Raw genomic sequence first — 72,089 nt, forward strand, 5'->3', positions numbered from 1 at the left:
ACATATATTAAGAATGCAGACTTATTTTCCCTAGAACCAAAAACTTTTCAGCCTCTCACAGTATTACAAATCCCACTCTAGCACTGTGTTTCCAAAAGCTCTAGGTCATCTGAGGTTTTGGCACTGAACACAACAATATCTGACTCTTCCTCTAGAGCAACCTGTCTTCTTCAACTATGAATGCAGCATCGTATTCCTGGACATAAGTGCTGTTACCAACTCGTCTTTTATAGTTAATACATTAAAAATATGACTTTAAGAGAACAGGGTCTTTCTGGTCTTCCCTGTTCATCTGCAAGAGATGAAACAGTTTAAAGTGAAAACAGAGCTTCTATAAGTACAGCATATGTTAAACGCTTGTTTACCCCAGTGAACCAAGAATACAGTTTTAGACAGTAAAACCAGAACATGTTCCATAGCATGCCAGAAGGTACACCAGAGCTCAGCTTTGGTTGCAGGGCACACGCCGTTTTGACTGGGAAATGGAATAAGAGAGAGCAGCGCCAAAGTTACCAGAGCCACAGCCGCGGCAGATTCACGCACGTGTGCAGAATGCGGGGCCCCAGCCTTTGGGGCACCACGGCGACGAAAGGCCGCCGCGGCTCCCGCCCTGGTGGGCAATGCGCACTTCGGGCTGCGACGCCGCCGGGCTCGGCCCGCCGCGTTACGTCAGAGCAGCCCTAGGGCGCAGCGCGCGCCGCAGCCGGTCTTCCCGCACGCGCCCTGCCCCCTCCTTCTCTCCCGCTCGCCTTCGCGTTTCCTGTCTGGGCGGAGGAAGTTTGGCCCAGCGACGACGCCGTCCCCCAGCGGCTGCGGCGAGCGTCATGGCGGCGGCTCTCTCAATGTCAGCGGCTCTGAGGCACCTTGTGGCGGGCAGCGGCGCCGCCGCGGTCCGCTTGTCGCCGGCCAGGTAATGAGCACCGCGGGCGCTCGCCGGCCGGCAGCGCGGCCGCCCCGCACCGACGGGCCCGCGGGGAGGCCGCGCCGTTTCGCTCGAGGAGCCTGAGCCGGGCCTAGCGCTTCGCCGCGGCCGCCTCGGGAGCTGGGCTGAAGGCACGGCGCGGGGCCCCTCCGCGAGCAGGGGGCGGCCGCGGAGCTGCGAGCGGGCGGCCGGCACAGGCCTTCCTGTGGCAAGGCCTTCCTCGGCCTGCGCCTGTCCTTCCCGCCGTGACCGCCCGCACCGCGTCCTTGCGGCGCCCGGGGGCCGCAGCTCCTGGAAGCCGCTCTTCCTGGCTTCCCGCAGACTTCCCTCCCTTCGCCCCGTGCTGATCTGAGGAGGCTTCTCAACACGAGGCCTTTGATGTCTTCCCAGGCGATACGTAGTGATTTTTCACTGGCGCTTCACTGTCATCCACGAAATAATGCTGGAAACTACTTAATAATTGTTTTGCTGGCACTTGTTTTTTTTTTTTTTTTTTTTCTTTGAAGAGGAGATGTTATCGAGAAGTTAATGCATTGCCCAGCTTGTAGTTGAAGAGTTGTGTGTGTCTTCTGTGCGTGTCCCAAGGTTTTGTAGCATCTTTTCTGATCAGGAAAACAAATGAAGTTCACTGCTGTTTATCGCGAAGGGTTTGCTTTCCTGGTTAGGGAAAGTTACAGTAATTATTTAAAATATTTGTGCGTATTTTCTACGTGTTTATTTATTTAAATTTACACATAGGAAACTGCATACACACACATAAGGAGGTAAAAGGACTGTAGCCATACTACTTTATTTTTACTTTTTCTATTATGCCCTGACTGTTCCATTGGTTCCTGTTCCCCTTTAAAATGACACTGACACCTGTTTTACAGTGCTGAAAATTAACCTTCAGTCTCACAAAAATGCTCTGGAATCTGAATATAAATTTAGGGGCTTGTCTGTGCTAGTGCAGAAACTTCCTATTTGCATCTGACCACTTGTTTCTGTCTTCCCTTTCATTCCCTGTAGTGCTGATGCAAAAAGTTTCCTGCACTGTGTGGTACACTGGAGCAGTCAACTCATTCAGTTTAAGAGTAGTTTTGTTTGTTTGCTTGAAACACCCAATTTCTAAGCAGTTATTCCAGAACAAATAGTAGGGTGTAACAGAGGTGGGAATGAACAGCACTGAGATGTGTGGTAGAGACTCTGAAGTAGTCATTTCTTCTGGAATAAGATCTGCCCTAAGTTTCTGCCCTGCCACAGGAGAGTTACAGTATTAGGGTACCTTAATTTTTTATATATATATATTTGTTTTACTAAGAGGGATCTTGGAGATATTTGCCTCAGGAGAAGTTGAAAATATGTTTCACATTCCTTGGGGAAGTAGCCTGATTGTAAATCTGCAAGGTTTTTGGAGAAGAGGAAGAGAGAGGCACTGCAAGTCTCTTTTACTTAGTATAACAGAGTTTTACAATCACTGCATGCTAGAAGACTGAGAAAAAAACTTTGCTTGGAACCAGGAGACCTAGAGCACTGTGTCCAGTTCTGGGCTCCCTAGTACAAGAGAAACTTGGAGCTACCAAAAAGAGTCCAGAAAAAGGTCAAGAAGATGAGAAAGGACCCGCAGCCTCACTTTTCTCCTTTATGGAAAGGCTGAGAGAACTGAGACCATTCAGTGTGGAGAAGAGAATTTAGGTTGGGGGAGGTTCTCATCATTGTATAGAACTGTCTAAAGGATAAAAGATCAAACAAGGTTCTTCAGTAGTGTCCAGTGCCAGCAGAAGAGACAGTGGGTACAAAGTAGATCACAAAGTAAGTTCCCCCTGAAGACCAAGCAGTAATCTGTTCTGTGTGGGTGATGGAGCACTGGCACAGGCTGCCTAGAGAGGTTGTGGAGCCTGCTTCTTGGTGATCTTTAAAAGCCGTGTGGATGTGGTTCGGACATCCTGCTCTGGGTGTTCCTACTGGAGCTGCTGTTGGACTGTGTGGACCAGAGGTCCCTGCCAACCTCAGCCATTCTATTGTAATGTTAAAATTACAGATTCGTGTTGTTAGCTGAAATTATGGGAGTAATACAGTTTATTGTTTGCTCACTGTAGGATTAAAGTTTAAAATTTAAAGCATCAGTTTTATTTGAAGTGGGTTTTGCTTTTTTATTAATTCTTTACTTGCACAAATTCCAGTAGTTCCATGCTTTTTGGAACTGCGGTTACAGAGTAAAATAGCTGCCTTCTGATTTTGAAACCAGTTCCCAGGAGAATCTTCCAATACTGCCAGGAGATTCTGTTCTAATTTTCGTGAGTTATATTTGTTTCTTACAAATGCATAGTGCATCTTTCTCTAATATCAAGTTTAAATGTATCAATTTGATGATTAAGCACTTCAGAATTTGCATGTCCTAGTGGCTTGGTGATTCTGAACTCGTGATTAGTAACACAACTGGGAAATAATTGTTCAGCCCTAAGTTAAGTGTACATGCACCATTTCTGATATCCTTAGGAAATGGTGCATGTCTAGCTAAAATCACTGAAGCAGCTGTTACTGAGTCCATCCTTTTGTCTCAAGGCGAGCCTAATAGACCATTAGCAGCTGAGATTGCAGTTTTGAAGCTTTCACAATGTAAGATCTATAATTTCATGATCTTGAAGTTATGTTGAGTGTGTTTGTCTGAATTTGATCTCAGTGGGAAGGATGTACATTATGTGTCTGCCTTTCCGAATTACATAAAGTTTGACCACTCAGTTACCATCAGCCAGAATTTGATTTAAGGGTGTAATTTAAATGGTACAATTTCATGTGAATAGGAGGAAAACAAAGGAGGGACTCTCTTAAATGTCACTGACTTGGGAAAGATCATAGTTTTCCCCTAAATTAGAGAATGTGGGTAGGTTGTGCTGGGAAAAGAGAACTTTAAATGCTCTGTAATTGAAGAACAAATGAATTTATTCTAAATTGAGAATCAGCTATTCATTCCAAAATCACTTAGAATTTCAGGGTCCCTTTGTCTCACAAGTTATCGCAGTCATGATACAAAGAGAATCATATATGTTGCAGAAGCAGAATGTTTTGTATGTGCAGGTGTAATATCTGGCTATACAGTCCATACATTTTATAATAATGGATTGTTCTTATCACTTTTCAGTGAGAGATAATGGTTCTTTAAAATTTATTGCCTGTTTCTTGTAATTGTGTTGTTGAGATTAAGGCTGATCAGAAATGTTCTGCTAATTCATCATAATAGACACCTGAAGTTAGCAGAGTGAGGAATTAAGGATATTTGTGTAGTAAAAAGCCTGTTATTCAGTTCGTGCCATATGCTCAAGAGAATGAGGAAATCTGGGATGCCATTTAAATATTACTTTTCCATTTGCATATGCAAAGTTGGCAAGAGGTTTGCTCAAAACAGAAAAAGAGGGGGAAGCCATTTTTGTGGAAAAATAAAGGACTTCTAAATGCAGAAGACGCGTAGCACATTGTTCAGTTGCTACCTTGCTTTTTCATCAATAACAGAGAAAATGTTTCATCTTTTGTTTACATTTATTTTCCCTGAGAATAATTAACTTTTTCATACCAGTGTTGTTTTTTTTCTCTTAATTATTTTCCTCAAAATAATATTGCCTTTTGTTGAATATTTTGTTACATATTTTGTTGCATGTGTCTTAGTAGACTTCCCAATGGTAGATCCAGGTTGACCAGATAGCTGCACCTTTGACTGTACTTAGCTAATAAAAACACTGCTTAGCTGGTGTCAGAACTAGCCTAAGTGCCTTTTTTTTTTTTAAAAAAGAAAAAAAGATCTGGAGTAGTAACACATTACAGAAGTTGTCTTACTTATTATTTCATCACCTGTTGTGCATGTTAGCCACATTCTCACATAAGCCATACAAGATAATGTAAGTATTGTGTTCTCACTTTGAAACACATCAGAAGCTCTGATTTTTTTTCAAATTAAAAAATAGTACTCAACATTTAATTTTGTCAAAATTGATTCTGGTGGATGACTGCATCTACAGAGGCTATCTGGGTTAAAATTTCAGGATAAGACAAGGATGCGGAGTTGGTGGGGATCTTGCCTTTACTGTATAAGTTGTACTTCGGTTGTTTAGAGGGGAAATAAGCCTTTTAAAATATATATTTTACAATTCAATTTTGAATTTCTATTTTGTTTTTAATGTATATCAGAGAAAGTATGGTGAATCAAACTGTATTACTGCACATTAGTACCGATGTAAACCGAAATGCTGAATGAATTTCTGAGTCAGATTTTAGTGGAGGTTTGGAGCAGACTTCAGGGGAAACATCTGGAGAAACAAATATATAAGGGGGATAAAAGATGAAAAACACTGCTATTTGTACAGTTAATGAATATCAGTTTAAAAACAAAACCGTAAGCAGCAGCGAGTCTTTGTCTGATCTTGCAGACAGCCTAGAACAGTAAGAACAGTAGGAGAAGTAAATGCTGCATATAATTAAGTGCATACTTCATTAAAAACCCATCCCTTTTGACTGTTCACACTATTCAAACAATAACTGTGTCTGGATACAAGGGAGCGTAGTAGCCAAATCTTACGTATTCACCATGATTGAAGGCATCACCTATGGTCATTTTTTTATAATAACTTCTCTCTTAATGATGTTTTGGTCTCTGTTTATTGTGAAGGAGGAATTCTTGCCCCATCAGTTTTGCATGCTTTAGAAGACAGGGAAGATTTCTGACAAATTTGAGTTCTATTGTAGTGCATTCTATACAATATCAAAATTAATAATCCTTACTTGCTCCTGTCCTGCAAGAGCTGATGAGCCAGCATGACTGGTCTATCATTAGTGGATATGCATATCTATGCTAGGTTAGAGCAACACTTGTGAGCCGGAGTTGTGTTTTTTATTTCCCACTTTAAGCAGTGTGGGGAGCAAGGTGGGCTATTCTTTGTTTCCTTTAGCAGAGAAGGAGGAAGCTTTGGAAAGGCCTAGTCAAGAATGGGAAAGTTTGGATAAAGTGAAACATTCAGAATATTAAAATGTTGCTATCAAGATGAATTCTTTCACAGATGAGAGAAACACAGAAGTGAAAAATAGTATGTTTCATACACTTTAACCTCCTAATTCTTGTCCTTAATACCCTGTAGGTTTCCCATAACGTTTCATAAAGTTTAGATAGTTTCATTGTTGTTCTAGGTGAGGATCAGTAGAAAGGTGAGGATGTAAGAGGGTCGGACAGGGAAAAGAGATGTGAAAGGCCAAAGTTTGAGAAGGGGGGAAAAGGAGAGAAGATTGTGGGCTTTTTTTTGTTTTGTTTTGTTTTCTGGGAATAGCTGTATTTCTAATGTAATTGGAGAAAAGTAAATAGAGCAGGAGGTGATGACAGCAGAACATTCCTGACGAGACTTCTTAAATTGCTGCTTATAGCTGCTAATATAACTTAGAGTGACTTACTTTAATTATATTTGTTTCCTTCACTTTTGGAATTAGAAACCCAAAGGAGAAGTGACAGCCTTTCTAGAAATATATGGTTTAATAGAGAAAAGAAGGAAGACTTCTAAGGTATGTTTGTGTTGGCAGATGAATACTGAAAAAGCTGTAGGCTTGCCTCTACTGTAAAATATCTGAAAGCTTTTGCTATCAGCCCAGTGGCAGCTAGCCAGTTTAGGCTTAGAACTACGGATCACTTACCTACAGTCTGACCTATTTAAAACAAAAAACAAAACCAAAACAAAACAAAAAAAATCCTGCTAAAATAACTTTTTCGTACTCTACTGACCTGTAGATCTTCCTTGTACTTTAGAGATTTGTAAAGGAGTAGAGATTGAGAGAATTAAAAATTGAGGTCAGATTAAGTTTGTTGTCACTAATTTCCTAACGCAGCGGGCTATAATATTTTCCTTAGAGACTAAGCAGTTTAAAATAGGCTCTGATTTTGAGTTTGAAAGGGACTCTTATTTTAGAATAAAACAAGCAAAAAAAGCAACAGCATAAACTTTTCTATAAATATGGGTTTTGTAGTGATATTTTCTAATACCAGATATTTATTATCTCTCAGCTTGAGAGTTTTGGTTTTTTTTGTTAAACATGCTACAGTGACTTAAATCATTTTCTGTCAAATAAATAAAGAAATCTGTAGATTAAGAAATGCTGTATGGATATATGGAATAAATGAATTTGAATGCTGTCTGTCAATAGCTAGCATTTAAAATCTGTCAACAAAATAATAAAATGTGCTTTAGTTGCAGTGTTTTAGTGTATACTGTTCAGCATGTTTAACGTAGTCTGGGAAAATACTTTTTGGGGAGAATGACCAAGAAGTTCTCTTAATCTATGTTTGAATGTTATGACTTAACTGACCATATTTTCCCAGTATAAATCTGAAGTCAGTGCAATATTTGCAGAATTTTTTATACGGTTGCCCAAAAGATGGTGTTTTGGGGCTCGATTACAAGGAACTGTAGGGACTTGTGGGAACTTTTAAAGCTGTTCTTCACATAAGCAGACACTAGCAAAATGCACGAGTGAGATTCAGGATAATTTAGAGTCCAAAAAAAGAAGTAACTCATGAATTTAATTGATACTCATCAATCGGCTTTGGTCTTTAACTTAAGGTACAGCTGAAATAAGTACCTGGCATTGCTCTTCTGGGAGGAAATATTGGACCAGTGTATAGATGTTAGTGTATTAGGCCAGTGCACTAGGTCTCCCTTGTAGCATTGTGGGTAATCGTGCCTGTTTTTAAGCCCATGTTAATGAGTGGTGAAGATTGAAACACAAATTACAATTAACATGACTGTTATTATAAACTTACAGCTACATTCACAATGTTGGATATTGTTTTTGCTGATGTCTTATTCAATGAACAAAAACTACTTTGTGTAGTTATAATTTCTAGTAATCCCTGACCTGTGACAGATTGTCTGTTAATATTGTTTTTTTAAGGAATTTGTGAGCATTAAGCATGCTTTAAAATAGTGTAAGATAAATTTCTAGGGATATAAAAAAAAAACAAAATTATTACTTGGTTCTGTCTGGGAGTGACAGGAACTCTTGTTCATTGTTATTGTGCTTTATGCTGATCTTAGTGATGGAAGAAAGAATCTGTTCTTAGTAGATCTTGTGCATTTCTGAACCATGTCTATGTGCTTTTTTTCCTTCTTTTGTTTGTTTGTTTTTGTTAGCATAAGGCTTGAAATTAAACTTGTGTATTTTGAGGAAAATTAGAAGTTAAAGAAACACCAGCTCATACAGTGGCTATTGATTTTTCTGCTGTTGACCAAACTGGCAGTTGTAAACAAAATCAGCTGTTACAAGAGAAATGTTACATGCACTGAACTGCTGAGCAGGGAAGTTCAAAGCTATTATGAATAGTTTTTCTGAAAATGAAAACAAATTCAGAAACATCTTTTATACTGACAGTTTCAGTAAGTTTGTGTAGTCTTTCAGAGCTTATTTTTATCGTCTAATCTGCATATTCTTTTGTTCTCACAATAATAGAGTGGATTTTGATAGAATTTTTTAAATTTTAGTAAGAGTTGGATTCTAAATATGTCACAAAGTATACAGACTGCGTTAGGATCGCATCTGTTTCTGCTTATTTAAAAAGTACCATTAAGTTAGCAGGAGGCAATCTGAAAATTTAACCATTGTTGTCTTTGTAATGCATATTTCCATATTTCTTAAGAAATTAGCAGCATACTTTTGTCTGAACTTTTAGGTGCAGTTGTTCTCTCCTAGCCAGTACAAAAGTATGTTTAGTTACTGTTTTGTTAACAGGCCATGTATAGCTGCAGTAATTTGTGTATGTCATAATGTTCCCTTGACCTGTAACTGATGCTGAGGAAGTAAATTAACTTCTGACTAGACTAGACAGAACGTAGGCAGCTCCAGAATGTGTGTGGGCAAACACTTCTTGCAGCTGGTTATTCTTGCAGTGTTTACATGAAAGATTTCATGAACAGTTTCTACTAATTTTTTAAAACTCACATATGATGTATTTTATATTAAATATTTGGTCTGATCTTTTATTAATGCTTTCTGAGCACTTACATGCTTCTGATGATTGTCAGTTCCTATGAATCTGATAAGATAATGTCCTGCTAGTGTTAGCAATGCCATTTATATTTAAGTATATAAAAAAACTATTGCATAGAATATTTTTTTTTAGTTCTCCATCTTTTTTAAGCATTTCAGTAGTTCTTACTGGAGATTTTATGGATACTTTGATCTGAATTCAACGATCTTCAGAAGTACCATGTCTCATTATGAAACTGGAGTTGTATTTAATGACCCAACAACAAAGAAGTGGCTTACTCCCTTCAGTAGAACTAATTTTGAACTAAGAAGAAACAGCTCCTGATGCAGTGGTTTTGACTGTTACGCCATGTGTTCAAGGTGTATTTGTATGTGCCACATAAGTGATCCGCAGGGAAATTCAGCAGCAGTAATGCTTTGTCATACAGTGATGTTGATTGTTCCTACCAGAGAAAGAGACAAGTAGTCTGAATGTCGCTGTCTGTACTGGAATTCAAGAATGAGTTACCAGTTTGAAGTTCCAGTTTTGCCTCAAGGGTTTATTGCTCAGTAGTCTCCTTCCAGAGAGCTAATAGCCACTCAGATAGTAGGCCAGTGAAAGAAGGCTAGGAAATGGCTTTCCCTTTGTATTAGCAGTGGAGTGGGAGAGAGTCAGTATATAAATAAAAGTTCAGGAGAGCACAGAAATATATGAGCAGTAGCTGATTAGGTTTCTTTTATCTCATAGATGAGTTCTCAAAAAAATAATTGTAAGATGTGTTTACCTTAACAGCTTTAAATTGAAAGAAAATAATAAAGATAATTATGGAACAACAGTGCAGTCAACTATTCTTTTGAAGTAGATGTTATTTAAGTAACTTAACAGCTACTTTTGTACCAAACAGTAAATTCTCCTTCATGAGTAGTTGTCTCAAGACTGCAGAGATTTATATGGTATACTGCAGGTGAAGCTTGTTTTTTTCTAAGCTGGCACCATGTAGTTACTAGTAATCCTTGCACGTAATCTGACATTTGAATTTCTCTTGTGATAGCTTTGTAAAACTTCAGTTGGAGATGGTTCCATAAGCCATGTAGGTTGCAGCTACCTGCACACCTACAGGCAGGTGTTATTGTAGAAAGTAATTGATCATGCTGGTCTCCACAACAATAATCTGTGTGGTTAGTATCTTTTTAGAAAGTGATAAAATATAAATTAGGTCTTTATAGAGAAACTAGGTAAAAATTAAGTCTTTTGGTTTGTTTTCAAAGTAATGATGATGAAAAACAAATGCAAATATGTTACATGAAATGGTTGAAGTTGCAGTTAATACGAAGTCATGATTATCAAGTTGTAAGGAAGCATTAAAGTCCAGCTGCTTCTGAAAGGAAGGTAAGCTGGAAGCTGGAGGTGATCCAAGCAAGGACAGTGCCCTCACTGACCAGGGCAGTCATCTCAACATAAGCAGAACTGAGTGCTGATAATAGGATCTGCCAACAGTCCCAGATATAGCTAAGGGATAAGCCAGGTCCAGGGTCCACCTGGGGACTCCAATTAGGAGATGAGAGCCAGATACAGGTTTGAAAACAAGCTGCAATGTATCTAAGTCCATCCAGGTAACAAGGTCAAAAAGTGGCAGGAGAGATACTGTAAGTTGAGTGATGGATTGAGGCAGGAGGCAGAGCCAGGGCTGTAGAAAGGAACACTTAATCATGTTGCTCAGGCATGGACTGAAGATCCAGAGCTGAGCTTAAATGGATCTCCTGGTGTGTTCAGAGACCCATGGTAAGACTGGTCAGATTTTCTAAGTCCTCAGGGCCTTGACACACATAGTCTGGCAGCTTTGTCTTCAGGATGTTTTATTAAGCACAAGCTGACTTGAAAACTCAAATTATAATTATTCTTGCATGTAAGATGGTATCACTAAGGTATCTTCATGTTGCTCAGTGAGCAAAGAATTATTGAAATACTAAGTTTGTTCCACTCGGGGTGTGTACAATGAAGGAATTGGAGTATTTCAATGAAGGAATAACGTGAACAGTCAGAAAAAGAAAATAATGAGCTGTAGTTGATTAAGTTGTGTGGTATTATGAAGAGTAGCGTAAGGCAGATGATAATAGTAAAATAGCAGCAGTTAAAAGAAGATTTGAGGACTAAACCTTGATTTCAGGAGGGAAACTGAAGAGTAAAATGGCTAAGATGAAAAAATGTGGACAAAGAAAGAGTGAAATTATCCTTAGTGTTAGTTGGATTATCTCATTCTCATCTGAAACAACTGCTGAGAGCATGTGATTCGGAAAAGTGATCTTCTGTCTGTCACGTTCCATTTGTGAGCCATTTGGCTGTGTTGTTTACGAAGTAATACAAACAAAAATTGACAACTCTAGAGTAAATTTTTCTTCATTGCTGCCCAACAGCAAAGGCTTACTAACCATGTAGATTAATTGACTTTTATGAACAATTATAAACCACAGTTTTGCTGTAATACTTGAAGGAATTTGTTCTTAATACAGGGCCTGTTCTGAAAGTGATGCCTCTTATTTTTTCCTATTAGCCCATAAGTCAGAGGCCAGCATTGGTGGTATGGCAGTAGAGGCTACCAGTCGCAACAGTGTTCCATTCCATGTTGTTGCTCTGTGACAGGTGGCAACAGAGGGGCAATCTGACATGGCATCTGACATGGAAGTGCAGATGAATTTCTTCCAGTTCTTGATGCAAGAAAGGACTTCTTCAGCAGTGTTTTTCCCCTTCTCTGGTCGATTAAATCTCTTATCCATTAGTATCCAGTGTAGTAAATTGCTTTGATTACATTGTGTTTTGAATACGTCTTCCAGAGTAGAATCAGAGCTTCACTTCCTAATTCTGGAAATCTAGTCAAATAGAAAGGATCCTGCAAGTTGTACAATTTTGAGACTGTCTGCATAAAACTTCTTTTCAATATAGGATTTTTACTCCATGCCTGTGACGAACTGCCAACTCCATTTGGTGTGTAGGGCTGGCTGCTGCCCCTTCAATCTTGGATGAAACTGCAAGGAATTGTAAACTTGATAACCTTCTGTCAAAAGGCAGACAGAAAAATCAGGGAAAAAAAATCTCAGAAAGAGTGGCAGTACGTTGGAACAGGTTTCCCATGGAACTAGTGGATTCACTACCCCTGAAGGTATTCAAGAAGCATGTAGATGTTTAGTGGGTGTGGTAGCATGGTTGGACTTGACGATCTTAGCGATCTTTTCCAACTTCAGTGATTCTGTGATTCTGTGAAGTTGTGTTACTGAATTCTTCCATGTATAAGAAATGGTGTCCATTGACATTCTTCAGTGGTCACTCAAAGTTTATGGAGACCATACAGTGGATATGAGCACAGTGAAGTGGTAAGTGGTGTGTTTCATTAGTAGCAAGAGTGACGTGAAAGACAAGCCACTTTTCTGGTGGCCAGGCTCAGCTGTTACACTACAAAATGATAAGCTCTTACTCACTGCTGGCAAAAATGCATAGGTTACAGTGGTGATGGCATTGAAAAATAGTGTTTTGTAGTTCAGAATTTCTTTTATCAAATAGTGTTATTGTGCTCTTTGTGTCTGTTGTAGTTTCCATGGAAATAAACAGGAGGTACTATTTTCAGACTGAGCTATATACCATTGAGTAGTTTACGCTAGAAATGTTTGAGGACATTAAAATAAAAAAAGACCTTGTTTTAATTTATCAGCTATGTTTTATAGACTTTGAGATTATATTGAGATAATTTGAAAAATTGTTGCCTAAACCTGTACATTTGGTTAAATAGGAAGGCAAAATCAAGAGAATAGGATGGGGCCAAAAAACAAGACCATACTTTGCCATAGAACAATTTGAGTGAAGATTCCTGTATCTTTGCATTTCTTGTTTAGTTTTACATAATTCAGAGGCTCTTGTTCAAAATGCATGGACTTCCCTAACCCAGAGGTGGGCTGTGGAACATTAGTTTCATTCCTCACAGTTTTGGAATTAAACCCTTTGACTTTTGTTGTTCTTGCTATAAAGAGAGCACAGTTTTTAGTTACTGTCTAGTTATATGAATGTATGTGTGGGGAGAAACTTGACATTTACCAAGAACAAATAGCAAATATGTCACCTGTATATTTTGTCTTTACTCCCCACATTGCTTTCCCCCCTTCCTTGTTAGCTTTATTGGGCTTCCTAACTAAACAGCAGTAAGAGCTTTGGGAATTAGAAGCAGACAAAGAATAAATAAAACTCTGTATAGTGTGCTCTCATTTAAAAAAAGAAGGAAAAATTGAGACAGGAGAGTAGTGAAGTGGATTCATAATTACAAAAATTGAAGAAGTCATCTACATTTTCACTTACATCACTGTAAATGACAGGAACATAACTGCATTTCCTTAAATAATATTCAGTTGATAGCTGATACAGGCTATGCAGCATTTCTGGTATTACTTGTCTTTCAGCTGACTTGCCTACAAGAGGTTTCCACTGGTCCACAGGCAGTCTGCCTTTTCAACTGTGTGATCTGAGATGAATTTCTAAGATAAGGTTTTGTGCTTAAGAGTAGTGTGTAATGAAAAGTTGATGATTGGCAACTGCACAGGTGGCAGTTATTAATTGGTCCTCTGCCACCTGACAGTCCATGAACATCTTATAAATTACAGATCATATTGCTGAAAAGATAATACATGAAATCTCTCTTCCTAGTGAGTTTTATGATTACTACAATTATTACTTAAATATTTTGGGGTAATTTTTAATGTTCTAAGCCCCATTCTCTAAAGTATTTCTATAGTCTGTACACTGCTATCTGGGCTAGGCTAGAGTAATTTGAATTATTTGCATAAAGGGACCTAGAAGCACTTTCATGACATTAGATCCAATTAATGACTTTGTATACAAGACGGTTGAGAAACAGTCTGGTGTCATCCTGGGGCTTTCTCAGAGTTATTTTGGGCTATGAAGCCCGTGTTTGCTTGGGTCCTGGTGTGAGCCTGTGCTAGCTCTGTGAATTTTTTCCCGGCTGTTGCAGGGATATCCTTCTCTGTTGAATAATTACAGTAGAACCCCAAAGAACTAAACATTTAGTACTTAGAAATATTAAACAAGTCAAATTTCCAAAGGCAAACTAGTTAAGTATGTAGCTTTGAAAATGCACACTAAGCCACAGGTCAAATGCTAGAAGTTATTGTCTGTTAAGTGTATTTAGATGACTAGTGCTTCTTTTTGTGAATAGATTTGCCCGACAATAAAGCACAAAAAGTTCCTGCCCTGGTTATTAAACTCACACCTGGAATATATATATTTTTTGCATATAACCTTTTATGTTCTTATGCAGTGTTTATACATTTCTGTTTCAGCATTGGTCTTTTTTGCTGCTTAATATAGAAATGGCAGTAGCTTAGGTTAAACAATTCAGTATTCCTTTCGTTCATCCAGAAACCATCTTTGCAGTTTTTATAACTTAGTATTGTTTTGCAAGCATTACCATTAATGTCTGAGAATGTAATTGTGTGTAAGTGATGAATTTGCTTCACCTCCAAAGCCAGAAGCTATTCATGCAGGTTATACTACAAAACAGAACCACGTGGATTCCACATGGACTGTTTGCCATTATAAACTATCCCATATTTTGTTTATGTTGTAAGAATAACAAATATATCCTAGATGAAATATAATATCATCGAGTCTGATAAGTCATTGTCACTTTAGTTGCAGTATTTCAGTAGTAAATCTACTACCAATAAATCATCCCATAGTATTTTATCTTCTTCAGCTTTATGAGTCTTCTGTATAAAAATGCATTGTATTAGATCTGAATGCCATGATCTGAATTGTATCTGAAATAATTTAACAGGTCACTGATGACCTGTTCATTATACATGAAAGAACATTATACTAACTTGTTTTTAGTCTATTAAATTGCAGCATGTGACTAGGTTGGGTGCTGTGGAGAGTTCTGACCTGGCAGTTTTTCCATGTTCTACTTGTTCAGAATTTCAGTTTTTATGGTGACTATAAACTGTGTAAATTAAATTCTGTTGTTCCTAATAAATGCCATAATAATCATAAACAATAAAGAAATGGGTTTTCTAAGAATGGTTATCTATTTTGTGCATCAGAGGCCTCGGTACAGCATCCGCATATGCACACCTGGTGGTCATTTTGATCATTCAGTCACAGATTACTTAAAACTCCATGTAGACTTAATTCTTAATGAGTACTTTCATTCTTCATGAGTTTTTCTCTTGGATTTTTTTTTTTTTTCGTCTCTGTGCTGTGATCTGATTATGTGTGCCATAGAATCTACTTTTTGTTTAGTATATCTCCAACAGTTGACCAAAAGGGGGTGCTAATAGATCAAACAGTCAGATGTGTTGCTTGAAGAGGAAGAGGTTAAGGAGTCTTTTTTTTTTTTTTTTTTTTTTTTTCTGCCATGAATTCAGTCTCAACTCCTAGATTAGATCAGGTAAATAAAAGTTTTTGTATATTGGTGTTATATAACGTGCCAGTATATGTTGCTCTTCGTGGAAGGCAAACTCATGCCTTCTGAATATGGCTGCTTGTCACCTTCTGCTAGGCTTGTGGGTATTCCTTTTGAGATTTCCAGAGCCTCTGTGGATGACATCCTCTTCGGCAAGACTTATGCTTGTGTAGTTAAATAAACAGATCATATGGGTGTCAAATACTGGTTGTTAGCAGACTCTTAAGAACTTCATGTTTAATAATTTTAAAAAGTTGACTACAGATATCCAAAGTTACTAAGGTAAAAGTTTAAGCCAAATGCCTTAATTTCCTTTATCCTAGTGTCACAGAAAATTTCTGTGCTCAACTTTTTGATTACTCCAGTTCAACAGAACTGATTAATGGTATCAGCAGAGCTGGGGTCTCTACTGTCAAAAACGGAAGAACAGACATACGTCCACAGAAGCAAGGAACTCTGCTATCTCCTTGTTCTATAATGGGCTAGGATAGTCAAGACACTATGTACTGGTGTATGTGCTGTACTGAGGACTAAAGAATTTCAAATGCCTTCATAATGGGCCCCTCCATTTGTTCTAGCGGAGTTACAGAATCTATTTGTGACTTTACTGAGTGTAGAAGAGGAGTAACCTCTTCCCATAGAAGACATCCATGTGGGTAGCTGGTCATGGTTTTTCCAAAATAAGCAAAACTTCCTGAATTTTTTGAAGTCTACAAATACAGGGTTTCAGGTGTATTACTAATTCATTCAGTATTACTGAGCTGATGGGAAAGTATTTTGTTTTACAAATGTTTACTAGGATGACCATGTAGAGTACCCTTTGCCAATTTTCTATTCCTCTCTGTCTGTTCAGTATAAAAGAACTTTAAATTTGCTGTGAGATTCTAAAATAACAAGTTGTAACAATAACTCAGTCTGGATATAATGTTCATATCTATAATGCTTCTCTAAAGGACTGTATGTTAGGGAAGAAAAAGTGAGCCTTCCTTTTTGAAAATTCTTATCACTGAAACCCAGAAATGTAATGGAAGTGTCTTGTTTTATAGCAGATCTTAGAATAAACTTCATGCTGAGGTAGGCCATGATTAGACTCATGCTGAAGACAAAATTGTATTATAAACAGTTGTATTCTAAGTGAAATGCAGACATTAGTTTAGTGAAATGATCCTAAATAATAGAAATGATTAAATGATGATAGTGTGAAACAGTTATGCAGGATCTCATAAATCAGATTTAGGGAATTCAAATGCTGAACACATTTGGGAAGGGAAGGGAGGAAATATCACTTTTGTAATTGTAAACTAAATGATGTTTTAAGTGGTGATGGACATACTCCAGGTTCATGCCAAGTTAGTTGTGTTTGTGGAAAGACAAAGATACCTTTGCGTTCGTGTTAATGTTCAAAGAACAAAACAGGTATATTCCATTAATACAGTGACTATATTTAAGAGAGGAAATGTCCTTGAGGAGAAGGGAGTTGGTGCCAGATGCATCTCCAGCAGCCGCAGGCAGGCCTCCTTGTTGGCAGAAATAAAGCCTTCTTAGAGACTAGAAGAACTTGTGTAAGGTTTCCTACAGTCCAAGAAGCTACAGAGTTGATTAGCCTCATACTGAGCGTGTGGGAAAGTACTAGGAAGATCAGAGAGGACATGAGTGACTTTTTAATAAACCTTAATTTTACTTTTGTCTAAGTCACTTTGAGTTTTTTGTTCATTTGTTTTAAAAGGCTAACTATTCTAATAAGCCCCAGCTTTTGCATTTAAAGCTTGTTTGTTCATCAGTAGGGAACTCACTGTAAGAAAAATGCTTACGCAAATCCGCAGTGGAGCTTTGGCCAGCTTGGAGTCTCATCTCACTTTGTTTGATAGATAGTGTGAAGGACGTTTGTCTGATCTGTATTTTGGATGGGAAATTAATGAACCTAGACGCTGGAAAGCTTGATTGTTACGAGCTGTTGTGTCTAAATCTCTCTGTAGATTTTCTGAATTTTAGAATTAAAATACTAATATACTTATTTAAAATATTCTGTGTACAGTAATTTTAAATCAGAGTTTGGTTCATTGTGGAACAGAGTGAGAAATGGGACTTTCTCTTCTTGTGGTGTCAACTTGAGATTTTTGGCTAGGGGAAAAAGAAAGCCAAAGAAGCTGAAAAAGGCAAAATGCGATAACATTAAGCCATGTTGCTTAGAAAGAAAAAAAAGAGAAAAGCAGATTACAGTTCCGGAGGTGAGAAGAAAGGAGAGTCATAATAAGCTGAAATAATGAAAAGTATGTTTTGTACTTCTGCAATTTGGTCTGTCCAAGAAGCCATCTAAAGGTTCAGGGTGTATGTGGGCAAAGTCAAGTATTAATTGGAATTCTTGTGAGAATTGTGTTATTGTTGGGGACAGATTAAAAGGATGAGATGGAATAGTCACTTAAGGTATTTAGATCATACATTCATTAAATTTAAAGGTTAAGTAAGTGTTGTCAAGACTGAATGACTGATTTGTGAGGGAAAATGTGTATGATGATATGATACTTACGATTGTGGGAGTTTCAAAAGAGGCTTATGGAAAGAGCTTAGTGTTTGGCATAGGGGAAACTGTGCAAGGAAACTTGATGAAAATTAAATAAGTTCTCTGAAAAACAGTAACACTTCTATTAATTTTTAAATAGTAATATTTCAGATTGCGTGATATTTTTAAGTTGCTGATATTTCTATGCCCCAGGATACTTTCCTATGAGAGATGGAACAAATGGTAGTACTAAGAGTCTGTAGTCTTTGAAGCAAAGCTGGTGTTTTATGTATTCTTACACAGAGTCCTCCATGAACTTAAGCTTCAAACTCTTTATCTGTCCAAGTACCTGTTTTCAAACAGTTTTCAATTACAAAGTTCTTAAAGAAAATTCTGCCTCCCTTTAATCCAGACCACAGCAATGGATGCATATTTAAGGGAAGAGGGTTACTAATTCCAGGGATAGGTGAACTTTTTCTAAAGTGGTGAAAAGGAGCAGAAATTGACTTGTTAGCAAAAACTGTCTATCTGCCTTTGAAGCAAAAAGCTAAACATCATGGAGAGCTGTAAGGCGGGATGCCTTCCAATTTATCCCATCTGACAGAGACACCTTATGCAAAAACATTAACTCATCCTGTGTGCAGTGTAGTGGTATCGCAGGGAAAGATTCTGCCCACTTTTTATCTGATGGGGTTTTTACAGATACGTGTTTTTCCCTCTCAACTTTAATTGTATGAATTTTTATCTTTTCTGCAACAGCAGAAATTTCCAAAATGAGCAGTTACCTGAGTAAAAAGTATGTCAGATGGCATAATCTGAGTGGAAATAATTTTGGAAGGGCATGACTTTTATGCTTTTTAGAGCTGCTAAATGCTTTTTCATATTAAAAAGCTGGCTCAAACTCAATTTGAAATTTTGTTCAAATTGCATTTATATTACAAAGAAAATGTGTGATTCTGATCAGCCTAATTACTCCAATCCTGGCAAACTCAAACAGTTCATGTTTTCCTCAGACCTTTTTGTAGAGCAAGGAAAAGCTTCTTGATTTATATCACATCTTTTTTCTCTGCAATTCTCTACAGTTTGGTTGTATGATCTTTCTTTGGCTATATATTATGTAATAGAGTAAACACCACATCATGTAGTGTTCTAGAATAATTGTGGGATGCTGTTTTGGTACTAAAATTCCTGAAGAGATGAGGAGATAAACTTTTTTTTACCCATCACAATGTTTTGCCTTGATTGAGGTTGGAAATAATGTGTTTCCCAGCTGCTTGCTTCTGGAAGTCAAGCACTGTGATCCTGTTTTAGGGTAACTTCTCTTTGGTTGCATCTAGAAGCATCTTTTTTAGCATACTGCAGAATTACTGTATCCTTTCTTATGACTTGTTTGATATGTGCAAACTAAAAAATGAGAGTTGTTAAGCCAGAAGTTCTCTAGAACAGAGATTTTGAGGTAACGGAATAGCTATCATCTGGATGTGAAGTTCTTGCATTCCTTGGCTTCCTCAAAAGCTTTGTGTTGTTCTGAGTACCCTTAAAGTTTTTGTCATTTCAGATGCATGTGTTTGTCCATGTCATGAAGTTGTGTGATTCTGTATGCTTTATTTGTTGAGTTCAATTTTCATGACTTAGAGACTTTTTGTTGTTACTGGAAAATTAAAGGTAATTTAGTAGCACGTATTCTATGTTAGGTGTATATATATTGGTGGGAATCTGCATTTGAAGTTAACTGAGCTTTGTCCCAGTTGCTTTGTTTTATAATATTATTGTGACTTACTTTATAGTGACTAATTTCAAATTCCTTTCCAGCGTAACTTTTGCCTCCTCGGAACTTTGCCATGCCAATATTGTCTGAAAATTTAATGCTCATTTAGTTAACAGTCTACATCCAATTGCAGCTGTTCTCCTCTACATAGTATTGTAGTGCTTGTTTCCAAGTGATTGTTTTCATATCTTCAAATGTGGCACTGAAGGATATGGCTCAGTGATGGGACTTTGTATGTCAGGTTGCTGATTGGACTTCATAATTGTGAAGGTCTTTTCCAACCTAGATCGTTCTATGAATCTATGAAATGCAGTGTCACCAGAATCCACATAAACTGGAGAAAGATTTTAATCTGGAAGACACGAGTAGCTGTATGCATCACTGGGACTGTATCCTTAGCTACAGCTTCCATGTTCTCATGTCTAAGTACTTTTGTAAGGTATGCTGTTGGTAATTCTACAGGTTTTGAATGACTGCATGTTAGTTATCCTAGTATCCTTTTTGAAGTAGTGTCTGTTCAGTAGTTACTGTATAGCTGGATGTGGAGATTGTTTTTGTGTTGCACATTTTCTGAGAATCTTGTAATTGTGATTAAAAAGCTGTTCCATTTTTTTTAAGATGGATGGTTTCCTCAAAAGATGGTAGTGTTAAATCACTAGAAGTACAGTCGTAAGCATCCCAAAGGCAAAATCTAAAAGTTCTTTTGCATCTGCAAATATGTCTGGCTTCCCAAGTTGAGTAATCTTCTGAAGAAACTTAAGTGGCTTAGCCCCTGCTTAGTTGTTTGTATTCCTGCACTTTTGTGCCTCGTTTGTTTAAAATGACCTTAATTAAACATGAAGCACACTACTAGCTCAGAGAATTGTGCTTTCTGGCTTGCTTCACTTGCTGTTGCATTGTTTTGCCAAAAGATGATTTGCACTCAAAAGGCCTAATCCTGACATCACTGACATAAAGCAAACTAACAGCAAGTTCTGTTTCTTAATTCAGTGATGTGGGATTGGATTCACTGTTTCCATCTGTACCTTGCAGGTTTAGCAGTTATGCAGAAAGATTAATCATATTTCCTGGAAGCTAATAAGTTGGCCTGTACTGATTTAGTAATGCAGCAAAATGGTTGTGAACTTTCCTTACTCAAAGACAGAAAATTTTGTTTGAATTATTAGCTTAGAGTTTTTGTTCTGTTTGTTGATTTTTCTTTTTGCTTAAAAAAAAAAAAAGTTAATGTTCTCTTTTGAAGTGTAGAACTGGAGCTTTCCCATTACAAATAGGTTTAGGATTTTTTTCTTCTGATGCCATCATTTTAAGGATCAGAGTTCCAGAATACTTGCAGCAGCCTTGTATTTTTCTGTCTGTTCGTGACAAACCAGCTACTGTACATTCATATAGAGCAGTACAGTCCTTGCCACTGGCAGTCTCTCTGTGACAGAGAGCCTGTAGGCTGACATAAAGTGCAGCCTGTTGTGAACTGCTAAGTGGGAGTCTGCCAAAAACTCAGCAGACAGAACTAATTGGGGAGAAAAAGGATTTTTGTGCCCTCATCTCTCCCTCTTCAATTTTTTTTACAAGACGGATATTGTTAAAGTAACTTGTTTATGTAAGATTTGTCTGCCTCTATTTTCTCATTGCATGAATCATTTTTTAACTTCAAGTCTTGCACCGCAGGTCACTGAGCACTTCCACATGGCGGCTGGCACAGAACCAAACTCGAGACACGCAACTCATCACAGTTGATGAAAAATTGGTAAGGGTTTTCTGCTGCATACTGCTATGATACAGCCTTCGGGGTTATTTCTACACAATAGGCATTCAGTATGGTATTCTGCGCTCTTCTAGGAAAGCCATACAAATATGAACTACAAAGCAAAAATCCTAAATACATTTTTTAAAAGGCAGCATTAGTGAAACAAGTATGTGAAGGAAATATGACATTCCAAGTATTAAGCAATATAAAGTGATGAGTATCTTGTTTATTATTACGTTCTGGTCAAGGATCAGTATGAGCTGTAATTTATAGCAAGTTTTCTGTTTTAAATCTGAGTATTTTTCTGTGTAGTGGAATCATACAGAATTTGCCAGCTTCCTAAAATTATCTTCATTAGGACACATATTACAAAATAGTGTGCATAAAGAGGCATGCAAGGTTATTGTTACTATGTACATATACTCTAGCTTTTGAATATGCATGAAGGTTGGATTACAACTAGGAACAAACGCATAACATTCTTCTGCTAATCAGTAGCAGATCAGAAATTTGGCAATCTTTTCTTGTAAGTTCTTCCATAATGTGTGGTCTGTTACTCTAGATGCAACCTGACACTTATGTTTACATTATTCAATAGTATAATTTTTGTAAGACTTATGGAGGGAATGCGTCACAGCAGAAACATGCTTTTCATTGGTTTTCATATCACTTTTGAATCTTCAGGGAAAAAAAATTCCCATCATATGTACCAGACAGTTCATATTGTATCTGCTTGTTTGTAATCCTGAAGCTATGTTAACTACTTACAAACAAGAAGAAATATTTGGGATTTGTATTTTTAAATGGAACATTTGTAGAGATAATTACACATTGAGACAGCTGGAGGTTAACAGATTATTAGAAAAAAATGCGCCTAGTGTGACAACTATGCAGGAGTTTTATTTCTCATAGTTTGTAATTTACATTTAGCAATAATAAATTTCTACCTATCTGTAAATATATTTTTTTTTGTAATTTTTTTGTCTGTATTTAAAAATTTCTAACATCATTCTAGGTTCAAAAATAAGGGAAAAAATACTTTATTTTAGCTAGGATGGTTATCTTGCTAATCTTATTGCATAACTTGGGTTTCAGGAAGTTTCATTTAATATGCGGGAGTTCATGAGTCACTATGTAAATAAGATGCACCATGTCAATAGACCTACATTTCCCTAAACATATTATAAATTAAATTTAATTATTGTAACACTGTTCTTTAATGTATAAAAGAATCTAAGTAGAATATTTATAATACCTGAATTTACACCATCAGATTTCCCTATTGTGACCTCCAATGATGAATACGTAAATCTGAAAGAGACTGCAGTGCAAAGGCAGACCCACAAAATAGATAATCTTTTATCTTCCATTTTATAGTTACATGAACATTATCCTAAGGTAAAGTTTTGCATTACCTTGTCTGTCTAGCAATGAAAGTTTATCCTTATGGTTGAGTTAAAGTGCAGTTTAAAGTTGAAATGCAACTGTCTGTTCTCTCAGTATTAGTGTAAATGAATTGTAAATGGCATGGTTGGCTCTAACATCTCTGTATGTTCTTATCGAGTTGAAGGCACTCATAGTCATTGGGATGTTTTTGAGGTCTGATGTTAGTAGCCATTGGATCATTTTCAAGTCCACTGTTTGCTTGTCATTTGTAGAAACATGTAAACTAAATGGTTGTTTAATCCCCAGCTATTTTGAATATTAGGTTAAATGTCAGATTGAAGGGATTTTCCTGTAATAATTTGCACAGAAGTGTACATTCTGGGTGCACAAGTATTTTCGCCCAGATTCTTGGGCCTGAAACAAAATTATATCAAATTAGAGTAAATTTTCTAAAGTTTCATTTCAATATTTAGATAAAGTTTTGAATATTTATTCCTAGTACCATAAAATGTCCAATAGTTGATATTAATAAGCAAAACCACATATCCCATTAGAAAAGAGGGCCTTCACAAAGAGGTTTAACGTGGTTTTCACCTTTTTCGGGATTTTCAGAATTTATCTAGGTATGTGTTAAACCTTGTGTCTAAATAGAGTGCTATATTAATATGTTTTAGATTTTTTCAGCATATTTCCTAATTTTAATTAACATTACATTACAAGTAATTTAATAGGTAATTTTTAAAATGACATTGTGAAGTATAATAAAACTACTATTTCTCTGCAAGTTGCAATTAAACAGTATTTAAAACAATATTTAATTTTAAAAAACCTTCCTTTTTCTTACTGCCAGGCATCTATATTTGGAAGTCATTAAATTATATTTTGATGAATTTGTTAGCCTTTTTATATATCTATATCTATATCTATATATACAATATAGTATGCATATTTCAAGTCTGACATCACCTTACAGGTAGTTTTTGTATGTATCAGAAGATGCAGGAATGGGCAGAAAATGTGATATGATTCTCCATTTGCTGTATTCCTTCTGTAACTCATGTTTGGAAATTGATCTCCTCTATGAGTTGATGATTACAAGGCTAATATAGAGTAACATTGTGGCTAATACAGACTTCTAATTCGTTATTGTAATTGAGTCTATGTTCATTACTTTTGTGACTTCGTATTCCTACATGAGCATGCACTTAACTAGAACCTGATTGACAGGGATTCCTTTGAATTAGCTAGAATCTGCTTGAATCCAAAAGGAACAAAATACTCCTTCTCTTGGAAAACGCAAATGAAATAGAAGGGGGAAAACAGTCATAACATAAGCAGTAGCCAGTTGCCTTCTTCTTGCAGTCCAGCATGTGTTGAATAAGAGAAAAGTTAGTTCTATTGAAATAGTGAAAAATGAATTTGAAATAAGTACAGGACTGTCGATACTACAAAAAAAATGGGATTTCTCAATGCTATTTGCTCAGTTTATGTAGAACACATTCAAAAACCAGTATCTTTGCCTGAATTATTGGTTGTTTTTTGTGAGTGTTAAATAAAATGATTTTAGTGAGCAGCTAAATCCAAGTAGTGTAATAAAAGTTGAACAAAGCTAAACAAAAATATAGTTCTTGTGTCGTATTTTGAATCTCTGGCCATGAATTAGGTCATATTCCAAGAGTCTGGACAAATAGCTGGGTGAAAAGTAATCTCAAGACCCTGCTTGCATTAGGAAATATGGCTTATAGAGGACAAAGGCTGTTGGCAACAAATTTCCCTCAGGTAGTGTTCTGAAAAATTTAACTGTTTGTGTGTATTAAGTAACTTGATTTCCTAGGCTTTTGGTCTTGAAAATGAATTTCAAAATTGAAAAAAAAAAAAAAAAAAAAAATCATTAATTTTTTGTTTATTTGTGACTCCATTTTCAGTCAGCATAAATACATTACCTGTGAATTTCCAAACAGAATGTATAGAGTTGCAATAAAAATTTGATCCTGTTTCTTTTCCAGACTTTTATAAGATCTCCCTTGCCAGAAAGAAGTACCCTCTTCTTCACAATCATACCTTTCTCTTGTCATTGCTTTTTGCCAGTACATACATTTGTGAACAACTGCTGTCAAGAATGAAGTACAGAAAAGAGTAAAATTTCATCAAGTCTCTACTTAAGACTTGAGAACATCTTGAGAACTCACAAAGTATTGCAAGTACTGCCATCAAACCAGTCTGATGGATTAGTTTCAATGATTTGACAGCAAGGTCAAATACCTAGTTTTATGGTTTTGTTGCTATCTTTCTTATGTTTGGAAAAAAAAAAAAAAACATCAAAAATTAAAATAAATTTTCTAACTTTTATGCACGTTAACTATACAATATATTTTATGAGGATTGTTCTGAAAATAATGCCTCATATTTTATGATGTTGGCCCACAACATCAGAGGCAGATGTTGGTGGTATAGCAATAGAGACTGAACCTCCCCACTGTTGTTCCAGTACGTTTTACTGCTGTGCAACGGATGGCAGTAGAAGAGCAGTCTGACATAGCAGTGTCTGACATGGAAGTGCATGTGAAGCTAAGTTGTGTCACTGAACTTCTGCATGTGGAAAAGAGTGGCATCCACTGACATTCATGAACACTTGCTGAACATTGTGTGAGTGTTGCTGAATGACCAAGTAGTGGATGTGAGCAGAGTGAGGTGATGGGTGGTGCATTTTGGCAGTGGTGACAGTAGATCACCTCCGCTGGTGCAGATGTTTTGAGTGTGGCATGCAGGCTCTTGTTCTTTGCTAACAAAAATGTGTAGCTAATGATGGTGATAGTGCTGAGAAAGTGTTTTGCAGCTAAGGATTTGCTCTATCCAATAGTGTTATTGTGCTCTTTGTATCTTTTGTTTCTGTGGAAATAAATAGGAGGCATTACTTTTGGAATGACCCACATGTATGTGGCCCAAGACAATTCCTCTTCACTCAGTGTTGCCCAGGCAACCCAAAAATTGGACACCCACAGCCTAGACACTTCTGTGTCTGTTACCCCCAAATATTTATCACTAAATGGACTTTTCTGTGGTGGCTGAACGATACCAATGTTAGAACAATATTTCAAAATTCGCAGAACTCGCAGAAAATAACCTTTGCATCTCAATAGCAGCATATTTCACCAGTAACATACATGCTGTGGCTCAAAAAACAAAAATGAAAGCAAAGCGAAGTTGAAGAGTTTGGTTACTTGAGAGATTCTAGGAATATTGTGGAACAGTTGTTACGGATCAGCTGTTAGTTCTAGCCACGTTACGGATGTTTATATTTTGTATAAAGCCAAGATGAGATAGAATGGATTGCTGCACAGAGTTAAACGTTCAAAAAGAGTACTATCAAGTGCAGTTGAAATGGTACAAAAATGTTTATGCAGCATGGCAGGAGTATATAGGGACAGGTTGTGTTACAGGCATGGCAGGCTAACTGCAGTAATGCAACTGATACTTCAACTGCTGTCCTATAATTATTGTTTTTGTTTTTTTTTTCTATACTGTGAATTTTTCATCATTGGTTCAGATGTTTTGTTACTGAAGATCAGTAGAGGGCCGATTTCCTTCTCATTGTAGACAGATTTCTACATAACTGTTGTTGAAGATACCTTGTGTGCTACGCTATATGTTAAATTTGGTACAGAAAATATGTCTGATTTTTCAGGGTCATACTTTTCAGATTGTGTTCAAGAGAGTAGTCAGGGCTGTATACTGCAGCAGCCTACACCAAAACAAGTGTTGTGAAATGGGGACCAGGAGTCTGAGTAGCTTCCTTGTTGTTGTCCATCAGTAACAAATAGTGTCTGTTGTGTTTAGTATGGGATAATCCAGGACCAACAGTGTATCAGTAGGATTCTCAGAGGACAGACATCTTAAGGGGAAAAAAACACGCATGGACATTCAGTAACCAGTTGCAGAAATAGTTTGGTTCATTTTTTCTGGAAGGCTGCATTATTAGCAATCATCACAGTATTTTCAGAATGAAGCCATCTTGTACACATTCATCCAAATCCCAAAGATGCTTGAGGCATGGAAAATAGTGAAATTTTACATTCTGAGTTTGAACGATGATACATGGACTTATATATATATCTTATAATTAACAGAGATGATACTGCAGCTCAAAATAAAATATACAAATAAGTGAAAAATAGCCTGAAATGATGAAACTCTATCACATATCAATCTGATAGTCTACATTGCTGTGAAATAAAGGACATAGCAAATAAAACCTTAGCATGCTTTGCAAAGTGTGATCATTCCTAACAGCCTTTCCCAAGAACCAAGGGTATATGCTATGCTTTACTCTGAAAAACAATGCAGTGATGTGTCGTAAAATTACATGTGCGACAGTGTGACATTGCGTTTGAGGATTGCTTATAGGAGCTGTTTTTGCAACTCAGTGAAGAGAGGTACTTGGCAAAGTATGCATTTATTAAAGGCAGGATGACTATATTTTCTTTCCTTGAAACTACTATTCAGCCAAGAATTCTCCAAGCATTACTGTGTTAATAAGCGTACAGTGGATGTTCTGTTTGTTTGTTTGTTTGTTTCTTATACTGTTAACTCCTTACAGGTTATTTCTTAAGGGTGAGTTCAAGCTGTTCCTAAAGCGTTTTGATAGGATGGAAGAATTTAGAATGATCTTTTCTTCATTTAATCCACTCTAACTGCAGTATTTATTCAACTGGTTACCATAAAGAATTGAATTTAGGACGGCATTCCTCTTAGGTGAGGAATGTAGCTTAGAGAATTTTGTGTGCCTTGTGTGTACAGTCTGTGATGTGGCAAAGTTTTATTCAAAAAATAGGTACCTTGATGGCAGTCTCTGGATTTCAGGTGGAGATATTGCTATTATTATGTTTTTCCTCTTTTCTTTTTCCCCCTAAACTTCATTCTTGTAGGTTGTATTTCTTCTGTTTGTTTTTTTCCTCAATTAGATCAACAGCTTCCATAAATCTGAAATACTCCCAGAAAGCAGAAGTATTGCTTTCTTTCAGTACAAGTGAAATATTCAAGAGAAAGCTTAATGTTCACAGATAAAAATACAAATGCGTCTGCTTTAATCACAAATATTTAATTAAAGTATCGGCTTGCATTGAATTAAATACTCAAACTCTTTTACTCTTTATAGTCACTGTTAGTTTGTGTGTCTGAGGTCTTTATTGCAAAATATAATCTTTAAAAACATTGCTTTTCTTTTTCTTTTTTTCTTAGTGAAGTCTAACGGTGTTACTCTGGGGAGAAAAAAAAAGCCTTGGATGTCATGTTGATATGATGTTTAATATTTAAAGGTTTTAATAGTTCTGAGAAGAGCAATAATCCTTCTCATTTCATGTATATCATAGTGGTTTACCAGAGTAATGTGTTTATTTCTAGACATAGATAGTTTAAATAACTTGGCAGTTTCTTTTGTAGTTTTGTCTGGTAGTTACATTTGATCTTGAGTGCTATACAGTCTCAGGTGTGTGTAGCTACAGATAATGTAGCTATATATACATTTTCAACACTGCTAGTTCCCTATGTTTTGCTGTTTGGCAATTAAATCGTTCTTCCATTCTAGCTGTTCTAGCTCAGTTCAGTCTATACTGCTTGCTGCAACTCTTTTTTTTAAGCAGTTACAGTTTGATCAAGGTTGCAGTGGTTTAGAAAACCTGGTTGGCTAGATACCAACAGACAGCTTTGTGTAAGAATGTCTGCAGGCAACGATTTACTACCATAGATGAAGAAAGTTCCTATGACTTTAAGCAGTGAGAGAAGCTAAGGAAACTCTATTTGAACTTACTGCCTTTTAAGAGCAATAAATACTGCTATATGAGTAAACAGTAGTTTGATTTATTTTTTCATTTTAGATAACTATATTTTGCAGATAGCCCAGAACTTAGTGTAAAGTGATCACAGTTATAACAATGTGCTGCAATTGCATCATCATCCCTGTATAGGTATACTTCTTTTTAGAATAGGGCAAATGATTTGGGTTTCTTCCTCTGAGTGCCTTTTCTTTGTGTGCATGACAGTGCTATCTGTGTTGGATATTGAAAGGAGGAGTGTCTGAGATTGAAGTTATACAACCTCCTAACATCTCGAGTGTCTGTTTTGTCTGGACTTCCTTCATGCAGCATTCTTGTGCAGAAATTTCAAGGCCTTAGTCTGGGAGCATTGGGTCAAAGAATATTTCTCTTTGAAGGGTATGCAGGAGGTTTTTTGTTTCATTACATAGTATTTTATTTTCTATCAAAGAATACTCTTTCTGAAGAGCTTGCTACAATGGCTGTTCAGAACAAATTAAAGGAATAGCATTGTGCTATGTTTAGTTTGTCTGGTTTCCAACAGGTTATTCAACTTGCAAATGCTTGTTTGGTTTTCTAAGTCCAAATATGTAAGCATCACTGCTAGTAAGAACAAAAGTAAGCTCTTGATATAGTTTAGTAATCAAGAGGCATAAAGCAGTAACTTCCTTTTCAGAACTGTTTTGTGAAGTAGTTTTCCTTTTCAGAGGCTAGGTCATATTTTCAGGTTCTCACAAACAGTGCCATTACTTCTGGCTTGTCTGGAATACTTAAATAGTAACCCCTGTTATGAAATATTTTGGTAGATAACAAGAATTCTTCTTGTCTTGAGAGAAGTAGCAAGTAAACAAGTTGTTGTAATGCCATTGTTTTCCTGTTCACTGAAATATCTCTTTCTGCATAAATCCAAGTTTCTGTAAATAAGATACAAGTCCTTCTTACTATCTAAGAAAGTCCTGCTTGCAGACTTGAAAGCTGTTTCTAGTTGTGAAGTTCTAGCTGAACTGCTTTATTAAGAAAGAAAAGAAAAAGTTTTCCGTGTCTGGAAGGGAAAACTGCATCCCTGTAATCCCATGGGAATCCTAGAACATCTTAGGCAGGAGCAGGAGAGGACAGGTATGCTGCAGTAGAGTTTGGTGCTTCTTCAGTACATGTTTCAACTCAGATCATCAATGATGAAATGTAAAGAGATGGTCTTCCAATTATAGACATCTTATTAAGTGCCTTTGAACCACCCTATGGCTGCTTTCTCAAATTATGGATGTTAAACTGTGAGTGAGGATGTGGACCATAGAGAAAGGATCTGATGTTCAGACCATGGAGTTTTTTTAATTCATGTGTTGTGAAGCACTCTCAGGAAGTTGCTCTGTTTTGACATATTCAATTCTATGCATTCCATAGTGCCCATCTGTTTGCGTTTTGTGCAAAAGAACACCTTTGCTTGATGAGTAAATAACTTTTATTCTATTATTCATTAGCCTGAAGATTGGGTTAAGAAATGAGAAGAACATGAATTGTAAGGAATTTCTACCAAGTGCTGCCTAACAAAGCCATGACAAAGACATACAGAATTAATAGTGTATCTTTTTCTTGAGATACTATTAATATGCTGCAAATGTTAAAAATAAAAAATAAGAATACGATGAGTAATTCCTATTACCAACGCATGAAGAAGTGGACAGTGTTTCTTTACAGACTTGGCTTGGATGTGTATTCATGTTAAAAAAAAAACAAAAAACAAAAAACCCCACTTTTTTAGTGCAAACCAGCATCATTATTATCCATCATGTATTTGAAAGTTTTCATTGAGTAACATGTTAACTGGACAGAACCTTTTTAAAGATGAAATGTAGTCAGCACTCATATTTTATTCTTTATTGTTCTGTTTTTTATTTTTTCTTAGGGGAACACATTTTTGCCACCATGCCAGTTCCGTTCAAAAGCATTCCTGGATCAACTAATTCTGGCTGTCTGATAAGTCAGAGGCTGAATATCATCTGTATTGCCTGTTTCAAAAGAATAAAAAATCTTACTGTTTTATCACTGTTCAGTAAACATAATTGCACATTGTATTCTCCTTTGATTTTTTTTCCCCTACAGTGATAGAATACTTAAAAGAAAGCTGCAATGAATCAAAATGAATCACTGAATTTGAATACCAAGCTTTTTATCTTAATGACAGGTTTCAGTATTATATTAGAAGGTAGAAGACCATGATTTTCTGCCCTGTAAGTAACCTTAAAGGCTAAGACCTACAGGCCTATGCACAAATTACAACAAACTTCTAGATAGAGCAGATGAACAAAAGAGCTTGTAAAATAACAGTAACACATACTATTTATGATCCTGCTTTTTACAGAAAGGTTGCAGAATGCTTGCATTTTAATCATACAGATAAATTTAAAGAAATTGCCTTTGTCCACTGGTGTTCAGCCACTTATTTAAGGATTATGATTAAAAAGTTGAAGCCCCATAAACCCACCAGGAAATAATGAATCTGTTACTGTTCAAAAAGATCTTTCTAAAACACACTGAAGACTTAAAAGCTGTGTGCACTAATTAACAAAATATAGGAGCATTTAAGCTGTTAATAGCCACGGCATCCCTGATGCATAGACCTTCCTATGGTAGCGCTGCATAACAGTTCTCTATTGTGCATCTCTTTAACGAGGGTAACTGTGTCCCTTCTTTTTTTGCTTCACTACCTGCTGTGTATGGAAATTGTGTACACTATTTAGCACCTCCTTTCAACTTTTGAAGTCCATGCATATTACATAGAAGCATTACATCTTGCATTAGGGTAAGGAACAGCTTTTAACAGGTCTGGCTTTCTTCTAACTTCTTAAATGCAACTTCTCAAAGCATGCACAAACAAGGGATCTTGCTCTGAATTTGCATTTCTTGACTGGGGATTTTCTTTCTGTTTTTCTCCCCTGTGTCTCAAACCACTAGTTACTTTGTGACAGAGATCACAGAAATCACTAATTATAAAGAAGATGTAAAGAAAAGAGAACATGCATCACAATGGAAGCAGGCATTGGCTTACAGGAACTCAGGGTTTCTGGATATTGTTCCTAGTAGCAAACTGTGCACTACTGTGACAGTATTGTCAGATTAAAGTTTGAAACAGTACTTTTTGCTTCCTCCATGCAAACCTTTGATGAAAAGAAGAATATATATATGTATATTTAATTACATTTATAATTAAGAATATATATATATATTTTTGAATAAAATCTGCATTGTTACTAAAATTTTAACCCTTTAAGTTAAATCCTCTATATGTGTTCCACAGCTACAATTAAGGAGGGAGTAAACAGGTAGCTAGGAAGTGAAACAAAAGGAACACTGGAGTGCACAATAATGGAATTCTTTTAAATTTTTTAGGTATGCTGTGCCCTAGCTACCAGCCAAGGGAGACTGCTAGCTAATTAAATTGAATCACCATAGCTGTTTCGTACACTGGAGTGATGTTGTTTACAGCCTCATTGTAAGAAATTTCACTGGAGTTATCAAGTCTTAAAATTTTGGCATGCATTAGAATTTGAACTTGGCATCTCAGGTTTTAAGGTATTTGCTGTTCAAATTATGAATTGGCTCTGTAAAATTCCAGGTTCAAAACAGCAATTGCAGTGTTTATTTGAAAGTAGTACCCCAGTTCACTGTCAGCCTTTGAATGCTGTTATCCCCTGGATCTTTTGCGTCTTGAACAGATAAGGTAGTTTTTGCACAAAACTGCAAGAATGCACGGCAGCCATACATCTCACACAAACGAGAGCACTTCCCCTCCATGCATGGGTACAGATAGCTTTTAGTGAATGTTAAAAGTAAGGACTTTGCTAAAACAGCTTTGGAAGCACACAGAGAATGCAGAAAATATTGCCAATGTCCCTGGATTGTTGGCCAGGACTTTTAGTGTTTGTGATTGAAACTTCTTTTTATATACTAGAAGGCTTTCTAAGTGCAGGTAAACTAAGACTGCCTCTCCTTTAATTTGAAAGTTTATGGTCTAAAAATGCTGCTGTTGTCTTATTCTTAACTACTTGCTGATTTTTTGCTGTTCTTAATTTAAGGATTGTGAAGCTTTAAAAAATTGTTGACTGTAGAAGCAAGGTATTTTTAGATACCTTACAAACATTAACAATAAACAAGCCAGTTGCTTGTGTGTGTATCAGCAAAAGATTTACTTAAATAAGCTTTGAATGAATTCTAGATAGTATGTGCTATGTAAAACTTACCATGTTGTAGGAAAAAGTAGTTTATAGAGTCTGCTATAAATAATTCAGAGGCTTTTTTTACCTGTTGTTCTGGATAAGCACTTTGTTTATAATTTTCTTAATCTAAAGAGTGTAATGACCACATTGAAGTCTCAGATCATTACTAGACGCAACATCTACTTTTATAAAATATATTATTCTTCCAGTTTTCCTCTCTTGACCAACCCTACTTCCACCTATTTAATAATAGTTTTCTTAATTTTTGTCAAACTGTGAAATGATATACTTGATTTGTTTTTTTCTTTCATGGCATTTACCCAGGCGGTATTCCCAAAATTAAGAGGTTCAGGTACAGGAAAAAATACATTAAATAGTTTGGGGTTTTTTTTGTCTTGCTCTTTGACTCCTTCTTGGCAGGAAAAAAAAACAAAAAAAAAACAACTATACCAAGTATATCTAAGTCTCAAAATGTTGTTTATTTGTCCATCTAAAAAAACAGACTGAATAGTAGGCATTTTTTGCATGTTTGTCATGCATTATTATTTCCCAGGAAACTACCTCCCTGTTTGAGGTTTGTTGGGTGATCAGGAAGATTCAAAATCTCAGAGTTTTGTTTTTATTTTAAGCATTGTGGCTTAAACTCATATAAACACAACTTAGCAGCTTTTACCTTAAATTTTAGCATTAATCACATTTATAAATGCAATTTTTCTGTGACTTGTTGGGGACAAATGCGTATGGGCAATTTGGGAATGCAGCTCAGAGTAAAATTGTTTCAAGAATGGGAAGATTGTTTGGGAAGAAGGAAATTTCCTGCTTATAATGAAGTAACATTTGTACAAAGCAGCTGTGATTTTTGGAACTCCAACTGTCTATGCCTGCCTTCTCTTTCATCTTGTTCTCTAGTCAGTTCCAAGTGACACTGACTTAGTAGTGGTGTATTGGATGTGGTACCCCATGATTTTCAACCGGCGTGAAATAATATTGGGCACACAAAATATTGAGAAAGATGAGTGAGCTTCTGTGCAGTGGGATGACAAGGACTTTCTCAAGGAGGTTGTGTGACAGCAGCAAAAGTTTGGCCACCAGGGCTGTTAAAGTAGCAGCTCCTTGGTTGTGAAATGCAAACTGATGACCAGTTTGCTGAAGCTGACAGCACTTGCAGATGAACTGTTTTTGGTGCTAACACCTCCTTTCTACTCACAGTTATTCCATTAGTGTGATGATATTTGCTTCCATTAATGCCAGTTTAATATCCTTTTCTCCTTAGGATTTTCTGCACAACTGCCTATGGAAAGATGTTCTTCAAATAGAAGCTTTCTTGCTGGCATTATTATTGAATACAATCTCAAGTTTACAATGTTTGGTTTTCTGTTTTTTAAATATGTTTCTTTCATTCCTTTTCTGAGGTTTTTTTATTGATCTGCGGTGAAGTTAGATGGGAGAACATGTTGGGTACCATGTGTTCACAGATCACTATGATAATGCAAAAAGATTGTGAAGCCTGAAAGAAAACAGCATTCTATGTGATACAGACTCTCCTAAGGGCAAAGACATTTTTTTCCCCTTGTTATGTCTGTAGCTGTTAGATAAATGTTGTCTGACCGTGTTGAGTTCATTCTGCTCCATTTTTCCATTCACAGTTTCCATAGTAGACTTTATACTCTTATACTTACTTCGAAACTACTGTAGTGGAGTGCAGAAATACGTTGTCATCCTGACTTCCAGTTGAAGCAGGTGAGCCCAATAAGTGAAAACCTTTCACAGCACCTATTTGGTGGCTTTTATGCAAGCCAGTCTGTGCTTTCATATCACAGCTCCTACAGAAAGTATATTGCAACAAGAATCCACAGCCAAGCTTTATGCACTCAGGCTGTAAAACAGGCTGGGGATGGGAAAGCAAGCAAGTTGCTGTGGACTCCCATAAAGTACAGAAAAATTCTCCTTTCCCTCTTTTCTAACAAGTGTAAACTACTGAGGTTAAGTAGGTGGGGCAACCGGAAGTAATTACTAAGGCCAGTGGCATTTTTGTGGTTTAATAAAGGCAGAAGCTAATTATTCAGTTTTTATTTAAGTGAAATGATGCCAAAAAGGAGGTTCCTGCAGAGCAGCTGCACTCCTTCAGTGTTACCCTAATTTACCACAGACACAACTGTCACAAACAGAACTTTTAAATTTGATATATAGCCACGAAAGTAAGGAGCCTTTTGTCTGGAGTGCATGCAGAAGAACTCCTTTATACAAATCAACCGGCAGATGACGGACAATGATGAAAATTTGATTCTTTGAAGTCATAATGGTCATTGAAATGTGTGAAATTCTGGTATTGAAAAGAGAGCGCCTAGCAAGACTCTAAATCCTGGGTGGTTGCGGGAAGCTTGCTGGGAGGTTTTTCTGTGTTTTGACATCAACTTCCCATTGCTTGTTCCCTGTTTCCTTTATTAAAAAAAAAAAAAAAAAAAAAAAAGCTAAGCAGTAGATAGTTGATAGCAGTTATGTACGCTTTTTGCCTATGCGTGAAGAAATGTCAGAGTTGAAATATGACACCTTTCTGCACACCTGACTCACCCATTCAGAAACATTTCAGAGGTATTTTCAATCGTTTTATCTCTTTGCCTTGAACTGCGGAGTTTAGTTTCTTTTATTTTTTTGGTCCTGGTGTTGTGAGTGTGGAACTTACTTGAAGACATAATTCCTTTCCTTTGAATGCCACATTTATGATGAATCTTGTTTTCATTGATGCTGCGCCTGTGTATCCATTTTTCTGCCTCCCCATATTGCACTCCCACCATTTCTTATTACTCCTACAGCAGATTTACCAGTTCTTCCATCATGTTTTTAAAAAGCATAAGTTTTAATAAAGGCACAAAGTCCTTATGGTTTGTAGGCAGTTGGATGCAGGATGCAATTTGTTCTGCTTAAAAAAAGTGTTATAAATCGATATTAAGAAGTTACTATTTAAAAAAAAAAAAAAATATCTATATTACCAAAACCAAAATGGTCATAAAGAGTCTTTCAGATGATAGCCCACGTTAAAAATGATAGCCCATGTTAAAAATGTGAAATGGGATTGTTAATTTTTAGTACAAGTAAAGCTATATAGTTCAAATCTCATCTTTTATGTTGTTACCTTATTATTTAGAATTTGTTAATGCTGAACACCTCACTAATATTTTAATATGCTAATAGAGCAAAATTCAGTAAGGAGCACTTTGAAAAAAAAAAAGATAGTAGTGTGAAACTAGCTGTCAAAAACATCTTTGTTTTGGAAAGTTGGTTCACAGGTAGTTTCAATGAGAACTTGAACTCAGAACAAAGCTCTGAAGACACAGTAGAGAGTTCAACCCAGTGCAGCACAGTTCTTTTCAAGTATTATATTGTTTTAATGGAATCTTGGAGCGGGAGCTTTAGCCCATTGAAATGTCGCTTAAAGGACAGGTTCTTCTGTCACTAGTTGGAGCTGTGTGGATGAAATGATCACAATAGAGTGTTGTAATGCATTTTAAAAGTGTGAGAAATCAGTTTGTCTAGACTAAGAGTGCGCCTACAGGGAATAGAAATTTTAGAGCTTCTGTGCTCTTTAGGTGTCAAGTATGTGATAGATGCCAAGCCTTTTTATTCCATATCTTTGGCAACAGCTCAGCTATGCTACAGTACCTTACATGTCTACAGCAAGCAAAAACAGTGATTTTATGTCAGGACAACTTGGGCTTCAGAAACCAGAAACTCATTGTCCTAACAACTGTCTGTTCAATTGCTAGCTTTAATATGGGGAAGATATCAATAAACAATTGCTGGATTCCCAGAAGGCATGGAAACTTCAACTATAATGAATCAAAGTGTGAAGAGCTAGCAACACTATGTAGATATTTTAGTTTCTGAAAGTAGGCAGATTTAGTTTTCACCTTGAAAATAATTTTTATGGGATGAATCCTATATATTGTTGGTAAAATAACTGTTTTGGTGCTGGACAAGTGCCCAAAAAACATGAGTTGTAGGGTTAATGTGTAGTGTTCTTACGGTTTCTAGCATGAAAGCTTAAAAAAAAAAAAAAAAAAAATCCATAATACTGATTTTATTTTGTTTTATTATATTTTACTGATTTTATTGTGTTTTATTTTAATCCCAGAGAATTCTAGAGCAATTAAAAGACCTCCAAATCTGAAGCATAAAATTCATAGTGGACATAGAAGTTGCTGAGAATTATGATAGGAAAAAATGCAAATTTGGATGTACTTGGTGATAACAAGCAAACAGGTTTGTACCAAGCAAAGTCCAGGTTATTTCAAAGGGGAAATAAAATTACTGGAGAGTAATGCAAAATGTTCTCAACTGAGACTTGTTTGTTAAAATACGTATTTCAAGAGTAATACAGCAATCCAGATTTTTAAAAACACTTTTACTGCATTGTACTGCATTAAAAAAAATATTAAACAAAGCAGTTTGTGAATTCAAATAAGAAAACTTGAAGCTATTTCCTCCTGAAACTGTGGTTCAAGCTTCAGCAGTCAGAAATGCCAGTCTGTCTGTCAAGAGGTAATCTGTGTGTGTATTGCAACATTTTCCTAAGTGGTAGTCTTTCATATCAATGCTAGACTCTTATTAAAATAAACGTTATTTGATCCTAATGAAAGCATTTGTAATGGAATTGTTAAGATATTTGGACAGTTGCCTTTTGGTAGTCTGTGTAGAACATTTACAGTGTGAAAAATTAGTGTGTGCATTTGTTTTGCCTTCTTTTCTAATTGCAGATACAAATGAAATGCTTCAGATGTGCTCCCTGCTGTAGTTTCGAGGGATTGATCTCCCAGAGTCTATTTTCTGAAGAACACAAAAATATGAGACTTGCCTCATTTCAAAAGATGGTGTGGAGTCAGCACCAAGGGCTTTTAAGATTGCCACAAAGCAAAATCCCATAAATTAAGTAGCTACAGACATGTAAAGCCACAGTGTTTCCTTTAAACTTGTTTGCCTTTTCATACGAGTCATGCCACTGCTGATGAGATGAGTTCAATATGCCCAACTTTCTGTTAGGGTTTTTTTGGGGGCTAACACTACTTTACTACTTGTTTCTGGAGTGAGGAGGGGAGAGAGGGAGACCAAGGAGCTCCCACTGGCCTTTTAAGTATGTAAGGAACAGGAGTAGTTCAGCATCCTTAGAGATGGATTTGATGTTTGATTTCACACTCTACGGTATGAGGGTGAACTGACAGGTTAATTTTATGTAATTACTGTTTAGTTTTTAAAGAGAAAGTTCACTTTAATTATACAAGATGCTGCTGAGAGTAATTTTTCATAGCAGTTCATGTGACATTTTTCCCTATCTTATTAAAGACAGTTAATTCGTTTAGGCTGCTGTTTGTGGTCCTTTAGTTTTTATCTTCACTCTTTTTATTTGTAGATTGCTCAGAAGCTAAACGTCCGGGGGGGGAGGGGGCAAACTACTTTTGACTTCATTAAACATGGATTTTGTTTGGAAGGCTGGAATCTTCTAAATCCTTTTGTCCTTCAGAAGAATACCAAAGCAAAGGATGTTACCAGTGGCAAGTGGTGTAAAATCATGGAAAAACTTCCCTATCGAAAACGACTAATTAGTGTACAATACCTGTTCAAGAAATGTGTACTCAGACTGACACAGGTTGTTGAGCCATGGGCATTAGAGCCCCTGCTGTTGGTGAGGATCTAATGGTGCCAAATTAGGTAGCCTGCAGTAATCTGTGTATCTTGAATTTGAATGGAGTAGGGGGGCGAAGAAAAGGCCTGCAATTTGAGAGAGGATTAATGAAGTCAGCTGAGGAGTTGACATGAAATTTTGCTCTGCACTTAGATATCAACTAGTAGTCTTGAGAAGAAGCAACTCTCAAAAACAGGTGCTCACAGCCTGTGACATGGTTGGCCTTACTGCTTAAAGAAGAGGGGTCAATTTCATGTAATAATTAATGGTTAGAGAAATAAGAGAGCTGAGTTCTGGTACCTGCTCTGCCATGTCAGTTGTTGGATTATTGCAGAACAGATAAGTTGTGCCTCCTCCTTCATGCTAAGCATTGCTTTATGGTTCAGTCTAGATGTTTGTTAATTATCTGCAACCTTAAGCACATTTACATTGTAGTGCCCGAATAGCTGACGAGGATCTTGGTGGGAAGACCTGCTCATATTTGGTTCAGGCTCCTGATGTTAATGTAGAACTTTGTTTCCATGTATGCTATAATTTTCCTTTCAAGGGTTTAAAAAAAAACAAAAAAACGAGCTTATGATACAATTCCATGGTAGCTTTAGCTGGTGCAAATAGGATCAGTCCTGGCTTCACAGCTGCAGTTGGAGGGGATGTCTTGCTCCTCCTCTGGCTCTGACAGTTGTATAGGTGGGAGATGAGCAGGTTCAGGTGTCTGATCCATGTGAAATCTTGTTGAGCCAGGGGAAGCAGGATGACAGCAGCCCCAGTTGTGAAACTGCTTCAGCGTTAGAAAACTGGACTCATAACATACATTTCTGCAAAACTCTCGTATTGTGATTGTAAAAAAAAAAAAAAAAATCAAGCATGACATTGTATAAAAAGCAGAAGCAGTATTAGTTTACACACCTTTCATGTGAAGCCTTTTTAACAAATTCCATTGTATTTTTCGTAGAATATCTCTACTCTAACTGGTGTTCCAGATGAGCACATCAAAACCAGAAGAGTTCACATTTTTGTTCCTGCACGTAATGCAATGCAGGCAGGAGTTAACAATACGAAGAAGTGGAAGATGGAATTTGATAACAGGGAGCGCTGGGAGAACCCTCTGATGGGTTGGGCATCTACGTGAGTAGTTACTGAACTTTTCTATATTTCACTTCTACCCGTCATGTAAATTTTGAAATTGACTATTTGTAAATCTACGTAACAGCATTTGCATCAAGTGAATGGTCAGGTTTGTTTGTCATATGATTAACGATCATGTAAATACAGATTTTAGTTTACAAAATCTTCTTAAAGAGTTTGAAAAATGTTACCCAGAAATTTCTACTACTGTATTTGTAAGTAATGTTGCTGTATAACAGCGCTGGGGAAGGAAGGTTATTAGGTACCTGAAGCAATAAATCTTTCTCAGCTGTCAGTTCCGTATATTAAATTTGGTTATACATAAAATAATGATATCTAGCATTTGGAATTTCTTTTTACAAAGTTTTATAAAAATCCTAAAAATCTGAAATGAGGAGCTACAGTCAATTTTTAACAAACAAACTGTTTAAAACATCCGTTTTTTTTAGGATTGCTATTATGACTTGTAAATACCTTAAATATGCCAAAATCTAGAAAAGTAGTAACTTCATGGTAACTGTGCAAAAATGTAGAGATGTAACTTTGATGCAGCTAATTTTTTTTTTTTCTAAATAAATGTACAACCTACATTTTACAGTGTGGTTAGAATTCCTTTAAATTCTTCCAATGATATTATAATTTTGATTGGAAGCCATTTTGTTAGAAGGTTGTTCAGAAAAGTTAATTATTCTCTGTAAGCAAATATCAATAGAAATTAATCTTCAGACTTCAGAAAGGATACAGTGTGTTCTGGAAATTTCTGGCTACAATCATACAGGCACTTATGATTAAAGAACGTAAACTGCTGATGAAACTAAATCTGAATCTTTAAATATGAAATATTTAGGGATTTTTTTTTCCCCCAAAGATGTATTAATATTGTAAATTTATCATAGTTTGATTTTCAAAATAACTCTGAAATCAAGTTATGATATTTGCAGCCTGTAATGTCTTGGTTGTATTAGCATTGCAAAGAAATTAGGAAAGCTGAGACAGTACGTCATTAGATGAGGAAAAATATTAACTTAGAATTAAAATAATCTAACACGCTTTTGGCTGGTATGATTTCACTGCTGCAAGTAGCCACTATATTTAGCAAGCCATGATTGAGTTGTTTCACACTGGCCTAAATTAGGTAATAGACTGTTGACCAGCAATACACCTTTCCCACCTTTCTTATGTTCCGCACAAAGTGTCTGGCCACTACCATGTGGTTTATTTATACCCTTGCACAGATTACAGTTCTGTAACAGGTGCCAGTAACACCAGCTTTACAGTTCAGGTTTAATTTAACTTTTCCTCTAATTCCCCTTTGCTGGGAATGTGTCCTCTCCAAACAACTTATTTTCTGGAGCCAAAATAATGTCTTTTAAGGTTTCTAACAACCTAGAGAAATGTCCATATTATCAAGGGTTTACCTGAATGCTAAATTGTCCTGGAGTGCTTTTAGCACAGGTATATAAAATGGAGTGGCTGTTCTGAATTAATCCATTCCTGAGTGCATTTTTATTTTGCAGTAAGGGAAGGAATGTTTCTTGCATAACAAGCATAAACAAGCTCCAGATCAGCCAAAAGTGAGGGCTGTGTTGTGAATTGACATCGCTAGGTCAAGGGTTTTGTAAACTATTTTCTTTCATTCTTTAAAGAACTCTCAACAAATATTAGTGGACATCCTGGGAATTTCAAGTTACTGTTCAACCCCAGAAAAAACTAACAAAAGTTTCTTCAGATTAATTTTCTGCAGAAGTTGTTCTCCAGAGAACAATTTTGCCATTTAATTTTGAAGAATGTAAGGCAATTAGCGATGAGCTCATTTTGCTCTGGACTCAATATACTTATTTACCTGTAGGTCTTTGCTATGTTTCTGTCATTTTAGAATCTTAATACAATCTTTCCTAACATTTATTTATTATTGTTATCTCTTTGCAGTATTGTGGTTTTTTTGTTTTTTTTTTTCAATACAAGTAACACAATTATACATCTAAATAAAACGGATCCGTGTCGTTTTAATTGGTAGCCTTCATTACAGGAAAGTTAATTAATTGTTCTTGAGTACATCCTAACATAGGTTAAGAAACAGAAAAATCGTATGGTTTCTATTGCATAGGATCATATAAAAAGAACAAAAGGTGGAATTCCTATTTGCAGTCACTGATAGACAGCCTAGAGCACAGGAAATCCTGCAGCACTGTTACTACTGTCAGGACATCATGTTGGCATTTCTGAACTCTGCTGTTTGCTCACAGATTATCACAAATTTAAATACATGGGTAGCTCATTCAGAGAAAGAAATCAGAAAGCTGTGTATAAATTGGATGAAGGATGAACATAAAGGAAAAGAGAACGCGTGATTTCTTCATTTCTTTATTTCCAAATTGCTTCTGTTTGGGAAGGTTTTCACTAAATGTGCAGCATTGAACAAGTACAAATTATACATCAAACTTAAATTTCTTTTTTTGCTGCTTAGTAGCACTGACTAGATTTTTCCAACCTCAGAATCTAATCACAGAAGAGATGAACAGTAAGCATTAGCTGTCCAAATACTGCGATATATTGGGTTGCTTGATTGTCCTTTGGTCACACTATGAGCTAATTCATAGTCCCTAATTCTCTATACTGCTTTTATAAGATAAATATTTACAAATTTTTAGAAAAACGCATGATAGTGATATGTCAAAGTCTAATGTTTGCTTTTATCCAATGTGGGTTTTTTTTCTTGGGGAATATATTGAATTTATACATACATCAGATAAAATTACATTGTTGTCTTTGCTGGAAGCTAGATTCCCTGTCTTCCCCTCCCCCTCTGCCAGTCACAGTCTTTGTCCTTTATTGTATAGAATTCAATGTATCTTTGGTTGCTTTTTCTCTTCATTTACCCTTATAGCTTCAAAGGGAACAGTCAGAGACAGCTCGGTCAATAGTAGATTGCAATTTGGTCTTGTCTTGAAGTTGTCTCCCAGGCTAACATGCTGGCTCAGGGAAGCATTATGTAATCCTTGTGCTCCTGCAGCCCATTTCTTGTATCTATGAAAGTCCTGTAGATTAATTTTTAGAACCCTACTTCTTCACCTTTTGTCATTGCTTCTAAAGTAAGCTTTTAAAGCAAAATAAAAGTATTGGTTTTTACTGAGAATTTAATTCATTTCAAAAAGCATTTTTCTTTTTTACTTTCTTTCAGAAATGTAATTGAGAATAGCCGATCATCAAAAAATAACCACTGTGTAATTGGTTAGCTAGCGGTTTGAGTTTCTGAACTTTGTTTTCAGTGATGGATTAAAATCTCATTGCTGTACTGGAGTGATTTTTGGAGGTCACATGACTTCAAATAAAATATCAACTTGTTCACATTCTCTCCAATATCTCATTAACTCCTGCTCTGCTCACTTTGATATTCTGCATATGATTACTCTCCCACTAACTGCTCAGCAGACGTCTTCCCTCCTTAAATTGTTCTAAGTTGCCTTAAGCCTCCTATTCTTTCAAAAAGAGAGGGACTGCATACCTTTCAAAATCAAAATAAGATTGTTGAAAAGCATTTATTTCAACCTCAGTATGTAGTTAGACAAGTTTGTTGACTAAAAAACTTATAACATGAATTTTTTCATTGAGTTGGGGGGAAATTTCAGTAAACTGAAAGACAAAAACAATACTGTACACAACATAAAAGTTAATCCTAGAACTAATGAAAATGTAGGAATTTTGAATGGCTAAAATTTAGTCTGCTTTTGAAATCGTGTACTACAAAATATTGTGCAGGCAACTTGAGATGCAGGTATAATTATTTTATACTTTGTTGTTAAAATCTGTCATCTGATTTCTTACAGAGCTGATCCTTTGTCCAACATGGTTCTTACTTTCTCTACTAAAGAAGATGCCATTGCCTTTGCTGAAAAAAATGGTGCGTATTATATGTATGAGACACGATAGATTCAGCTTGTTTAGTTCTCATGGATATACGGAACTGGTATAACTGAGTTAAGACCAGGAATAATATACATGGAGGTTAAGTTTTTTTCAGCATTCTTCAGCTTTCATCAGTATGTAGTCCAGGTTAATTAGAGAGAAACATTTCTTGATCAGACCAAATTGAATAGAGTTGCTAGGTGATTCTGCTGTGAACCTATAAAAATAGAAAAACTTTACTAACTTTTGCAGTTAAAAAGCTGAATTGTGTGATTCTTTCTTTTGACTTGTTAATGTCTGGTATATTTAGTGTTCCTATTGCTCTGTGAGTAATAGATTCAATATCAGATGCAGCTGGAAATAGGTATTTTACAAAATTTAAATGTACATTTAGAAAGAAACGAGGACTGTAGGCACCTGGCTTCTATGCTGAGATATAATTGAAATCTGTTAATCTAGAGGAACACAATTCTCTGTCCTTTCAGTGAGAACTACCCGAGTTTTACAACAAAATTCTTTAAAACCTCAAATTTATCTTCCACAAGTCCTAGATATTGCAAGTATTCTGATAAAAGTAGGATTCAGTTTTAACTCAATTCTCACTTAAGAACTTTGGAACTTCAGGTGAGCTATCTTTTCACCTGTCTCCTGAAGCATCTTCTGTAGCTGGAAAAAGAGTACTGTGAATACAGTAGCAGGAGAGATCTCTGTCCAAAATGTGACTTCTGAGAATAGTCTGAAATTGAAACGAGGAGACACTTGCAACTGGATGAAATTAAAAGTTTAGACTGTAGGCCTAAATTCTTTTTTGTTCAATCCGACATTACTATTGAAAGACATACAGCTTTTGTAACAAGGATGGAGAGATTTCTATGCCACAGTAGCCTTTAGTTGTCTGGTAAGAATGTTCTTCCAGAGAACATTCCAGAGAAAGTACAATCTGCTTTCTTTCCCTTTAGCTTGTATGACAGAGTTCTAGGCAAGAATTATCTCCCCCACCACTGTGGTACTTTTATGATAGTGAGCTCAGCTGTTTTGAAAAACTGAAGGTGCCTAGCTGAAGAAGCCTGTTCTAGAGTGAAGTCTTATCATATATGGTAGCCTCTTGCAATCCAAAGTTAGATGTAACTAATTGTGGATTTTTGATACCTGTAGCAGCCCAAGTAATTGTGCAGGCAGTTGCAAATCTCTTGGAGGCACTCAGCACCTCTTTATCTAGAATATAAAATGATGAAGCAATAAGCTGGGGCTGTAGATTCCATTCCAGCAGCTGAGTACCTCAAAGTTAGGTGTTATAATGCTGAATGTTGTGATATTGAAGTCTGTCTCTGGCTGTAGTTCTGGCCGTTTGCTCAAGCTTATACTGTTAGAACAGTAGACAAAAGTCAGTGCCTTCATAGATGGAAAGAATGTTTTCAAAACCTCACCTTGTGTTCCAGAGGTTCTTGTAGAAAAATCAATATTGTTTCAACCTTGTAATCAGGGTAACCTTTTTGTGTTATTGGTGGGTACATTAAATTGAGGCTCATTGACAGGACGACCTGTGTCTTAAAAATGTTTTGATGTCCTCATGTGTACATTGAGCATTCTCTGTGAATAACAAATGTAAAAATTCAGGTATATGTTAAATCTTCTCAGATTTAACGACACTTCATTTTAAAGCAAAGGAAGAAATATATCATTGTATCAGTATCAGTTATAACTACACTTTTACCATTTCTAGCTTCCACTCAAGTATTTCAGCTTTGAGTGAAATGTTGCAGCTGAAGAGACCAAACTTTGGAATACTGAGTGCTGCCCTGGCAACTTTCCAGGCACCTGGAGGCTGCAATTGATTTGCATTTTGATTTACATAAACACTGATGTCTCCACCTCCTCTTTTCTGACACTTTTTAGCATTTCTCTTGCTTAACTATCACATAATTTACTTGTCTTCTATCACTTCATTCCCTTCTCTTTTACTCTTAATTTTTTACGTTCTTATAAAAAGTTTAGCATTGTACTCCCTTCTGATGTTGAATTCTATTCTTTGCTTTTCCTTACCTTGGTCCTTCCACCTTTCCTTTTTCTTAGCCTTTCCAAGGTCTTGATTCTTTCCCAAACTTTTAGGACTGGACTTCTCTATGCTGCCTTTTCCTTGTGACCTTACCTTTCTTTCTGTCCTAGCTTTTTTCGTTTTTTTGTCCCACAGAGCCTTAGTACCTGTGTGATACTCTAGAGTTGCAATGCTGTGAACTTGCAGAGCTGTATACAGAAATGGTCAGTGTTCCCTATTGAGCTTTTTTGCTGATGACTGTCAAGTTTTCTGAAGGGGTACTGAAAGTTGAGGTATGCAAAGTCTCTCAATTGTGAGAACAGGCATGTGTCAAGTGCACGATATTTCTGTATTCTCTGTATTCTCTGCCAGCTGCAAAGGAAGTACATAGTGGATTCCTATCTGCTGAAAAAAAATACTAATGTTGAAAGGTTTAAGATGCATTTGCTCTATATTGTATGCAATGAATATTTAAAATTCTTTTTTCTTTTTTTTTTTTTTCTTCTTTTTTTCTTTTAATCTCCCCCAACCATTTCCCCTGCAACTCCTAGGCTGGAGCTATGACGTGGAAGAAAAGAAGATTCCAAAACCTAAATCCAAGTCTTACGGTGCAAACTTTTCCTGGAACAAAAGAACACGGGTGTCTACAAAATAAGTTGGCATTGGCTGTCTCTGACTGTGAATAAAGTCAGCTGTGCTGTATTTATAGTAGACGTATAATACATCTCTTAATCTCCTAATAAATTTGACCTTTAAACTACAAATGCATCTTGTGATGTCTATTTAAAATGTTTTTGATGTCTCCAATTGAACCTGTTACAAACTTCCCTATATATAGAGGAGATTTGGGGTGTTCATACTTGTAAAAAATTGCTGCATTAGGAATCTATCAGAAGGAATGTTTGCAATCAGCTGCAACTTTAAAGAAAGGTTGTGGTTTATCTTTCACAGTAATTTTATATTCAATATCTTGTTTAAATTTTCAGTATATATGAAATCTCTCAATAGCAGCTTGTTTTTTTTCTCATACATAAGACAAATTTATCAGTTGAATAGCAGAATATGAGATGCAGAATTTAACATTTGAACGTAATTCAAATGGTTCTCTGTAAATGTATGTTGTATAAGCTCTGTCTTGCTCAAATTAATATTGTCATTATTCCTGAATAACAGAATTGAATAACATAAAAAGAAACCACTATTTTTGACTTAGATGTGCAGGGGACTTAGTCGAAGACTGAGATTCTAGTTATTTCTCGGTGGTGGTCTTCCATCGTGAAACAAAAACAGTTAAATATTCACAGATTAAGTCTCAAAGAGTGTCCAGATGCCTCACACCGGATCACCATATACATATTATTATGTATATTCCTCTGTGTTTTTTATTGCTAGTTACATATTTATCTGCATTGAAGTTTCCTTGAAGTTGCCTAACAAGAGATGTAATGATAGAGTCTCAGCCTTAGTATTGAATATATAGCCTAAACTCACTCTGTGTTACAAGACAATAAAGCATTGACTGTAATAATGTACAATATCATGTTTTGAATACTTTGTCTTGCATACCTGTGGCTTTTGATTTATTTATTTTTCTTTTAAATTGTATTTAAATTGAGATATCAGTGCAAGATCGTAGAAATTTATTACGATCTGAGGGAGAGGTATGTTTTTTGATAGGCAATTTAAAATTTTATCTCAACCAATTCTCATAAAAGAAACTGTCGAAATGTTTCTCTTCACAGAGCTCATGAGTAGTGTAAGTGCAATCCACTGAATTTTAGCAAAAAGAAGGCATGAAACTACTGTATGTTGTTCAGATTTGTTTCAGTTTTAACCAGCTGCCCTGTATGCCTGCTAACATTTGTTTAAACCGGTGTTTATAAGCAGTTTCAGTGTAGTCAGCCAGCTGGGTGATGTAGCTGTTACTCCACTTCGTCTTTTTTGAAAGCTGCATTATGCAGCAGAGTTTAAATTCCTCCAGAAGTTCCACACCAAATTGATATCTTAACAGTCCAGAATCTACTGCATCTCTGTATTTCAGCTAAGGTAAATATGCTGTTCTTATTAAGGGAACAGTAGAAAGAAAAGCCATAAGGATCATTGGCGTTTTCTTTTGTTGGTTTTTGTTGTTGTTGTTGTTGTTTCTTTTTGCATTTTGATGTTGAAGATCAGGAAAATTTTACTTAAATGATCTTTGAACTTAGTATGATAGCTATCAAAATCAGAAAGTGCTTGGGTATCCAAAGCAGCCAATGCACAGCTTGGTTTTTGAAATTGTATAGTCCAAGGTAAAGACTGATAAACAGGAAATACTTAACATGATTATTATAAAGATTATCTATGGAGGTGATGTATGTTGATTTATGCAGTTCATAACTAGAGCTAGTTTCACATAAAGCAGTTTCTTTGTTTCTCCAGCTAATAGAATTATTCAAAAGAGCATTCATTACATCAAATTTCGAATTTCATTTTTTTCTTGGAAGAGGCTAGAGGAAGGAAATTCTTGTTTGTTTCATATATACATAAATAAAACTAAATTGTAATTTATATAGATGGTTCTCTAACAGGCACTCTACTTTGAAGTTGTTTAGTGAGGTTTGGGCCAAGAACTTTTTTTTGTCCTTCCTCTTTCTTAGGACTTGGATGGTTTTCTGCTGTAGGGTGTGGGGCTTCTTGATAATGAGCATGTTGACATTGATGTTGTTCGTTATTCCTACCGTAGTCTTCAAACCCTAGAAGTGAAATGAACTTCAGGAGCTTGCAAAAGTCAAAACATTACGATAGGAATATATTTTAGAGATCAAAAAACCCTATTAATTATTAAACCTCATTACCTCTTCACTAACTTATCAAGTGCTGTAGCACTAGTCTTAAACAGAAGTTGTACAAAAGTCATACTTGGCCGGCTTTAGAAGTGAATGACAGGTAAAATTTGCCACAAATCTAGAATGTATCAAAACAAAAGATGCAACAATTAACCTACCGTAATTAGGTTTTTGAATATCCTCAACCTCTAACTATTCAACAGTAGAAATCTGTAGGGCTTTTTGGGTCTCTTAATGTAAACACTGCATGAGATTTGGAGATACGTCTTAATCTTGGAGGTAGCTGTTCATCATCAAGTTCTTCCTGGCTATAATGTTTCAAACTTCTGGAAGTTCATGGAAGAAAAAGAATTTTGGAACAAACTAAACACATTATTTATGTGAGATTTACAGATATTTGAGGTATCTGATGATCTTATGCAGAAACAATGAACTAGATTTCAAAGAATCACAAGACAATTACATACCAATACTTTAGAGAAGCCTTATACAGTTGTCAGATCTGCAAAGTATGTGGTACATATCTTCTATTTTACATTTCTTGACCATATGAAAATTTTGATGTATGACATTTTGGAAGATTGACCCTCCAGTTCTATAATTTCTGTTTAAAAAATGGAACATTCCTACTGAATTTTATTTTATCTTTATCTTTATCTTTATCTTTATTTTATCTTTATTTTAATTTTATTTTAATTTTATATTTTATTTTATTTTATTTTATTTTATTTTATTTTATTTTATTTTATATTTTACCCTGCACTAGCATATTACTATCATCTTTTCTTCAAGTTCCTTTCAAGGAAATCTGTTCTGTTAGGTGTATGCCTGTTTATGTCAATTCTGTGGTGAGCCACAGTTGAAAAAAAAAAAGAAGAAGAAGAAGAAACAAACCACACACAACCTTGTTTAGTCATCTTGGAAGTGCTTGGAACTACATGAATCTTCAAGGTCCTTCTCTAACTTAAGCTGAAGTAAAATGCTGCAAGTAAGAGCTCCCCATCCTGTTGCTGGATACACATACAAATATCTAATACACTGTTTACAAAATTATACTCCCTACAAAATGTGAGCACGTACCCTCTGTGCTTTGATATATTTTTGATAGTTCTGCTGGGTGTGGGGGAAGACATTTCAAAGTTTTTGTAGGATACCAATTTATTTTGAAGATAAGCATTTGTCATTTCAACAAGCAATTTTTAATAAAACAAAGGCCCTGTAACTCTTAAAGTTCTGATGTTATAAAGAAACCTAAGGACTGTCTGGGAGCACAGTTTTTAGTGTTCTAGACTTGTGTTCCTTAACTGTGCCGTTCCATGGATAATTTAGAACAAATCAAACTATTAAGTTAATTTATGAAATGGAAACTTGAATAACCCTTGTCTACAAAGTTTTGTCATAGAGTAGAAATGGAAATGATAATTTGAACTAATTTAACTGTAATTTAACACCAGAAGTTGATATAAGGCTGTTTTTGTTTTGTTTTGCTTGGTGGGTTTTGTTTGTGGGGGTTTTTTTGTTTTTTTTTTTTTTTATGTTTGTTGTTGTTGTTGTTGTTTTTCCCAGATGTATAGTTACCTCACTTCACATTTGATTACTGGGTATACAAGCATATTTTGCTACTTAGTACAAAAAGAACAAAACTGGAAATAAACCTCAGATAACATGGAATAAAAAATTAGGCAGTTGTTGTATAATAACTATAATAACTATAGTAATGCAGGGTTTTTTTTGTAAGTGTTTGTCATCTTACTCTTAGGTCCTGAGAAAGATTTTTTTTTTTCTTTTTAGCATTTGATTAATGCTAGGTAGTATCAACAGCATTGGAATGTTTCTGAAATAAATGTGCCTACAGTAGCTTAGCACAACAACAGTAAGGGTAAATTATTTTGAAATTGCATTGCAATGTAGATTTCAATTCTAAAATAAGGATTCTTCACATTCATATTTATCATAGTGATCACAGAAAGGTCCATATATTGAAGCCTTTCTGCACAGAAAATATGAATGAAAACTTCTTGGAGAAGTTCATTACAGAAAGTACAAAACCTAGACAGTAAACTTGAAAAAGTCCTAAAGGAATTCAAATGAGAATTTACAGAAGTATTTCCTGTGGTCTAAAAAGTTTGCTTAAAATCATTTATCCACTTGAGTAACAGAAGGAGACAAATGTGATATCAGACTGGTTGATTATTTGTTTTTCATTCCCCCTAAGAGGTCTCTCTATATATTGCTTTACGCAGGTATGATATAAAAGAATGAGTCAGCTTGGCTATATAAGAAATAACTCACATAACTCACTCATGTTCTTCAGAGGAGTCCGTCAGTGAACGAGGTGATCTAGGTAGTCTATCAAAAGCCTCTTCAATGTAGAGAGGCAACAGCATTCTCCCAAGTGTGAGTATTTCCATACGGAGCAAGTCTATAGAATGGAATTAGCTCTTCAGTCTTTGGGAAAAAACTGAGGATGAGTACAGTAGTGGACTCCATCAGTCATACAGAGAATAGTGCATTGTTATTTACTATTTTTCTTACAGAAGCAAAGCAACAAAGCATTGAGAATGCAGGTTCAAAATAAACAAAGCATCGTTCCACACAGGAAATTTTGGAATTTGTCAGCAGAGAGTTTTCTGGCTACCAAAACTGATGTAACCTGCATCTGTTTGGTGGTGTACGTTACCAGGGGTGCTGCACCTGTCAAACTGTGTGAAGATGTTTCTTCAGGTGAGGCCTCCATGTGGTACTGCTGATATGTCTGTGAGAGCTGTACACACAATTGAATTCATGTAGCACATGATAAAAACAATTGGCAAGAAAAGGTAACAACAGACCAAGAGAAAGTTGACCTATCAGAACTACTAAGTGCAGAGTTAAATGTAAATATGTTTGTGTGTGGCTACTCTGGGTAGAAACTGTGACAAGTTGTGTTTGGGGATGTAACTTACACCTATAATTTTGCTAGTGACTGCAAACTGCTGGGTCAAGAATGTACGTCAAGAATGTACTGTCAGTTTGCAAGAAACGTCTGTCCTGGTTTGTGCCTTTTCTGAGAGTTAGATCTGCTGCGTATTTGGAGGCAGAGAACAAATAAGTAGACTTGGCTTTTTTTACAGAACTAATCACCAGATTTTTTAAAACTGGTTATCGTACTCAGATATGTACATGTGGCTAGATGCCACAGATTGAAAATTATTTTCTAATATTGTGGAAGCATCTAAACAAAGTTTTAGTCTTTACAAATAATATGTACTGCTTACCGTCCTAAAAAAATCCCAGAAAAACAGTGGCTTCATGGGACCTGATGCAGTAAGGACAATTATTTGTAACACTACATCAGAAGTAGTTAGGAAAACATCAAGACATTGTTTACTCAACACCTAAAAATACTGAAAGATACTTAAGTTTTCCTGCATTATGTAGGGAAGACAAGAACAATTTTTGCATGTCTCTCAAGTAAAGTAGTTGTCTATTAGCCTGCCTTGATTGTCTGTTACAGGTATATGTATGCAAAGTTGTAGTCAGTCTGTTGAGATGATTTTTTCTAATCAGATGCGAGTTTGTCGTTGCTGCCTTCTGCTTTAACCAGCAAAGGGAAGTAAAACATCAAACTGAGAAATACTGTGAATTTAAAGCTGAACATATTGCTTATTATAAGCAGTCCCTGATACATTCTTTCCTTATTTCAGTACATTTTCTGGTCAGTGCTTTGATTTTTCAGCATTTTAGTTTACAGACAGTCTGGTAAGTTCTTGCCAAATTGGTATTTTGTCAACACTACATAGAGAGCTGCTCAGAAATGAAATTTGCGTTTACTTTTTTCCCTCTCACCCCCTATCTGACTGCTTTTATTGCCTCATTTGGGATGTCTACGCAGTGCTTGAGGAAATCTTTCTGAGTGTTAAGACACGGCTGGGGAAATGTTGCAGTTGCAGTGCCCTTTGCATTGCAGACTGTCTCATTCATTAATGTATTGCATGGGTCATGAGGCTTTTGGCTTCTGACTGTGTTTTTCACAAGACAGATTTTCAGCTTCTTGGGAGCACTGATGGCAAAGTTCTTTCACCAGCCAGCATCCTAAAGTGTAGCCTTAAAATATGTAAAATATTTTGTAATTACAGTTGGCGTAAAATCTCACTTAAAGAAAAGAACTTCACTGAAACACCATAAAATAAAGTATTAGATATTTTACCACTACAAATATTTTAACTTCCAACACTCGTAGTCCCCCATTTGCAACCACTCTTAACAGATATATATAAAGCAAAATCCAAAGAGGGAAAGGAACGTTTGACACAACAGGGAGTACTGCAGACATCACTGAAAATGTGCAGTAGCAGCTTTCCGCACTTTGCACTTAGGCAAATGTAATAACTATGTAAACTAAATGATTTAAACAAAAGTACTTTAAATGACTAAGCTACGAAAAAGCAGATCATGCCACTGTGAATATAATCCAAATTTTAAAACAACAGTAAATTGGAAACAACTTTGCTGCAGCCCATCACTGTGATTTGTTTTAAACAGCGCATGCCAGCATCTTATGGTACCTGCTTCTAAGTGAGGTGATGTGAGAACTACCCACCTGTCTACAGTGTGGATATCCCCACTTACTTACACTGGATTCCTTTAAGAGCCAGTAGGTTTTGATCGATTTAGCTAGTGTAAAAATTTGAAGAGCTGAGATGCGCTGAGCTTCAGAAGTACTTTTTGTCTGCCATGGGTGTGATGTGAATGCTAAATGTTTGTGTGTCTCAAAAGAGAGACTAAACAAGCTGGGGGAGGGTGGGGAGGAATCATTAAAAGTTATTAAACACACAGAAGCCACCTCCAGCTTAGAAATCCCTAAAGCGTAAATGGCTGGAGGCTGTGCGTACTCAAAGGTACGTAGCTCAGCAAGCATCCCTGCAGACCTGGGCAACTGCCTGCATTCATTCCCAATCAGAACCAGGACGTGGTCTAGATAGAACCACAGTGATCAACTTTGTGTTTTTCTAGCCACTTGTGTGACTGTAAACAGACCAGTTAAGCAGCTGCCGTCTCTGCTGTAAGCATCTGCAGTTCAATCAGTACCACTCTTCATGTCAGAGAAATGATTAATTTCTGATCAGTACAATACTGTGTAACCGAGGGATGTTAAACTGTTGAAATGACACTTTTAGATCTGACTTGCCATACTTTAAGCAGTGTAAATTTGAATTTCCTCCTGTGTCTCAAGATTCCTCATGCTTTCTGAAAGAGGCATAGAAGCTACAAGTGAGTGCAATAGAAGAGTTAGGAGGGAGTTAGGTATACTCACTTCTCTTCCTGTGACCTCAAAAATAGCATCCTCAATGTCCATCAGTGTCTGCCTTCGGATTTCAGACTGATTTAGAAACACAGGACAGAGAAACTGCAGAGCCCATGTTTGAACTCAAGCCTTTATCTTCTTGAAGCGCTCCAGAAGACTGCTGAAGGCATAAAGGAATACTGAAGGGGGGAATGACTGACTACCTGAAATATTTTTTTTCAAAGGAGGTGAGATCATGTTCAGTTTCTCCTCTGTCTGCTTTCTATCCACAGGAAGGAAGGTTATGAGGAAAAGCAGTAACAAATGTAATTAGCACTTCTTCTGCTGACTTTTACATGTTAGAACAGAGTAGAAACAATCAGCACCTGGCTCCCCTGCTCACCAATCACAGAGTGCACCTTAGGAAATTGTCTCAAAACCAGGTTTCACTTCTTGCCTCCTTTTCCCACAGTGCATGATGGCTTATCTTCAAAGCATTCCCATTTCACTATCTTCAGACAATTCTGTTTTGCAGGTGGAAGGCAGCTTTTTGTTTTTCCTCAACTTTGATCATTACCATATGGTCTTTCATACGTGCTCAGGGTTTTTCTAGGATCACGATCCATTTTTCTCTTCCTAGCAATTTTTTTTCTGACCAGATCTCAATTAAAAAAAAAAAAAAAAAGATAAAGTGATAAAGCGATAAAGTGATGTGGTTCTTGGGAGTACTTTGGATTTCAGACAGAAATAGTTGTATGGTGCCAGGGACATAGATCTGTGGCCTGGCATGGGGATGAATGTTATCAGGTATAAGGTCTTATCTCAGAGGAATGTTAACCTAAGACGCAAATATTCATAATAGAAAACAAATGGTGTCACAGAAACAAAAATCCAGTTCTTACCGGCGCCTGTTGGGCCTTTTATTCTTTTCCATAGGCACTGCCTTAAAGACTCATAGTCATTCCTCGAGTGATGTGGTTATATGTATTCCATCCTGCTGCTACGTTTTCTGGCATTTGGAATTCCTTTTTGGCCACTATGCTGAACATCCTACATCTGTGCACTTGAATGACCTTTGCTGTTTCCTGAGGGCATAAAATGGCACAGTGTAGCCAACCGTCTCATCTGTGATTAGAATTGCTAGCAGTGTCTAGGTACTTAAATCTCTTATCTGTGGCATATCATTAATCTAGTACTAGGGTAGCTCAAAAACAGTTTATTTTTAGGTTTCATTTTGAATTATTTTTAACCTATTAAGAGTCCTGTTGTTTGAGTTTATGTCAGCAACATAAACAGCTCTCAGTCCTGACAGCTTGCAAAATATTCTCTGAAAAATGAAATAATGTTTGGAAATGTTGATGCATTGAAATCACTGTGATTTGTGGGGAAATTCTGGCATAAGTGAACATGAGTTTTGAAATAATTTGCAGCTCAGGCACTTAGGATCAAAACCACTAAACTTGTGTGAGATGAGCCAATAGCTGGAAAGCGTACTATCTGGGAAGGCACAGTCAAGGGACTTGCACCTGCTGCTGCTACATCCCAGGCAAATTCCCTAAGTGTTAGACTAAGGAATTCCACTCCATTTTGCTGGCCCAACCAACGCCTAGTTGTGTGCACAGAATAGGACTGCTCCAAAAAAGAGACAAAAGCTGGCAATAGCTAGGCTTGGTCAGGGTGCTTCTCTCCTGTGTGAATGACCCAAGTCTGATTTGGAGCCAGAACTTCAGTCAGGACTTCATATTTCCTAGGAAGCTGGTGTGAACTGTTAGCTGCATTAGCTCTCTGGTTCTTTTTCCTTTTTTTTTTTTCCTTTTTTTTTTTTTCTTTGCAAGGAACTTCAAAAGCTCCATGGTTTATTTCCAGGCATGATCCTCAGGGATAATATTTCCCCACCCACTACTAGTTAATTTAGACTATCTTTGCCAGATCACAAGCAAATATACTGCCTCTCAAATCTCTGCAAAATTTTGGCTTAGAATGGAAAAGATATTTAATTTCCAGTGCCATCTTGCACAATAGAATTTGCAAACTCTGGATTTTGGAGCATCAGCAACAGGAATCAATAAAACTAGCTTGCATTTTATAGAACTCCTTGGGCAGCAATAGGCTTGAATCTAAGAAAACTTAATCAGTGCCATTGGGCATGTCCATTTCTCTTGAAGCCAATTTTTGCCTTTGTTGTATGCTCTAGTCTGGCATTCTGGTATAGAGTCTGAAACACTGTACCATGTCTGTTGGAAGGACCTTGCTAGAGTATGTAATTGTTCTCACAACTTTCACCTGCGGTGATACTGATAATAGAATTTGCAATTTTACATTCATCCAAATAAGCATTCATCTTGCTTCCCGGAGACCTGGGGAATCTAATCAAGTGTTGGCTTTTCTTCATATTTAATAGTAATCCATACAGGTTTTCACAGTCTGAAAAAAATTGCTGTGTGTGTACTCTGCTGTTATTGAGCTTTACCTTTCTAACATCAGAGGTAAAACTAAGGTTGGGGGGCTGCTTTTTGACTCACTAGTTTTGTTTCTTAAATTCTCTCTGTGTAAATATTGGATCTTTTCTGAGTATTTTAATTCTGCTACTTGAGAACCAATATGATTCCATTCTACCTTAATCTTCAAGCAAAATTTCTCCTTTAAATAGTTCTAGCCTTCCATGTCAATCATATACTGCACATGATTGAACAATTTTTAATGACTCGCATCTTACAAGCACATTCACAACCTGATTGAGAGGACTGGCTTTGCTGGAAAAGTAGAAAAGCAAGACATTTTGCAAGCAATGCTGCACATTTTCTCCCAAAACTCATCCATATGGATCGCTAACTCAAATACACTATGTTAACAGATAGATAGCTAAATGAGAGTTTTCTCCCCAGTCAGATAAAGATTTACTCCATAAAAGCTTGTGTAGCTTCTTTTGGAAATACTCCCATCTTTGGAGTTTGCACTATGCCACCTGCTTATGCATTTATGAAACACTGCTCCCTGCGGGACAAGTCTAGGATGTATGCTTATTTTGATGAAGTGGTACTTTAATCTTCAGTCAGACTCTAAGCAATTATCTTCTGCCACTGAAGTCATATCCAAGAGTAAAATACACAATACTTGTTTCTCCTTACTTTGAATTACTTCCACGAATTATCTGTTCTTTGTATTCTGTGTTTGTGTGTGTGTACACACACACATGCATTCAGTGCCTTGCTATTACAAAGCTTTCAACAGATTTATAAGGGAAAAAAGTGAAAGGCCTTTAGCTTTGATCTGTCCTTTTGAAGAAGAGATGTGGGGGGTACCTAAGACTCAAATGAAGACCATGTAGCAGTTCCAGATTAAGTATTCTGATGTACAACAGGTAAAGATTTGTTGCAAAAATAGATTTTATAACCTGCAACTGTAGGAAGAACAACCATTTGGTCTCCTTTGAATGAGTGTTTGTGTATTTCTCTGTTGGTACCTTGCAGATGCTAATCCGGTGATAGGAAAGAGATGCTTACCATCCAGCTAAATAAAGATTGAAATGCTGCTTAATCAAATAAGCTTATGTTCAAATGTTTCCCTGAGGGCACCCAGCTGGTTTGATGTCTGCATACTGTTAACCAGTGCTGGGTACTCTGTCTGCATCCCATACCATCTTATCCACAACAGAGCTGTAATTCCAAATTACTCACTCAATAACAAATAAGAATCATCACAGTTTTGCTCAGCAAGTGGATATTATATTAGCTCCAGTAGGCTGGATCATGGTGGTTTTACAAGACTGATCCTTTTCTGAATAACAAATAAGTTCTGTCCAACCAGTGTGTTGTTAGGGAATTCATAATGTGATACACACTTTTATTTTAGCTCTATCCAGTATTACTTGTATCTTAGGAAAAGCATTGCTATGTGCACTGCTGTGCCATCAAGGTACTGATGAACACATAAAACTGAGGTAGTTTAGTAGGAGTTAGAGTTGTTCTCAAAAAATATATATATATCATTCACGATCAATCTTGTGGGCCTAGTGGGCTTTTGATATCTGGAAGCAACAAATGAAGTGGCCTGTAGTTTCCAAGAGTCAGGCCTGAGGATAGCCTGACAAAGCTGAACAAGGGCCCTGCTATACTCTGTCCAATATTCTACAGTAATTTCAGAACAGTATCAAAAGTAGTTGGGGGTTGGTCTCGATGATCTCTAGAGGTCCCTTCCAACACCTACAATTCTGTGATTCTGTGATTCTGTAGTGATGGATAAGTTGCAGTGATGCTTTTTATGCCATCTGGCATAAGAGACTGTAACTCTTAATATCGTTATCTTCAGCAATGCTGTTCAAAGACCAAGTCCTGATATATTGCCAACGTGCCCATGTGGTGAAGTTAGAATGGAAACTGAGAAGTGATTATTTTATTCCTGCATCCCCAGAAGCTAGAATTCACTCTTCCAGCTGATGAACCAGTGAAACAGAGACGGGCAAAGAAGGCATTAAAAAAAAGAATTTTGTCTGCTGTAAACGGTATTTTCTTAGTTTGTTCAAATAAAGGACATACGGAGCAGTTGCCTAAATTTAATGTTCTTCAGAGCAGCAAACCTTTTCTAAATACTCGTAGTCCCAGAGCACATGGAACTTCAACCTGCTTTCCACAGGAATAGCTGCAGTCCATCAGAGCAGGCCTCTTCATGACTAATCAAATTAAGTATTTCTTTAACTGAAGTGCTTTCTTGGAGATTTGGGACTACCTTAGGAATTCAGACGCATTTCTTATTTCTGTCTTTCTCAAAGCAAGTTAAAAATCTTAGATGTGAAATTAAAGGAACAATCATGGGCAACCCCATACAGATATCCTACAGCTGTCCACAAAACTAGCTACTCTGACTGCCTGAAAGTCTGTAACTGTGCACTTACCCATTAAACCTCAAAACTCTATGTAAAAATTTCTGACACAAATTTCAGAACTAACCAAAAACATTTTTCATTAAAAAAATAAAATAATCATGGAGGATAACAGGCAAAAGTAAAATAGGAAAAAACGATGTCACGCATGTCCCAAACATGGCCTTTAGCAATACTGGTGCATTTGTTAAAAGAAAATGCCTAAGGCATCCTAGAAAATATGCACTGTCTGACACTACGTAGAAAGGCACAAAACAGAAAAGGCTCTGTCAACAAACACATGCTGAATTTGAGGACTCCATACTGTATGTATGATTTTTCTTAATGTTGCCTTATTCTTCATGTTGCACTTAGCTTGATATACCCTGACAGTCAGGATCTTCCTAAACCATTGAGCAAGGCCAAGAAAGGTTTTCTATAATATCAAAAAAATGCCATAAATTCTGCCCCAAAATACCCTCATATTCTGCAGCCATTGTCTGATGCTTCAAAAGAAAGGAACCTTGCCTACCCTCATTCCCCAAAAACTAAATTATGCACTGAAGCAAAATGTAAATCTCTCTAGCCCCTGCAGGTAAACAGCTGGCAGGATTAAAGTATTTAAAATACAGTGCAAAATACATATATGGAAATGCAGTCTCCTTTCAAGACTCTGTTACAAGATACAAGAAGCTAACTACCCCAAGATACAAATTACAAGTTTTAATTTCAGCAGCAGAATGACTTCAATCCTATCATCAGATCCCACTTACACGCTTGTGAGTTGCCTGGCTGAAACATTACATTCCTTGTGATCCTTACTGCATTTCAAACACTAGAAAGGCTCATCTCTGAAATGTTCATTTTTCTGTTCTAATTTCCTTACTAATTTTATCTTAAAGACTTTGACAGTGTCTCCCACAGTATTCTCCTGGGGAAGCTGGCAGCCTGTTGCCTGGACAGGTCCACTCTTTGTTGGTAAAGAACTGGCTGGATGGTCAGGCCCAGAGAGTGGTGGTGAATGGAGTCACATCCAGCTGGCAACTGGTCATGAGTGGTGTTTGCCAGAGGTCAGTTCTGGGGCCTGTCCTGTTTAATATCTTTACTGATGACCCAGAGAAGGAAATTGAGTTCACCCTCAGTAAGTTTGCACATAACACCAAGGAACAGTTGATCTGCCTGAGGATAGGAAGGCCCTACAGAGAGATCTGGATTTCTATGAGGTTCAACAGTCTTATTCTTCTTTGGCATCTGATTACCATTTTTTTTGAACTCTTCCAATGGCATTGGTTTACCATTTCACAAATTTTTACACTAGACATTGCTATCTTAAATTATTCTTTTGTAAAATAAATGGTAATGACTGAACATGTTCTAAACAAAGCCTTATCTTGCTTTAGGTGCTGTCCACTTTCATAACACCTGTAATCTCATGGCATTCCACAGTCATCTTCAATATTGTTAAGATCAGCTAGTCTACTAGATAGTTATAAGGTAAGTGCTGCCAGGTTGAGCACACCTAATTTTAGCCATTGGTACTACTTCCTTATGATAAGAACAATCTCTAAAGCTTTGTCTCCAGGTGTTCCTAGAAGATAAATGTATTTATAGAACAAAATTTGTCTTGTTAGGGCTATACATAAAAAATTAGACTTAACTGAAGGTTCCTCTTTAGCCAGGTTGCTTTCATCTGAAAATACTTTCCAATGCAAAACCAAAATGATTCTTCAAAATGAGAGTAGAAATCAGTTGTTGTCATTATAGCTGATGATGCTGGTGGAGAAAATCTGTTACTGCAGTTAACTCACATCAGTATTTCATAATGTGATCGTGAAACACAACAAAGAATTTTCTAAGAAGCAAGAAATGTCTAAAAGAAGGCTGTGACTTACCTGTCATACTCTGAACTTGAATTGTAAGAAATCTGGAATATCAGTCAGATCACTCTCTATTGAATGAGGACACAGAAATATTTCAGATAACATTGGGCAAGAAGAAATTTCTGCTCTGAATTTTGTTGTTTTCAAGAAAATAACTACTAATTTACTAATATGAAATTTGTAATCAAACATGAAATAGGTTTATTCAGCAGTTTGTAACTGCCTTCTGATGGAACTGAAACTCTTTCAATTCACTGTAATACACAAGACATTGTCATAGATTTAGATTGGACTAATAGAAGCTTAGCTTAAAACTGAGAGACACATTGGGTGTTAAAATTACAAAGAATAGATCTCAGTTTTCAGTTTCTTTTTTATTTCATGTTTTTTCAAAGAAAAACCTATCAGCAGTTTGCATAAAAAACATCATCTCTCCCTACAAAATTTGTCTTACTTTAACTTTAAAACAACAAGGAAAAAGTCATCTGAATACAGTCAACAAATAACAAATGGCTGTTGTTTTCTTACTAGACTAATACTGCCCATGGTGATGATTGTGCTACTAATATTTACCTTCCATTTGCAACACAGCTTGCTAATCTGATGATTATTTGTGTGTAGTCACAAATAAGATAGATGAGGGAGAAAGGAAAATTATTCATCAGGATTGCAGACTGCAGTGTGACAGTGGTTAGTGCATATCAGGATTGCAACTGCTGAAACAAATGCTGATTTGTTAAGCCTGAATTGTTTAGGAAAGTCAACATCTTAGGATATTCTTTTGAAATCTTTACTATTCTACTCATTTTTAAACTGGAGAATGAAATGTTTCTTATACAAATTCTAAGTTTTCCTTAAAGGATATTTCTTTCCTAATGAAGCAAAATAAAATGTAACTTAGCTTACAAATACAAAAAAATACCATAAATAAATTTGTATATTAGGATGAAATTAATATTAACAATTCAGTTCATTTACCATACTAGTGACTAGTTTTTTCCTGTGCATCCGGAATATAGCTTCCTCCACAATGGTAACAACAGCAGCAAAGTTAATTTTCATCAAATTTTCAACAGAATTCCATAATTCCAGCAAAGCTCTCTCTCTCTCTCTCTCTCTCTCTCTTTTTTTTTTTTTTTTTTTTAAGAATATGAGCATCAATTTGAAACTTAAAATCCTATGGAAAATTTTATCCTTTGAAATTGCTGGTTCTTAAAAACAGGCAACAGGGATATGCTGAATAGATTATTATGTAGCACATAGCTATTTTAATTAGACAGCTGCTTTATTGAAACAGCTTTAAATAAGTACTTTAAACATGTTGAGCTGCAATGTATTTGCAGTGTAATGTATTTAAAGTACTAGACGAGAGGTAGTTCTATATAGGAGGAGATGCCAGATGATATGTATAGTAGGGAAGGGGAGAAGGAAGTGTGTGAAGAGCTGAAGCTTGGCTGCGGACGCAAGAAGTTCCACTCTGTTCTGGCATTTATGTAGTTTTGGAAACTACTCATTGATCAGATGGTATTAGCTGTATGTGTGAGAGAGAAAAAAGAATGGTGTGAAAGAATTAATTGTTCGCTTACCATTGATGTAAGGTAGTAAACCTTGTCTAATAATACTGACACTGGATATGCACGAAGAAATACATGCACACAAATCTAACATTTTTTTAGCAGAAATGCAATGATTATTTTTTACCACAGTATGCTGTTTCTTGAAGAGGAAAGTACTGATCCATTCACAAGAAGAATTGCTGGAAGGACATTAATGTTCTGAATTATCAGGGGTATTTTACCTAAACTGCTGGAATTAAAAAAGAAAAACAAAACAAAACAAAACCATCTGGACACACAGAAATAGGATCAGGAAAGCCAAGCTGCAGATGGAACTGGAATTGGCTAGGGGTGTTAATGTCGGTGAGCCTCACCTCTGTGCTAGGGAAGATAATGGAATGGATCCTCATGGAAGTTATATTAAGGTACATGCAAGAAAGGGAGATGATCTAAGACAGCCATCATGGCTTTAGCAAGGGCAAATAATTCCTGCAGTGACAGAATCGATGTTCAAAGGAAGGGGAGCTGATGTTATCTTCTGGATTTCTGCAAGGCCTTTTACAAGGTCCCATATCATGTCCTTCTCTCTAGTTGGAGAGATAAGTATCTGAAGGGTGGACTGTTCAATGGATAAGGAATTAATTAGATGATGGCAGCCAGAGGTTTGTGGTCCACAGCTCTACAACCAGGTGAATGTCAGTTACAAGAGGTCCCCCATGAGTCCATCTTGGGACCAGGGTTCTTTAACATCTTGATCAATGACATAGATAGCGAGATTGAGTACACTTTCAGCAAGTTTGCATATGATAATAACCTTGTAGTTGATATGACAGAAGGGAAGAATGCTATCCAAAGGGATCTGAACAAGCTTGAAAAACGTGCCCATGTGAACCTAAACAGATTCAACAAGGCCAACTGCAAGGTGTTGCACCTGTGCCAGAACAATCCCCAGTATGAGTACAGACTAGGGGAAGAATCATTGAGAGCAAACCTGCAGAGAATGTCCTGGGAGCTCTGATGGACAAAAAGCCTAACAGGAGCCAGTATTGTGAACCTGAAGACCCAAAGAACAACAGTTTCCTGTGCTTCATGAAAAGAGAGATGGCCATCAGGACAAGGGAGGGAGTTTTTCTGCTCTGCCTTCATCAGGCCCTACCTGGAGTATTGTGTCCAGGCCTGAGGTCCAGCACAAAAAAGGATGTTGATATGGAAGAGAGTAGAGAAGAAGCCATGAAGATTATCAGAAGGTTGGGACATCCCTCCTACAAAGGAGCTGAAGGAGCTGGAATTGTTCAGTCTGGATAAGAGATAGCTCTGGAGGACTTAACTGCAGCCTTTCAGTACTTGAGGGGAGCTTATAAACAGGAGGTAGACTGGCTTTTTATATGGTCTGATAGTGATAGCACAAGGAGAAAATGGCTTTAAATTAAAAAAGGGGAGATTTAAGTTAGATGCTAGTAGGAAATTCTTTACTCATATGGTGGTGAGCCACTGACACAGCCAGCCTAGAGAAGTTGGGTAGCCTCTCCCTGGAGATGTTTGTGGCCAGGTTTAATGGGGCCCTGAGCATTGTCATTTGCTGGGTGGCGGCCCTGCTCATAGCAGTGGCGTTAGAATGAAGATCTTTAGTAGTTTAGGGATCTTTTAGTCATTTAGGGATCTTTAGGGTCCCTACCAACTCAAGCTATTTTACGATTCTATGCGTCTATGACTGTGACTCCTTGGCTTCAAAGATGAGACAAAGTTACTGTAGGTGAAATCACCAAAACAATGAATCAGAGAATCAGAGAATAACAGAATCCTTAGAATTGGAAGGGACATTCAAAGGTCATCTAGTCCAATCCCCTGCAATAAACAAGGACATCCACTGCTAGATTAGGTTGCCCAGAGCCTTACCTCGAAAATCTCCAGGGATGGAGCATCTGCCACATCTCTCGGCAACCTGCTCCAGTGCCTCACTACCCTCACTGTAAAAGACTTTTTCCTTATATCTAACGTAAATCTACCCTCTTTAAACTTGAAGTCATTTCCCCTTGTTCTTTCAAAATAGACCCTGCTAAAGAGTCTGCCCCGTTCTTTCCTATGACTCCCTGTGTTTTTTTTTAATATGCATTTTGAAAGCATCCACAACTTGTGAACTAGAAGTAGCAAGCACCATCATCCCCATAAATCCTGTTGCTCTTACATAATCTTCCCCAAAAGCATCTGGCCTAGACTACAAGATAGTATTGTGTTTCATAACACAGCACTGGCAAATATATCTTTTTATGTGGAGTCAAAAACACTGATGGTGGTTCTGTGAGCCAATTTTAGCCCACCAGGAAGTAACAGACCAGAAAAAATAGTGTAATGCTCTAGTAATGAACACAAGCTGTGAGTACCTTTTCCACAGCAGGGAGAAGGCACAACCTTTCAACCCAGTGTGTTAAGCCAGTAAGGATCTCACTCCATGGTGTAGTTGCCTCCTATCAGAGTGGATATTGTTTTTCAAATGAGACGAAGAAGACCTAGAATTAGAAGTTTTTTGGCTAATTTGGAAAACTAAACCAACTCCAAAACGGCAGATTTTATCTTGAGGAGGAAAAAAAAGGATGTTAGCAAAGCTGAAATCTTTTCCACTTTGCTCATCACTAAATGCATATATACTCCTGAAGTCCTTGTTGACTTCTATTGAGGTGTAGCAAAACCTCAGAATGAATGGTGTGATCATAATCTGATCAAGCAAGAATTGATTTGAATCTGTTTAGTTCTTAATGTGAAATAATCCAGCTGTGCTATAGTCTTCCCTTTGTGGTATTTTCAGTGTCTGTCCCTCAGCTTGTTGAGTTTGCAGCAGCTTGCCCTCCATTTTGAAAGGGATATATAGGAGAGCTAATGGAAAATTTCCCCATACTCCTATTTATATTAAAGAATTACATTTACTTTGCTATTATTCTCTTGGTAATGTTAAACATGCACAATTCTTGTTTATTGCAACATTGATCTTTAAAACCTCCATTGCCTCACAAACATACACACATGCACTCTTTCTCAACAACATCAGCTGTGAATTTTTTTGTTAATTTCCCTGCCACTGCACAGCAATGTTCAAATGAAGGTTCGGTCACAGTTTTTGGTATTAACATCTACTTTCTTGGACATAGTAAACCTGCTGCTAAAAACTTCTCTGCACATGCTCTTATTTTCTGGTCTGACTGTATATATGTAACTAATGCTCAGAATACAAAACACCTTTGGCAGAGGATACCAGGCATTTACTTATCAAGAAATTGACATATATTTCAGGCCTATCACTTTAGCTACTCTATTACTACTCGTTTACTGTAGGTAACATGATTTTGAAGTCAATCATCAAAACTTTTTGTGTTTAGAATATGAATCCTGTGCAGATTTTTGAACACATTACTCATCCCTAGCTACAGAGTGACATGGAGAATTCCACTTTACCAAGAGAAAAGTGTCAATATACTCTTCTATTAGAAAGCACGTCCAACATAAAAGTTGAGGTTTTGTCATGGCTCCAGGCTTCTGTAATGCAATATACAGTAGTTGTACCGAAATATCAGAGGCTGTATGTTTGAGTTGTCTTCCTTTTATTACTTTGCACAAGCTCCCTTGGGAGGGTAGGAGGGGTTAGAAACGTAAACATAAAACAAATGATCAATAGTACATATTCAGAAGTATCTGTTTTCAAAACCAGTCTTCAGTTTTGTCTCCCAGCACTAGACAGCAGCCTGACTATGCTGGTTTCTGTACATTCTGTTGCTCACAGCTCCTGCCTGCATCAGTTATAGTGGAATAATAGCAAGTATATTTCTATGTAAGCTGATGAATAATATTTTAAAAGCTCCAGAATAGAAATATATGTGTGTGTGTGCGTGTGTATAAGCAGTAATAGCTGCAATAGAGCTAAGAATTCCTGCAAGATAAAATTGTTTATGAAAAATCACAAGTATTTTTGAAATCTCATAATAAAAGTATGTTAAGATTCTGCAGAGTTAGAGAGATTTAAAAGTCTGCTAGACATTCTATTATACTTTCTTACATCTTTTGGCTGCTACAGCTAGCCTTTTTTTCAGTAAAATTACACACATTTTTGCTGAGTTCACTCCTGACATATGGCACAGGAAGAGATAAAAGCTCTTATAGAGCAGTTCTTTATTATGTTATTTTAAGCCACACAGACCAAAAAGCATCCTATTTGCTTTCAGCCTTCATGCATTACAGGTGAATCTTTCAGAGGAACATACTGCATGTGAATAATTTTTATTACTTGCTTAGGCAGACTTATGACTTTCTGTTTGATTTTGAGATTACAAAATATGCTCACTTTCCTTTCCTTTACACTTTGTATGTACAGAAATCAGGAATAAACTTCCTTTGAGCTTTTCAACAAGAAAAGAAATGTTCTTGGAACGTGTTACTCTAAGCTTCATTGTGAATACATCATGATTCCCCCTAGAAATAAATACTAACAGTGTCACAGTGTTCCTAAATATTTTCCTCTGCCAAAAGTTTACTTATGTTTTCCTGATGATGACAAGAGAATCATAGCTGAATTTAATAAATAACTAGATAAGATATGAAATCATTTGCACTACTTATATTAATTCATGACTCAGTCTAGTCTAAAGTACTATTACCAGCAGTCATTTAGAACATCATCTATTCTAACGATACACGTTAAGTAATAACGTCATGTTATCAGAAAAGCACATTTCTGCAACCACTGACCCAGTGAAGGCTGATTCTTTTAGGAAACACTAGAAGAAGACATAAAGAAGAATAAAGTAGTAATCTAGTTCTCTCTTGGCCAATTATGTCCTTCTGGAAAAACAGTGCAAGATTCAAAAGACCACTTTGTTAAAAGCAAAAGTTTTTCAGTTCACAGATTGTAGCTTTGGGATACATAAATATATACATTTAACTTACACATGTCTGAACTGTGCTGTAAATAAAAATATTAAAGAAGGAAGAAGTGAAAGGAGGAAGAAAGTTAAACAGAAGCAAGAATTTAAAAAGCTTTTCTTTCATGACCTTTGGAATTTCTGCTTGTTTTTCATTATACAACACTGAGCCCTATCCAGGAAGATAAACTGGTGGAAATGGAACATATTACACTTGACGGAAAGGAGCTTTTTCAAAGACATCGACCACGTCTGAGCATTAACACTTCTGTGAATATGATGTCAAAGTCTCCCCCCACATTTTTTCTATTTTAAGAGGGGATTTGAGATGGGATTTGGGAAGAAACCTGGCTCCAAAATATATTGCTATCTCATAGGATTATCCAGAAGTACCATTGAGGTTACCAAGTCAGAAAGATCTTGTGGCCTTAATTAGCATGGCCCAGCAGGTGTAAACAAAATGTTCTAATCCTTGTGTTTAACTTATACCTAGAAAAATGAAGCTGAAAAAGTAGTGAAATGTAACTCGAATGGCTGAAGTAATGGCTCTGAAGATCATGGCACATGATGGAAGATCAAAGATCATGGCACATGATGGAAGAACTGATGGAAATGAGAGTAAACGGGGCAATTAACAGTACAAAAGTACTTGTGACTACAGGAAGGTGTGTGGGATAAAATGAGTAGAGATGCCAAAAGTGCTACAGAACAGGCCAGTTTTCTTAAATGGGCATTCAGAATCCAGCAGACAAAATAAGAAATAAACACAACTGGACAAAATAAAGGGGTAGAAAAGGGTGTGGGCTACGGAGGTGGAAAATGGAAGGAAAGAGGAAGGTAGGATAATAATTTTGTTTTAGAAGGAGGAAATTAATAATAGTTTATTTTTCAGTATGGGGTGGGTAGACAGTTTGAAATGAAAGAATATGGGGAAACTGTGCATTGGAAAAGAAACTGCAGAGAGATATTTAGGGAGACATTTTAAGGTCATTCAATTCTGTGTATTGGCAGTAATCCATTGTGGAGAACAGACAGCTACTGTAGTTGTTAGTAAAGATAAATGTCATTGAATTATAGATGAACATAATGGAAAAACTTCATGTCTAGCCATTGTGTAAAATTAGGAGTGGGACATACTGACTGTGTGGGCCTGGTGAATGCCAGGTGCGTGGGTGAGAGTGAGAATTGGAAAAGGGTGTCCTATTGAAGTGGGCTATTCAGCTCTTACACCAGCACTGTAATGTCATTATTTTTTCTTGCACTGACTTTTGAGTACAAACCAAAGAATAGTAAACACTAAGTACATTGGTGACTGTCTCCGCATGTCCATATGCCTTCATGTTTAACACAACAACATGGGGAAAAATGCTTGTCTTTAATTTGATGATGATTAATAAAGACCTCTGTTATCGCACCTGCTAACAAAATCACATCACACCAGTTAACAATGACAACTGGCTACCGTGTTTTAAATTCTATTTTCTGGCATACAAAAATTTTCATTACCTAAAATTCAATATTCAGAAGATGACAGTAAACTTTGCAAATCCAGAAGTCTTCTGAGTTCAAGACAGAAATCTTAAGTCTTCGACATTTCTGGGGCTCTTAAATGTACAAAGCCCATCGTATCTTCTTTCCAGGAGTAACAAATCTGCCTTTTGCTGTCATTCTGAATTGTGGCATTTGGTTCTTGCAGACAGTATGGTAGCTATGGGGTGTTTCACTGCTTTGTGAAGCATCTTTTCACTCATCCAGTGCAGTCTGAATAAAGTCATGGTGATGTTGCTGCTGCTGCCACTACTCCTGTGCTAGCAACTGCTTTCTATGTATCCATTTTGTCTTTTCTCAACTTTGACCATATTTTTCACCCCTATTTTGCATTCATGTTTGATAATGACATCACTGTTTTTCCAATAAACTTACTTCTTCTGTCACAATCATTAAATGTGTTAATAGCCCACTTGCTGGAGATTGTGCTGTATGTGTACAAAATTAACAGATTTTACACAGACTGCCATGTAGGCACTGTTGTACAGTACTGGGAGATTGACTGATTTATTTATACTAGTATAAACTCACTGGAAATATTCAGCCAGGATACCAATAAAGAGGTGGAGCAGAAAGAATTGAAATTCTTTCTAGTGCATCCAATACACCTAGTCAGCAAGACAACCATCTAGAAAAGTGATGAAGGCCTGTTATCTGCAAGTCCAGCCTAAAAAAATATATTCTATGAAACTAAGTGTATACTTCAAGGTAAAGTGAACAATGTTAATTATAATGCAGTTCCTGCATATTTAAGTAAAATATATCTGGTACGACGGTAGCTAGTAAGGAAAAATCAGAAGTGATCTAAATCAAATTAATAAGGAACCCTTCATAAAAACAAATAAAAAGGTGCAATAACTAAATTGCAGGTAAATAACTAAACATTTTCCTCTCTTTAACCTTCAAGATGAGATCTGGTGGAAACTATCAGAACATATCTCTAGGCTAGAAAACCTTCCTGGAGATCTACCATTGCCATAATCTCTGGTAATCATTCACCCTGGGTCTTATCAGCCCAGGTCTTGGAGAAATGAGATCATCGTTTGTAGCCTCTGACCATTTCTGTCTGGCTTTGATCCCGTTTGAAAATGAGGAATGAAATAACAATAATAACAAAAATACATCAATTGCATCAAGGCAGACTTTGTACTTCCTTCCTTCATAATTCTCATTCTCTGATTTATGGTAGAAACTAATCCACCATCCCTACGTCTGTTATCATCAGAAATCCAAATGACGTCATAGATTCTTGACTCAGAATTGTCTGAGTTGGAAGGGACATTTAAATGTCATCTAGCCCAACTACTCTGCGGTTAACAGGACATCTACATCTAGATCAGATTACTCAGAGCCTGGTCCAGCCTGAACTTGAATGTCCATAGGGATGGGATATCCACCACATCTCTGGGCAGTGTATTCCAGTGCTTCACTACCATTAACATAAAAACAGTTTTCCTAACGTCTAGCCTAAATCTCCACTCTTTTTGTTTGAAATCATTTCCCCTTGTCCTATCAAAACAGATCCTGCTAAAAAGTCTGTCCCATTCTTTCATATAGTCCCCCTTTAGATACTGAAAGGCCGCTCTCAGATCTTCCTGGAGCCTTCCTTGTTCCAGGCTGAACAGCCCCAGATCTCTCAGCCTGTCCTTGTAGGGGAGATGTTCCATCCCTTAGATCATTTTTGTGGCTCTCCTCTAGAGGCACTCTGGCAGGTTCTCACGTCTCTGTACTTACAGAAAGAGTGACTTAAGAGATTACTTGAGCAAAAAGAATGGAGAAAAGTAAGCATTGTATCTACATTATTACTGAGACATATGGGTGGTGGAGAGAGAGTGAGGCCACTTCAGTGTAGGGAAATTCCTTACCTACAATTTATTGCAATACTGAATACTATCCAAGGAGCTATCACTATGTGATGCCTTATTCATATAACTTTTTCAATTTGCTTTTAGAGACACACTACATGGATCACTGACTTTACAACTCCAACTCATTTGCTCATGGGTGTAGTTTCTCAGAGCTGTATTTTACCTCCACCACAGTTTCCTTCTTTTCAACACCACACCCTGTCCGGTATCATCCTTGGGCTGCACTCCCTAGGAACTGAAGGGAAAGAGGCAAAAAAGGCCAAAGAGGCCTCTTTCCTTTCAAACAGATCAATCCCCTCATATCAGAGGAACATAGTCACTTGGCTCCAGTTCCAACATGTATTATCATTTTTATGCCTGCCATGTGCACTTCACAATCTGTGCCACTTTCCGGCCACTCAGCCACCCTCTGTTCTATGATTCAACTTCTGAAGGTTGCCTCAGCCTGAACGCCTCCTCCATGACAGCTACACAACATGTTCTACACACTATTGGAACCACCCAGGGTGAGAATGAATTATACCTCTGTGTCATGGTTGTGTTCTGGATCTTGCCCGGTGCAGCCAGCTCATCAGTAATTGGCAAAAAAATTAGCCCTAAAAGAAAGAAAGGTAAACTGCTTTCCCTAAGATTATGAAAAATGCCACTCACCCCAGACCAACCTGAGAGAGAATAGCTAATTACATGTTCTGGCTACAGAAGACAAATGCACCTGCTGTTTTCCTCCTTCTTGTAAAAGTGCTCAAAATAGTTTCATTTTCGAAGAAAACCCTGTCTGTCTTTTCTCCAGCCACCCAAATACAAGTCATCAGCTAAGACAAGGTCCACATTGGGCTCCATCCACTTCTAAGTGCTACCCCACCTACTGGAGATAACACAAGAACTTCTCCGAAACTCAAACCTGGCAGTGCAGGGGTTAATGGGGGTGATGGGAAGGGGAGGGGGGTGAGCCAAAAGAAAATAGCCTGACACTCTTCCCAGCTTATTTGATGGAGATGCGACCTGGCAGCATTGAAAAGCTTCAAGATTAATGGAGAAAAGGCGGAATCTGACAGCTTTTCCGCTGGTTTCACTCCTCCTGGGTGGGCCGATTGCTCTTGAATGTCACTTGCTACTTAATCTTGTGTATCTGAAACAGACTGACGTGTTTGGGGAGCCCTGCTTGCTCTGTATAGACATCAATTGGGAAGGCAGATAAAAGGAAACTGCTTTGAATTACTCTCTTATGCCTTTTATAGAGAGCACTTTCTGACTACAAAATAATTAGTAGCCCTATCCAACGAAACTCATCATGGTTAGGGTACACTTTAAACACTAAAAGTGAGGAGGAGCAAGTATCCCTTACTATCTTCCAGCTGTTTCCCAGAGCTACCATGAAACAGAGTCATGTTTATACTCAAATAGAAACATTGCTAGATAATATTGTCATTTAATATCACCTCATTCTCTGCATGACTCTTGCAGTGATTTTTTTTCTGAATTGATTGATTTCTGTTTGCGAGATGAAGATTTGTTGGAGAGGTAACAATTTATGTGTTATATACTCTCCCTGCTGCAAGGAAAAAACCTTAAGTACTCCTTAAAAATGCATTACATCTCCCACTCAGTGAACATGATGCATTCTCCCTTGTAGCATATAAGGGGGACACAGGAGACTAAAATGTAAAGTTTTTTTCTCCATCTTCAGTGCAATCAGATGGTGACTGTCTTGCAAAAGACATCTGATTCTTTTTTTAATCCCAGCATTTCATGTGAAGTTCTTCATTATCTTTCATCCGTGTCATACCATCTATGGCAGCCCAGAGATAGCAGCAAATTGAAATAGCAGTCCAAATTAGTTTGTGAAATTTACTTCA

At 36.8% G+C, this 72,089-nt stretch overlaps 1 protein-coding gene across 1 annotated transcript; it reads left to right on the forward strand.

Annotated features, from left to right (window-relative positions):
• Nucleotides 1-752: 752 nt before the first annotated feature.
• NDUFS4 (NADH:ubiquinone oxidoreductase subunit S4) lies at nucleotides 753-46,289 on the forward strand. The gene is made up of 5 exons (XM_085213054.1): nucleotides 753-910; nucleotides 21,294-21,372; nucleotides 39,412-39,584; nucleotides 43,412-43,485; nucleotides 46,077-46,289. The coding sequence occupies exons 1-5, from the start codon at nucleotides 825-827 to the stop codon at nucleotides 46,178-46,180; spliced, it is 516 nt and encodes a 171-aa protein (XP_085069180.1). The 5' UTR covers nucleotides 753-824; the 3' UTR covers nucleotides 46,181-46,289.
• The last annotated feature ends 25,800 nt before the right edge of the window (nucleotides 46,290-72,089 follow it).

This window comes from Meleagris gallopavo, chromosome Z, assembly GCF_905368555.1.
Source record: "Meleagris gallopavo chromosome Z, MGAL_WU_HG_1.1, whole genome shotgun sequence".
NCBI lineage: Eukaryota > Metazoa > Chordata > Aves > Galliformes > Phasianidae > Meleagris > Meleagris gallopavo.

What these genes read in the sequence shown, in the direction of transcription:
- NDUFS4 (XM_085213054.1), top strand. Translation starts at nt 825, where the DNA reads ATGGCGGCGGCTCTCTCAATGTCAGCGGCTCTGAGGCACCTTGTGGCG. An exon ending in TCACAGTTGATGAAAAATTG is followed by an intron (nt 21,373 to 39,411) that starts GTAAGGGTTTTC and finishes TATTTTTCGTAG; the next exon opens with AATATCTCTACTCTAACTGG. An exon ending in TGCCTTTGCTGAAAAAAATG is followed by an intron (nt 43,486 to 46,076) that starts GTGCGTATTATA and finishes TGCAACTCCTAG; the next exon opens with GCTGGAGCTATGACGTGGAA.